Source organism: Mandrillus leucophaeus, unplaced genomic scaffold, assembly GCF_000951045.1.
Source record: "Mandrillus leucophaeus isolate KB7577 unplaced genomic scaffold, Mleu.le_1.0 Scaffold558, whole genome shotgun sequence".
Taxonomy (NCBI): Eukaryota; Metazoa; Chordata; class Mammalia; order Primates; family Cercopithecidae; genus Mandrillus; species Mandrillus leucophaeus.
The window spans coordinates 2,008,719-2,071,024 of record NW_012106008.1 but is presented as its reverse complement, the minus strand read 5'-3'; the positions used below and the strand labels follow the sequence as shown (position 1 = coordinate 2,071,024).

Here is a 62,306-nt window from a genome sequence, read left to right as displayed (position 1 = left end):
AAAAAAAAAAAAAAAAAAAAATTAAGTACCTTCCATGTGCTATGTATTGTGCTAGAGGGAGGGCAGAGGAAGGAGAGTTGAACAATGAATGAAGTACAGTTCTTACTTCCTTACTTGTAAGTCCTTATAATTTACTGGAGAAGAGAGACAAGCAAATCAATAATTCTAATGTGGTAAGTACCACGATAAGGAAATACACTTTGTTATAGAAATAGAGAGGCCACCTACCTGCCCACTGGTAGTCAAGAAAGCCTTCACAGGGAGGTGACACAAGCTGTCTTTAAAGGCAGATTATAATGATCTGAATTGGGTATGGGAAGTTGGAAGAAGGCTATTCGAAAGAAATGTGCAAAGACCTTCATATTAGGTGGCCTGATATTTGTGAGGAATGGCAAGTACGTTGATATGAAGCAGAGCCACAGGGTATGAGTGCATTGGGGAATGGGAGAGTAGTGGGAAATGAGTTTGGACAAAAAGCAGGAGTGAGATAATGATGAGGCTTTCATGCCATGTTTAGTAGTTTGGCATTGTATCTTATAGGATTTGATGACAGATGGATGTGGGGGTAAAGGAGTGGGACAAATGTGGGATGATTCCCAGGCTTCTAATTTGGATGATAGAATGAATGTTGGGAATACAGAGGGGCAGGGTTGTGGGAGGTGAGAAAGACAATGAGTTTACTTCAGGACTTTGAGGGATCCTGCCCAGGTGACAACTGACTCTATAGAACTGGCTATCGAGAGAGAGAGAGAGAGAGAGATCTAGATTTCCAGTTACAGATTTTATTCAATAATAATTACCATTTACTGAGAACTTCCAGCGTACCTGATTTCGTTTTAATCCTCATGTTAAATCCTCTTAACAATTCCACAACCACATTTTACAGATGAGGAAGATCAAGGTACATGACTTGTCCAAAGTCACATGGCCAGCCAGAGGTAGAGCTGGGATGTGAACCAAGGCTGATACTAGCATCTGCATTCTTAGCCATTGCTTTCTCCAGGAGCCATCCACATGGAAGTGGTAACTGCAGCAACAGGTATAGATGAGACTTCAGGGACAGGACGTACAATGAGAGCAGTAAATGACTGAGGCTGCAGCTCTGGAGAATACAACCATTTGTGGGACAAATAGGAGAAGAAGAGCTCATGGAGATGGAAAGAGTTGCCATAGAGGGAAGAGGAAAATGAGGAATGGATACTGTTTAGAAACCCAAGAGGAAAATTTCAAGGAGGAGTGGGTCAACAATGGCAAATATCACAGAGATCAAGTAACTGGGACTGAACAGTATCTATGCTCTTCCAAAGATACTTCTGTGACTTCCTGGCACCAGGCCCACATTTCCAGTGGATGACCAAACAGAAGCATTTGGGATTTCTACAGGCATCTTCACTTTCTGAGTTCCTTTTCTGTTGATAATATTATTATATTTTCAGACATCCAGAATATACCCATCAGGATGATCTTTCATGTCCTTCTTCCACATGAGCACCAATGAGCAAATCATGTTGACCCTAACCTGACAATGTTTCTCTTATCTACCTCCTCCTCTCCATGCCTTCTCTGACACCGCAGTTCTTTGCTTTATACCCACACCATTGTATTTCTATCCTGATTAGTCTTCTTGCCTCTGCTCACATTCTCCTCTAATCTGCCTGCCCAATTAATCCTTCTGAAGCCTCACCCTTGCCACGCCACTCCCCAGCTCAGAAACCTTCAGTGGCTCTTGTTTATGGCGTAAATTCCAAATTCCTAGTGAAAGCCATCTATAAAATGGCTCTCACTTATTTTTCTACCCCCCTCCCCAAATTATGTGCCTTGCAGTCTATTCTCCAGCCAGACTGAAACAAATGTGTTGTTTCCTGTGTTTGCTTCCTTAGATTCATTGCTTAGAATATCCTTTCCACCTGGATGCACTTTGCTTTCATCTTTCAGGTTCAAATCCTGCCTACCCTTCAAAGGTCATCTCAATACTATTTTCCTCTGTGAAATTTTTCTAGACTCTTTCCATCAGAAATAATTTCAGCCTCTCTGAACTCACATGAGTGTGGCATTTTATACCCCTCTTAGGGCAATTAATGCTTTCTACCTTATTTTTTTGGGGGGTGGGGAGGGTTATATATATCTTAGTTTTTGAAGGCAAGGTCTATTTTTAAGCTACTTTTTTATTCCTCACTTTGCTTGCCACATGGGTGTTCTATATGTAGGTGTTTTTATTGAATATTTATTTATCGAATGAATGGACAGATTTGGCAAAGAGAGCATTTCAATGGATGGTTGGTGTCACTGTCAGAAACTGTGGGATATTTCTTTCTTAATTTTCTCTTTAGACAGAGACTTTCTAGTGCCCTGACATCTCAGCAAGATGGTAAAGACCTATAGTTAATGTTTAAGAAAAGTTCATTTTGGGTAGTGTCAGTGTCTGTGACAGAAGGGTTTAAGCAGATATTTGGTTCCTCAGATATGCTCTAAGGAGCTACATTTACTTATTTGGGGAAAAATCTGCAGTTCTCTGGAGTATCGCAACATCCAGTTTGGTTATTTTTGAAATGTTTAATGTTGCCACCCACTGCAGAGGCAGTGTTTAGAATGTGCCTTTGAAGGTGGGTAGATAGCAAGGTGAAAGGAAAAGGTGCTTTTCTTTGGAATGGAATCCTGGATCTCTTGGAAATGTCTTCATGTTTGGTGACTGTATACTATTTCTAGATTTTCCCTTGACTCACAGATAGAACCAGATTAGGGAATTAGAAGCCATAGCCAGGACACTGGACCCAGTTTGGTGGTGCCTGTCTGTCCTGCTTGTGAAATTCAATCTGGAGTATGGAGTTTCCATGGCTGAGCCTTCTATCCTGCATGGGTCTCTTTGGCCTTCTCTGGCCTTTGAGGTATTTTCTTCTCTAGCCACATGTGGATAAGCTGCTTGTTAAGCAAAATGCAGTGGAACTCAAAGGAAACATCAATGGAAAATGTCTTATGGTATTGTGTTTATTTAGGTTTCAATGTCAAATTTAAATTTTATAATTTGAGCACATGGACAGTTGGAGTTCTTAGCCTCTTACCTACTTGGGCAGAGCTAAATTGATCCTTTGGGCTAAAAACAGACCATTGAATTGCTCTGTTTGCTAGTTTCTATGCCAGACAGATAATCAACAACAAATTTTCTTACTCTTGATCTTCTTTAATGAAGATAGCATATTCTTCCCAGATGTGTATACCCAGCCTTTCTTGTCTATCTTTTCCCCTCTACTCAGTGATGAGTTAGCCAATAGGCAGTTGTGGACCAAGGTAAATGCCACATCTTCATCAAAAGGTGAAGGACAGCCCATCCTGGGGGAGGGGAGGAAAAGATATCCACCATCTGCTGCATTTCTTGAGCAGGTGCTGCAGGGGCTGTCTTATTTTTTTCATGCCTGGGCCATAGCTACCCATATCACAAATGAGAAGCTCAAAGATTAAGAAGGTCCTAGCTATGGGTGCCACCCTCTGTTAGCTTGAATATCACTTTGTGCTTTCATCCTCGCTCTCCTTATACCCCCTTTTACCCAATCTCGACTTATTCACAATTACACCTTCCTACATGGAATCTAAAGGGATTGATTTGGAATCATTTTCACTGCAAATCAGTAAATTCACATGTGCTCACAATTTTTTCATATTCTATTTCAGAAGGAATGGTTTTGGTATTTTTGTGTAAGCACTCTAGTGCTTTTCCTTAATTCTTTGTTTCTTTGGTTTTGAGTTCTACATGCTTTTCCCTTCTAATTTGGCCCCATTTATTTCCTGTCCTCTTTTAACCTGTGTCTGATGCCTTTAACTTGCTGTTCATTAGAAACTTGAAGGTGACAGGGGTCTTGATTTATAGAATAAGAAATTAGATGGGACTCTCTTTTTAAAAGAGGGGCTCAAGTCAGAAACACCTTTTTTGCTATGGTCTGAAATTTTATAAATTTTATATGGCGCCTGGAGTTTAGACATTTTATATAAAGTCTGGGGTTGAGAATTAGGAATTTAAATTTATAATTGATTGTCTAAAGACTCTGGATTCCAATTTATGGAGTATGCCAAAATGGGTTGGTAGAATCAGGTGACTCACTGCACAAGCAAAGGTAACCAACCTTTAAGACTTTAGTCAAGATTGTGAAGAGTGACCACCTTAACAAACTGTATCTCCAAGTAGCTGATTAAACTTTCTGTGATGACATTGAATGATTTATATATAATATTCTAAGCAATGTAAAGAATTAAAGCCAGTGGGATTGGAAATCATGTACATAAAGCACTTTGTGGTTTGTTATTCTTATGGCAAAACATGTTTTTTCATTTAATCATCACCATACCCTTGTAAATAAGGCAATACTGTGACCTCGTCTTACACATAAAAGAACAGAGGCCAGAAAGCTTAGCTTAATTGCCTCAAAGTCACACGCAGTGACTGAGACAATCCAGGTCATCTGACTTCAGATCTCAGCCTCTTTCCATATATTTAAGTCCTTATCTTGGTGAGCAAATGTGACAAAGACAAAAAAATTAACATATGCACATTCAGAATCTTTCCATTCCTCCTGCCTTCTTAAAGAAAGTAGGTTTCTTGGATGGGCAGCTGCTTTTGTTATGTGGTATCTGATAATGAGAAGGGAGAATTGAATGATTGAGCTACATTGGTTAGGGCAGAGAGGTACTGGAGGGAGAGAAGAATATTCCAGAAAGGGAAACAGGAAGGGGATGACAGCAAATGAAGGCTGAGATTTGAGAGCTAGTTTTTGGGTGTTTGGGGGAGTGTGAGACATGAAGTTGGTAGCACGTCTGTTCTCACGAGAGAGTAGGAAGAGGATGGAGAAAGAGGGTCTTGAGAAGTTTTATTTTTATTATGAAAGGAATGCTCCCTTGGTGCCTTTTAAAGAAATTGCAGTAACAATTTCAGTTGCTTTTCAGATCTCTTTGAAGGCTAACTTGTTCTTTCTTTAGATTTAATGCTTCTCTGCAACTGGTCCAGCTTTATGTGTGTTACATGGGCTCACTAACATGTAATATGTTAATCCAAGTTTTCACTTTCTCACATGCACTTAGGCAGGGAAAGAGAGGTCAACAATGTATTGAACACAAACTCAACAACGCCAGAGAGAACTCTGAGGAATAAGCAAAGGAGAAGTTTCTGTCTTCTTGCTCAGCTCTGTTGTTGGAGGCCACACTCAGGCCTGAGTTAAAGTCTCAGGTTTGCATTATGAGACTCCTCACTTCACAGGTTCTTTTCTTCTTATACTTAGGAAATTCTTCTTGGTGCTAATCTGATCCTTCTGTAATTGAGTAATGACCATGAATATCCTTTTTATTCACAGGAAGAGAAACAGCACAGCTCTAAAGGAAGGGTTTTTTTTTTTTTTATTTGTTTCCTCATATTCTTGTATTTCAAAGCTTGTGGTAATCATGGTCTTGTGACTTGATTCCACTGTATAATAGTCTGGACAGCAGCGGTGGCCGTGGGTCATGAACTGGGTATAGAAATGTGCTGCCTTGGCTGAACCATTGATCTTGTCCCAGGAGAGAAGCCACTGAGTCTCAGCTGAGTCAAGGCTGGGAACAGGAGAATCTGGGGCCAAAGGTAGATCCTGGCATATGACTTATCTGAACATCTGGGGACTTTATGTTTGATTTTGTTGAGATTTGACACTTTATCTGCAAACTTCAGGCTATTAGTTCAGGGAAAGGAAGCTGATTATTCATTAATTTTATACCAATGTTCAGAATAGACTAACAGATCAAGAGCCTGTAGTTTGAATAGGAGTGGAAGCAAGTACTTTTCTTTCTGTCCCTTGAGCTACCCCCTATGACAACACGAAGTAACTAGGCTTGCAAAATCAAGTACATTATTCATTCCAAAATACTGGCCAGTGCTTGATCAATACCATAAGTTGGGGGCATTTTTTCATAGCATTTCCTCTGGTTGCCTGCTTACTTGCAACTTCATTTTCCTTAAGATAACTACTTCGAAAGGGACTGCTGTCATTCGGATGAACAAACCTTGGTATGTGAGTTTTTAAAAAGTCATCCACATTATTTTATTGTTTCACCTTGCAGGTGTTCATTTTTGTCTTAAATAGACCTCTCTGGGTTGTAAGCAACAGTTAAAAAGTGAAGTTATTTTAATGGAAACTGCTATAACAAAATACCATAGACCAGGTGGCTTATAAACAACAGAAATTTATTTCTCCCTGTTATGGAGGCTGGGAAGTCCAAGATCAAGGTGATGGCAGATTGGTGTCCAGTAAGGGCTTGTTTTATGGTTCACAGATGGCACCTATTTGTTGTGTCTTCACATGGCAGATCAGACCTCTTTTATAAAGGCACTAATCCTATTAATGAGGGCTCCATCCCATGACCTATTCACCTCTCCAAAGGTCCTACCTCCTAATACTATCACCTTAAAGATTAGGATTTCAACATAAACACTCAGACTATAGCCAAGTCAAACTAAAGTAAAAATGGCAATTTAATTCCTCATGTGACTGAGAAGACTATAGATATATTAGTAAGGCTTGATTGTGTCTTGAGGGTCCATCTGTCTTCACCTCTCAGCCTAGCCTCTTCCTGGTTGACTGCAATTTTGTCTATGTTGGCAAGACAGTTGCCAGCACAGACCTAAAGAGATATGAGTAACTGGAGGGGCTTAAATAATTTGGAACTAGTCTGAGAAGTCTTATGACCTTGCTATACTTTGGTTTCCTCATCTGTAAAATGAGATAATAACACTATGTCCATAGAGTATTAAGTGAATATTTAATGAGCTAGTGGAAGATGTATACCTCCACAATTAACATGAGCTTTGGAGTCATACCTGGTTCCATCACTTGCTCAGTTACTTGTGTATGAGGATACTTATAATACTTGATCATAGGTTTTTTGGGCTTTAAGATTCTAGAGTGTCTATAAAACCTCCAATAGGGTATCTGGCACATAGAGCCACTCAGTAAATGGTACCTATTAATTGAGTAGAATTTTGAGAAATGGACATTGATGGCTTGAATGTAAAGGTAAACTCAGGCATGGGGAAGGGCATGGGCAGTGATCCGTAAAGGGGGAACTTCTGGCTTGGGGCAGCGAGGTAAGCTTAGGTAGCACCCGTGGTTAGAAATGGGGCTCTTACTCTTGGTGTTAGAATTATGATAAACACACACACACCAAGAGACGGTCTGGGGAAGAGCCTGTCAGCCAAACAAGAAGTTAGCACCTTTGGAGGAGAGCTCTGGTTCCATCACAGAGGCTGTGTTTTTGGAAGGATTCTTTTTGTGGAATTTCAGTACTTAGCTTAGTGTTCATTGCACTGACTTGAATTGCCTCTGAAGTCAGAGGGAGTCTTCTTAATATTCTTGATGGTGGCAAATCTTCCACTTATGAGGTGGATTCTACAATTCAGAGCCAAACCGAATGAATTAGGTAGGGGATAAAGCCAAGTAATTCTGATTCAGATTAAAAAAGACCAAACTAGTGTGATTATTTTGTTTTCCCCTCTGGCTTAAACTGGTTTTTGAAAACAACGGTATGAGTAAGTTATATAACACTTTAAAAATCAGTGTCATAATTTTATATTTTACAGGTGGAATATATATATACACACACGCACATACACACACACACACACACACACACACACACATATATATATTTTACAGGTTTAATTCACTTTCTTTCTCTTGTATAAAAACCCTATGTTGTAGCCGCAGCTGGAGCCTGGGTCCTCTGCACAGAGACTCTGGTGTGGGTCTTGGCGAGGTGGTCGGGGAATTCTTGCTAGGGGGACTTGGTGAATACAGCCACCTTCCAGAGGTCGGGGGTCAGGTAGCTGTAGGTCTTAGAGAAGGCATCAAAGGTGGCCTTGGCAAAGTTGCTCAGGGTGGCAGTGCAGCCCCTGGCTGAGGTGTAGCAGTCATGGATACCATCCATCATGAGCAGTTTCTTGGGCATAGGCGCCGAGACGATACCAGTGCCCCTGGGTGCGCGGATGAGGCGCACCAGCACAGAGCTGCAGCGGACTGTCGCCTTGCAAGGGACGGTGTAGGGCTTGCCGATCTTGTTCCCCCAGTAACCTCTGCGCACGGGGACAATGGAGAGCTTGGCCAGGATGATGACCCTGTGGATGGCAGTGGCCACCTCCTTGGAGCACTTAACACCCAGACCGACATGACCATTATAGTCAGCGATGGCAACAAACTCCTTGAACCTGGTGCGCTGGGCCGGAGCAGGTCTGCTTCTGCACCGGCATAATCTTCAAAACCTCGTCCTTGAGAGAGGTCCCCCAGGAAAAAGTCAATGATCTCAGATTCCTTGATGGGCAGGGAGAAGAGATAGATCTCCTCCAGGGACTTGATCTTCATGTCCTTGACCAGGTGGCCCAACTTGGTGATAGGCATCCACACCTTATCCTCGGCCTTGCCTCTGCGAGCTCCGTGGCCTCGGCCCGGCCTGGTCCAGGGCAGCGACCCCGCCCCGAATGGCACTGGCGAAACCTGCAGGGAAGCCACCGTGGTTCCCCATCCCAGGGACCCCCTGCTGCATCAGTGTCACCTGCCATTTGATGTTTTCCCAGAGAAGAAGCTACATGTGGAATATATTAACTCAACAAATTGTGTGTACTTGCTAGACATTAGGCATGATAGTAAGTGCTAGGGTTACAAAGTATTGCCTTTTGGGGAACCCATGGTTGTTGGGGAGAAACCAGAAGATCAGTCATCGTAGTGCGGCAGGATCAGACTTGTGGTTTGTTCAGGTTCCGGGAGCAGTCACTGCAGTGAGAATGGGTGGGTTGGGGCACGCCGTGGTGTCTGGGAAATTTTAAAATAGAAGTGATCCTTGAGCAAGAAGTTGAAGGATGAATATGGATTTATAGAATAAGCAAGGTGTAGAGATGTGTGTGCATGTGTGTGTGTGTGTATTTCATAAAGAAAGACATGCATGTGTAAAGGCCTGGAGGCTGTTGATGTCAGCAGAATGTTCTGAGGAATGAGTAAGATGAAATAGATGAAACACTTGAGGGCATTTTTTCTCCATTAGTGGAGGCTAGGAGAGGCATTCAATGTCTAGTGTCTCACTAGGGTTAGGATTTGAAGAATCTTTTTTTTTTTTTTTTTTTTTCAGCCCAGAGGTCTTTTATTTTATTTTTCTTTTAACACCTATTATGCCATGAATTCATAGGGAATAGGTTCCAGCAGCTCAGGCTCCTTCCCACTGGTTCTCACAAAGTATGCTTCTCTGGGTGGAGCAGGCTGGCGCTTCAGTTGAACCCAGTTACCTTTCTCTTTGGCTTCTTTCTTTTTCTGATCATTTTCCTTCACGCGTTTCAGGAAGCTATCTCGGCTCTTAGAGTGCTTAATGTGCTCAATACGTACATTAATTCTCTTGGCAAGAATCTTGCCCTTAACTTGTTTGTTTACAACAATGCCAACAGCATGCTGGGTAACGTTGTAGACTCTCCCAGTTTTGCCATGGTAACACTTGTGGGGCATTCCTTTTTGAACGGTACCCATTCCCTTGATGTCTACGATATCACCTTTCTTATAGATTCACATATACGTGGCCAAAGGAACAACTCCATGTTTTCTAAAAGGCCTAGAGAACATATATCGGGTGCCTCTCCTCTTTCCCTTTGTGTTCGTCATTTTGGCAAATTACTGGAAGATGGCGGTTCCGGCCGAAAGGTGAAGAATCTTTTTAAGATGTCTGGTCTTTTTTTTTTTTCTTTTAGAGATGGGGTTTCACTATGTTGCCTAAGCAGTGGCTATTCATAGGCACAGTTATAGCACACTGTAGCCTTGAACTCCTGGACTCAAGCTATCCTCCTGCCTTGGCCTCCCAAGTAGCTAGGGCTGCAGGCACATGTGACTGTGCCTGAGTAAGATGTCCCTTCTTAAAAGTCAGCAAATAAAAGGCAGCTGAGAGAAAGCCTTTGTTCCTACCTGATCACCCGCCCAACCATCCTGTGAGGATTTTACAGATGAGGACCCTGACGTCCAGTGGGTTTAAGTAATTTCCCTAAAGTCTCTGCTAGAAAGAAGGAGAACTGGGCTTTCCATTGGAGTCTGCCTCACTCCAAAGCCCACGACAAATTATAAACATAAGTTCATCTTTATCTGATGACTCGGGACTTTGTCTCACTCCAGGACCACTCTTCTGAACGTGAGATTGTCAGGTAAAGTTTGATAGCTGGAGATGTAGCAGCAGATGCAGGGGTGTGAGCACATGGACTGGCCTTAGGCAGTGTCCAGACTAGTGGGCCTCTGACTTCAGAGTGCCTAAGCATCCTCTGAGGGACTGCTAACAGTTCAGATTCCCAAGCCCTGCTTCAGAGGGTCTGTCTTGTTATGAAGCACCTAGGGTGACTGTTGCAGATGGTACGTGGTTCATACTTAACATCACTCTTAATGAATTTCTTATATGAATTTGGTTCTCCCTCCCTCCCTCCCTCCCTTTCTTCTCTCCTGCCTTGCACTCTCTCCCTCCTTCCCTTCCTCCTTTCCTCTCTTTTTCCCTTCCTTCTTTTTGCCTTTATTTCTTTCTTGGTGTTTTACTTGTTCTCAGATTGCAGTATTGGGAAAAGTCAAAATAATTAAAGCTTCTGTCAGTTGCTTCCAGTGACTTGAGGAAATCACTCACAACTACTATTCATGCCTCAATATTCTGTGCTGTCCTGTGGACTTCCTGTGAATGTCCTCCACACAGCCTCTGCCTTTTCTTGCTCTTCTGCCCTTCACACCATCCTGGAGAGTCCTTGATGGGTGGAACATACACTCATGCCTGGTGACTCTTTTCCAGTCTCAGCTCTCAGCATTTTCACAGCCTCTGGTGAAACTTCACCCCTTGGGAACCTCCGGACCTGTGCTTTCCTAGTCGTGCTCACCTATTTGATGCTTTTATCATCTTGTGTTTCTAAAAAAGGAAATCCCTTTTTGGTTCACTTTTGATTCAGCTATCCTTATTGCAGTTGGCTTAATATCTGGGTAGAGCCGTATGGATGATCCGACCTTGTCCTAGTTAGGCAGTTTTGTCTTCTCTTCTGGGCTTTTAGTGACAAGAACCCAACCTTCTTAGCAGGCTGGAATCTTTGCACAACATCACACAAACAGGAGATTCCTGTCTGTCTTTCTGCCTTGGCCTGTCTACTTGAATTCTGAAGTCAGGCTCCATGGGTTTGAATTCTGCTTGCTGACTGTGAACTTGGGCAATTTTTTTTTTTTTTTTTGACAGTCTTTCTCTGTCACCCAGGCTGGAGTGCAGTGGCATAATCTCAGCTCATCACAACCTCTGACTCCCTGGTTCAAGAGATTCTCCTGCCTCAGCCTGCCAAGTAGCTGGGATTACAGGCACGAGCCACCATGGCAATTTTTTAAAGCTCTCTAATCTCCCATTTTCTAATCTGTAAAATGAGGATCATAATGTGGTTATGTGGTTTAAAGGAAAGGATGCTCGAAATGAGAGCATACCTGGAGTATAGTAAATGGCTATTGCAATGATTGTTATTGGCTGACTTTTTTTTGTTCCTTCACTTTCCCAATTCACATTCTATTGGTCCTACAAGGCCCAGATAGAACTGTGCCCCCTCCACAAAGCTTTTCCTGTCCACTCAAGCCAGCAAGGAACTCTGTCCCAAATTCTCATGATTGCTGATGTCTGAGGTTCATGCTTGCTTATTTCCTTTAATATTTAATGTGTTACTACTGTACTGAATGCTAATTAATTTTATTCTTTCTCCCTATTGTGGAGAAAAGTCCTTGAGTACTGAAAATAAAGACTATTTTTTTTTTCTTTTGGCCTCTCCACTATCAGTTATGTTATTAGTATTAGCCCTTCTTTCAGGTGTCAGGATTAAGGACATATAAATCAATATACTCAACATAAAGTCATTTGGGATAAATTGAGATAAATTGGCAGCATCTACACTGCAAATGGCAACATCCTGTTGTCTGACGTTCAGCCATCTTTATCCTGTTGCTCTTACTAGATGGGGAGGAAAGTCCTTATTTAAGGAGTAGCGCATTTTAGGCTTTGAGTGAGTCACTGGTAGAGAATAGGTGGAAGAAACCCGTCTCCTAAAGCTGGTGATTTGTAGCCCTGAATGAGCAGGAGAATTGCCTGAGAAACTTAAAAACAACACAGATATTAAGCCACATGGGCCAGTTAAATCCAAATCTCTGTGGTGGTTAAGACTTACTAGAAAATACTACACCTGATATAGTATTTTAAAAAAACCTTACCAGATAGTTTAATTATGCAGCCGAGGTTAAGAACTTTTCCCTGTTCTGAAGTCAGGTTCCCCGACCCCTATGCCTGATAAATGGACTTTGGTTTAAATTACCTGCATCTAGTCTATTTTTCTGGGGTGTTGGCTGCAATTAGCTTGTAGGAATTAGCTTTTAATACAGCATGGATGTCTTAAGGGGCCAAACCATGCCATTAAAGAGGTTATGATGCCAGAATGCCTTGCAGCCTTGCTCACTGACACTCAGTATACCTAGGAATAGAAGTTTCTTTGCCCTAGGTCGCTAGTGCCATAGCAGAGAACTGACAGAGCTCTCTAAGGACGTAAAGTATTTATAACTCTTATAGTATTTCTGCAAGGTGAGCTTTGCTGCCAGAAGCCTGAATTGGGGCTGCTAAGTCTGTAGGCAGAGAAGTCCAGTACAGCTGCTGTAGGCTGCTGGGGGAGACAGTTCTTACTGTGGAGAGATAGGAACTCAGGTGTCCTAGAGCACACAAAGCAGATCTTTGCGTCAGAGGACACAAAGGAGAAAGGCTGGAGAGGAGATTTATCAGGCTGCCTTCTTTGCCTTGTTTTTGATATTTTGCAAAGGAGTCATTGAGACCTTTTAAAAAACAGATTTATTGAGGTATAATTTGCATACCATAAACTTCACCTGTTTTAAGTGAACAATTCAATGAGGTTTCATAAATTTGCAGAGCTGTGCAGCCATTACCACAATCCAGTTTTAGAATATTTCCATCATCCCCCAGAAATCCCTTGTACCTATTTGCAGTTAGTTCCTGCTTCCAGCCCCAGATCCAGGCAACCAGGAATCTGCATTCAGTTTCTATAGTTCTGTTGTTATTGCATGTTTCATATAAATGAAATCATACGATATGTAGTATTTTGTGTCTGGCTTCTTTAATATTCCTGAGGCCATTCATGTTGTAGCATGTATCGTATTTTTTTCCCTGAATTGTTCATTGTGTGGATATGTCACATTTTATTTATTTATTTGACAGTTGGTGGGCGTTTGGATTATTCCTACTTTTTCGCTATTGTAAATAATGCTGCTATGAACATTGTGTACAGGTTTTTGTGTGTACATATGCTGTCATTTCTCTTGGATAAATAGCTAGGGGTGAACTCACTAGGTTGTATGGTAAATTTATATTTCAGAAACAGCCAAATTGTTTCCCAAAGTGGCCATAGTATTTTGTATTCTCACTATAATGCATAAGGTTTCCAACTTCTCTACATCCTCACCAACTCTTATTATTGTCTGCTTTCTGATTCTAATGGGTGTACAGTGGTATCTTCTGGTTTTAATTTACATTTCCTTAATAATCAATAATGTCGGCATTATTTGTCATTCATATATCTCCTCTGTCTAAATATCTCTTCAAATCTTTTATTCATATTTTCAAATTGGTTTCTTGTCTTATTATTTAGTTGTAAGAGTTTTTTTTTTTTTCCTTTACAAATTCTGGATAAGTATGTTTTTAGATACATGATTTGCAAATATTTTCTTAGTGGCTTGTTCTTTCATTTTCTTAATGGTGTCTTTTGAAGCGCAAAGTGATTAAGTCTGATGAAGTCCACATGTGATTTTTTTTTTTTCCTTTTTGAGTCATACTTTTAGTGTCCTATCTAAGAAATATTTGCCTACCCAAGATCAAGAAGACTTTCTCCTAGACTTTAGGGGATTTTAGATTTTCTTCTAAAACTTTTATAGCTTTAGCTCTCACATTTAAGTATGTGATTAATTTTGAGTTAATTTTTCTATATGGTGAGAGCATTAATCTTTTTGCATGTAGATATCCATTTGTTCCAATACTATTTTTTGCAAAGATTATCCTTTGCCCTTTGAATTGTCTTGGTGCCTTTGTTGAAAATCAATTCACCATAAATATAAGGGATTATTTTTGGACTCTCAATTTTATTGCAATGATTTATATGTTTATCTTTATAGTCAGTACTACACTGTGTTGATTACTGTAGCTTTATGATACGTTTTGCAATCAATTATAAGTCTTCCAACTTTCTTTTTATTTCCAAATTGTTTTGGCTACTCTGAGTCCTTTGTGTTTCCATGTAAGTATTAGAATCAGCTTTTCAATTTCTGCAAAAAAACAAAAACAAAAACAAAAAAACCTGCTGGGGATTTTATTATAGTTCAATTTGGGGGAATTATTGGTACTTTAACAATATTGAGCTTCCAGTACGTGAATGAAATGTTTCTCCCTTAATATAGGTTTCCTTTAATTTTTCTGAGCAATGACTTAATTTTTGGTGTACAAGTCTTACAATCAATACCTTCTTGTGAGTTTGCGTGGTCCTGCCAGGGACACTTGTTTTTTCCTCAGAGGTCTCATTGAAAGCAATGGAGAGAGATAACTGGCTGAGCAGCTAAGAGTAGGGGGCGCTGTGCCAAGTAGGAAAGGCGTGGGACTGGGGGTCAGGAGGACCAGGTCTGAGCCATGGCAAGCCACTTAACCTCTCAGTTTGCTGACCTCTAAAAGGAATGTAATACAATTTGTTTTGCTTCAATGTTGTAAGCATTAGAGTTAGAAAAATGTTGGGATAGAGTGGGTGTTCACGATTTGCTGCCTGACCTTGTTGGTGCCTGCGATGATGATTATACAGCATTGTGCATGTCATTAAAGGGGAGGGGAGGAACTTGAGAGGAGATCTTAGGGCCCTAGTCCTGGCCAAAGAGTCTCCTTACAGCCCAAAACAGAAGCTGATGATCCACAGTAGAGAAGAAGAGAATATTCCAGTTCATTTTATCTCCACACAGCTAATTGAATTAGCTACTATCACCCAAATTTTACACCAAGAAAACTGATGTTCAGAGAAATAAAGTCGAGTTCCTAGGATCACAAAGTGGGTAAGAGGCAGAGCAGGATTTAAACCCAGATTTGTTTGACTTCAAAGCTTATGCTTTTTCACTATTTCTCATCACATCCGTTGACCCCACAATGTCTCATAAGGGGATCTGCAAGGCAGCCCTAAATTCCAAGCAGGACATGTAAGTCCTCAATGGACAAATGGACACTGATAAGTGATTACTATATCTTGCTTCTCCTTGTTCCTTAACATGTTAAAGTTTTAACTTTGCCTCAAGATTCAGAAAGGTAGTGATGACTCCTGTTACCAAGGATCAGATGCAAGCTGAATTCATAAGGGGTGATCATAGTGAGCTATTACAAAAAGTCACCTGGCTATAGAGATTGAGATAAAAATGAAACCTTTGTTTCCAATGTTTTAGTGTGACCTGACTTGAGCACCACATTTCACCAAATTTCAAGCCAAAAAGCTCCCATGTTCTCAGCTGTGATAGTTTGTGAGAGGAAGGTGGAGCTTGTGGCAATATGAGCTTCGGATCCGGAGCTGTAAATATTCTCCTGCTGGTTGCTCTTGGCTCGCTCAACAGTAGCACAACTGTCAATGTATTAACATGTCTTGTTTCCCATGTGGGAGACTTAGGTTTTGATTTCTAGGAGATTCATTAATATGGTGATATAGAGAATGCATGGGCTTTGGAATCAGTTAGATGAATTTTTGTTCCATTTCCATTATTTATTTGCTAGCTTTGTGATCGTGACAAATGTATTTAACTTATCTGAGCCTGCAAAATGGTGAAAATAATTGTCATGAGGATTAAGATGAGATAATGTCTATAAACCACTTATTAGTGCCACGTATATAATACAATCTAGACAAATAGTACTATTTCTTCTTTGGACTGGAGTTTAAAATAAGTAGATTTAGTGTCAAAGATATCTCACTGTGGACAAGTATATTAGTCAGCATTTGCTGCAGTAACAAACAGCCCCCAAAGCTCAGCTGCTAAAAATGACATTCAGGCCAGGTGTGGTGGCTCATGCCTATAATCCCAGCACTTTGGGAGGCCAAGGTGGGAGAATTGCTTGAAGCCAGGATTTTGAGAACAGCCTAGGCAACACAGTGAGACCCCTATCTCTAAAAAAATTAAGAAAAAATAGCTGGGCGTGGTGGCACACATGTCTCAGTTACTTGGAAGACTGAGACAAGAGGATCACTTGACCCCAGGAGTTCAAGGCTGCAGTGAACCATGACTGGGTTACTGCATTCCAGCCTGGGCAACAGAATGAGACCTCGACTCTATAAAATTTTTAAAAAATCACATTCGTTTATGTATTGCTTATGTTGCATGAGGGCTTTGCTGGACTTTGCTGGGTTGGGTTCTGCTCTTTGTATCTTTTTATTGCAAGACCCTGGTTGAAGGAACATGCTGTTCTTATGGTGGAGGGCAGAAACTCAAGAGGACTGGAGCCAATCCATGTTAGTGTATTTAAAGTCTCTGCTTGGCCATGGTGTGTATCACATTTGCTCACATTGAAGATCATATGGTCAAGCTCAGAGTCACTTGGTAGGTAGGTGTACTTCATCTAAAGGGAAACATGGTAGGAGCTTTGAAAATGAATAGTGTAATCTGTAGCAAGTAAGAATTTTAATAGAGGCAATTCTTGGTAATACAGGTATTGATCATTGCATACATGGAATATTTGAGCCTTTTCATTTCTGTCTTTCCCTTTGGCTATGGAAGTTTGTCTCCTTATTCAGTTTTTCTTACTTAAAGCAGAGCTGATGAAAGATAATTTGTCAATATCTGAGAAAAGATTTCCTGTTTCTCTTCCAACCTCTTATTCTCAGCCACTTGTGATTCATCCTTCTTTACTGTTGGCATTCTCAAGGCTTTCGTAGGCCCCTTTCTCTTCTTCTGTGCTTTTCTACAGGTGATCTTATACATAACCATGGCTTCAGTTAAGTACTCTCTGATGATTCTTATTTCCACATTCTCAGCACAGATGCCTCAGAGTCCCAGACCCATATAACCTACTGCCTGCTCGACAGCTCTGCTATGATTTCCACATAAATGTCAGTATAGTAAGACTTAACTCTGGTCACTGTAAGTGTACCCTCAAGGACCAGGCCATCCAGCCAGTTGTTCTTGGCAAACACTTAGAATCCGTTCTTAGTATCTCCTTCTCCCTTACTCTCCCATCCAATCAATCTACAGATTCTCTTCTCTTTACCTCCTTGAGGACTCTGTGGTCAGCCACTTCTTCCCATCCCCACTGCTACCACCAAACCATGATCCTCTTTCACCTGGCAATTGCAATGCCCCCTAATTGTGTTTTTACATCCTTTCTTTTCCCTTTCTAGTCAGAGTCTTTTTATTTAAATTCAAACTTGGTCATATCTTCTTTTGGCTTAAAACTCTTCAATGACTTTCAGTAGCTTTTAGGATAAAGACCAAAACCCTTTCCATGGCCCTGTTGATTTGGCCTTTTCCAGTCTCTCCCATTTTATTTTGCACCCCTCTTCTTATTGCTTATATTGTAGCTTCAATGCTCTCTTCTTTCAAATCCTTGAATATGTCATGCTGTTACCTACCTTCGGGACTTTGCACATGCTTTCCTCAGTTGCAATGTTTTTTCCTGACCTCCATCCTTGAAATCCCAGCTCAGATGTCTCCTTGCTGAAACGCTCCTTAACTTCTCCAGGCTGAGAGAGCTCTTTGCTCTTCTGTGGTCTAAAAAAGTCTATACGTATACTTACGTGTGTAGAATCCATCTTGTAATGTTATTATTTGCTTATATGACCCTCCGCCTGGGGTGCAAAGTCTTAGAGTAGGGTACCGTCTCATTTTCCAAACAATTTTTAAACATTCTTTTGATCTCAAAAAAAACTGTGCAAAACCCAGGCTTAGATAAAACAAGATTCCCCATTTGAGGACTTCTTTTAAATGAAACCCAGTAATAACAAGTGGCTGGGCATGGTGGCTCACGCCTGTAATCCCAGCACTTTGGGATGTGGAGGTGAGTGGATCACGAGGTCAGGAGTTCAAGACCAGTCTGGCCAAGATGGTGAAACCTCGTCTGTACTAAAAATACAAAAATTAGCCAGGCGTGGTGACGGGTGCCTGTAATCCCAGCTACTCAGGAGGCTGAGACAGGAAAATTGCTTGAACCCTGGAGGTAGAGGTTGCAGTGAGCTAAGATCATGCCATTACACTCCAGCCTGGGCAATAAGAGCAAAACTCCATCTTAAAAAAAAAAAAAAAAAAAAAAGGAGGTAGGAGGAATATCAGAGTTCTAGCCCACAACCTTTATTTTTACTTAATAAAAAAATTGAAGGCTAGAGAGATGGAATGGTTTGCTTATGATTACGCAGCTGGTGGTGTCAAGCAAGAAAAAAACACGAGTGCTATGAGTCCATCTGAAAAAGAGCATTCTTGTGTGTGGGGTGCTAAGGTGGCTCATTCTCTCCCCGAAGCTACCAATTTTTTCTGAAGACCTAATTTGTGCCAGTAATTATATTAAAGTCCTTTGCATAAAGAGTCTCTAACTTTTAGAACCACAAGGCGAGTTTAATCCCCATTTTAATTTGAGGGAAAAGGAGAATAACAGAGATTATAATGTGTTCAAGGCTCATGTCACTCACTAGGAAATGTCTAACCATGTCAATAATACTTATCATTATATTGTATTTCTTTTTACTTGTTTATTGGGCAGGGTGAGGAGTTAAGACTAGATCAGCCTAAGGAGATTTTCATTGGAAACTGGTAATCCCTGAGAGGCTTTCTTAGTAGGAGACTTGCAAGGTTTCAGCGCTTTAATATAAGTTGTTGCAGTATGAGTTTCAGTGAGCTTGTAATTCAGGGAGCTTTATGAAGCCCCTGCCATGTGTACTGCACCGTGCCAAGTTAAGTGGAGGTAAAGAAGAACTAGAAGCCATGAGTATGCACCAGTCCTGATCCATTTTGCTGAATGAGAATGAGCCCAGAGTCACTTAAGTGAGTCCGAGGAGTGGCATGCAAGTAAACTCTAAGTTATGTATCTGAGTCTGTTGTTCTTTTTTTTTTTTGATATGGAGTTTCGCTCTTGTTGCCCAGGCTGGAGTGCAGTGGCGTGATCTCAGCTCATTGCAATCTCCGCCTCACACATTCAAGCGATTCTCCTGCCTCAGCCTCCCTGTTAGCTGGGATTACAGGCATGTACCACCACACCTGGCTAATTTTGTAATTTTAGTAGAGACAGGGTTTCACCATGTTGGTCAGGCTGGTCTCGAACTCCTGACCTCAGACGATCCGCCCATCTCGACCTCTCAAAGTGCTGGGATTACAGGCATGAGCCACCACTCCTGGCTGTTGTTCTTAAATGTTAATCTCTTGGCCTAAATAGTCGGCCTGCTTAAAACATCAACCAGCCCTAACCCTTTCATCATCTGATTCTTGTCAAACACTGAGTGTTGCACTGAGAATTCCCCACATTCTTAGTGGTTCCTCTGTACTCCTCAGTAGTATCAGAACTATTATTGCCAGAGCTGATTGACAGTGTGCGGTCTTCACCATCTGGCTCCTTGCAAAGAACGGATAATCCTTTTAAAGTCTTAATAGTAATAGATGATTTGTTTGGCCTTATTTTCTAACATTAGCTTTTAGACAGACTGTGTCAAATCCACAGGTTTTGAATTTGCATCCTAGCCTACAGATGGAGAGCAGTTACTTAGAAACAGGAAAGAGCTGAGAACAGGGTCATGCAAAATCAGATCTGGAAAAGCTTATTTTGCTAATTTCCTTAATGTGGAAGTCTTTTTATGCGTACCTAGAGGAAGAGTAAGTTGGTAGAGAAAACGTGAAATGTGGTGTCAGGAAGATCTGGGTTGCTGAACATCTCAGTTCTGCTGGGGACTAGCCAGTGAAACAGGACAACCATGAATCTTTCTAAGCCTTAGTTTTTTTAACGCATACAATGGGGACAGTAATATCTTTCAAAGTTGTGAAGTGATTTGTGAGTTAGAAATCAGTCTAAATTTATTAGGTAGTGTTTTATGTGGAGCCCAGTCCTTTCTTCCTTAGGTAGGCCGGTATTGAGGAAATGTAGGGAGGTAGGTGAGGTTGTACCCAGAAGGATTGCTTGTGAGGTATCCTCAGTCCAGTAACGACCTTGCAATCTCAGAAACAGCTGCTGTGTAGATGGGCTTGGCAAAGACCTGGCAAAAAGAGAAACTTCAACAGATGGGCTCAGGAGAGGTGACCAGACACTGCTTCCCTCCTCCCCTTTTGTTAACCTCAGGTACAGAAGGTTGAGTTACTCAGAATCCTCCCTTAATGGTGTGTTATCATCCTTGTTCCAGGCTAGGCTCCTCTCTTATTTTGTTTAATCCTCTTTACCGCCAATTCCCACTCATCACTTTCTGCATGTACATTCATATAATGTGTTTAAAAGTGTATTTAAAATAGTGCCTCTTTTGTGACAGGTTTTGCTCTCATCCTTGGGAGACATCAGTGAACAAAACAAGCAAAAATGCCCATTCTCAGGGAGCTTATATTCTAGAGGTGAAGGTGGGGGTGAGAAGACAGTACTTATTGCCTTTTAGACTAGGATACAATTTAGTTATTACAGTTGATTATTGTCTAAGTTAAAACTTGAGCAGGGTAAGGGGGAAGGAGTGTGAATGCATGTGTAGGGGACTTTGAAGGGTTACAAGCCCAGGCAGAGGGAAGAGCCAGTGCAAAGGCTATGTGGCAGCATCAATGCCCCATATCATTTCATGGCAGCAGGGAGGCCAGTGAGGCTGGGCAGAGTGAGCAACGGGGCAGTGGTAGAGGATGACATCAGGTAAAGAGGTGGTGGGAGTAGGGATGGAGGCACATCATTTAGGGCCTGGTGGGACATTGTGAAGACTTTGGCTCTTATTGTGATAGGGAGCCATTTCAGGATGCTGAGTGTTGTAGAGTGTTCTCATTATATTTATTCTTTTTTCCCCTACTGAGCTGTATTCATCTTGTTGCTAGATGTATGCCTATTTATTTATTTATTTATTTATTTATTTATTTATTTTGAGATGGAGTCTCACTCTGTCGCCCAGGCTGGAATGCAGTGGTATGATCTTGGATCACTGCAAGCTCCACCTCCCGGGTTCATGCTATTCTCCTGCCTCAGCCTCCTGAGTAGCTGGGACTACAGGCGTCTGCCACCACGCTTGGCTAATTTTTTTTTTGTATTTTTTAGTAGAGACGGGGTTTCACCATGTTAGCCACGTTGGTCTCGATTTCCTGACCTCGTGATCCGCCCACCTCGGCCTCCCAAAGTGCTGGGATGACAGGCATGAGCCACCGCACCCGGCTCCTAGTTATTTATTTCTAACTGTCCTATAGTAATCCACAAATTTTCCCTAGTCACTCTTCCAACCCCCTGCCATTACAAATAATACTGCCATGGATGTCTTTGTATGTGTTCCCTTGTGCACTTGTATGATCATTTCTGTGGAGAAACATGCAGGAACAATTGGGCTTGCTGGGTCCCAGGGTAGACAGACACTGAATTTCACTTAATAGTGCCAGATGACTCTCTAGGCTGGCTGCACCCATTTAGAGTCCCTTCAGCAAGGCATGAGGGTTCCTGCAGCTCAATATGCAGCATCCAGATTTGAAAGCTTTGCAAATCTAATAGGGGACACAGTGACATCTATTGTTTTCATTTGCATTCTCTGATTACTGATGAGCGTCAGCATCTCTTTATATGCTTGCTAGTTGTTTTTTTTTTCCCTTCTCCTATCCATTGCCTGTTCATATTCTTAGCCATTTTTTTTTTTTTCTATTGGAGTTCTGTGCTTTTCTTTTTGATTTGTAGGAGCTCCTTGTATGTTCTGGATATTATCCAGAGTTGTTTTTAGAAGCTTAGATTTAGAGGTGACCTTTGAGGTAATCTAGTCTAACCACTTCATTTTATAGTTGGGGAAACTGAGACCCAAGCAATGAAGTGATTTTTTTCAGATTACATACACAGTGGAAAAGCTGAGACTCGAAATCAATACTTTTTCCCTATATCATATTTAGTGGGAGGACTTGCACTGAGGCAGGAATGAAAGTCAAAGGTGAGCAGGAGCTGTAGGGCATTGCTGCTTCTCCACTATCTGCATTTCTTTGCAGGCAGAAGAGCCACTTTACCTGACTTGTTGGCCAAGGCTAGCTCTGGACCCAAGAGACCCTGGGTCTGATGACCATTTCCTCCTCCCATTCACACTGTCATGACCTTATTTCAGGACTTTATCCTCTTGCTTGACTTGTGTTTCTCATATTTTGGTGTGTATGAAATTCACCTAGTGAACTTATTAAAATGCGGGATACTGCCCATCCTTCCTGAGCATCTGAAGGAATGAGAGATCCTCAGAATCTTGATGCGGGTCCGTGAGCCTTCTTTGGAGAAACATTGACCACTTTTGTCAGCTCCCTGATTGGTCTTCTGTCTCCATTTTCTAGTCACCTTCATTTGTCTTCATCTTCTAGTCACCTTCATTTCTCTTCCAGGCTCCAAACACAACTACAACTCTTCCCCTAACACATCTGTTTGCCATACCTCCATACTCACACCCTTACCATCCATTTGAAACGCTCCTTCCTGTGTGAAATTCTATGATTTTTCAAGATGTAGGTCAACCATAGTCTCCCCTAAAAAGCCCTCCCTGATTTTTCTGAGAATGAAGTGCAGGGGCCTGTTGCAAATGGGGAAATGCGGCAGGTGGTATGAGTGTCCCATTGACGAGTACCCTACCCTTTGTAATCACGATGGACACCTCGCCATTTAAGGTGGTTAAAGACAAAAGACACCTCTCAGAGGAAAGGAGCAACATCCTAGACCAGCTGGTCTTTCCTTTAAAAAAATTCATTTTTATCAGATATACATGCACATAGTTTGAAGAGTAGCAGTTGTACAACGGTTTTTTATTAAACAGCAGTCTTCCATTTTTTTTTGTCCTAGTGTTTTTTCCTCTCCAGAGGCAAGCACCTGGAACTCTTTTTGCTGATTCTTTTGATATGTCTAAAAGGTATGCTTTTATTGCTCCTATTTGATTTTTCAGTGTTAGGCACCAGCTATGGACTTTCCACTGAGACAATGAGGATTTAACCCTCCCTCCTTCCCATATTCCTTCCCCATATTTTATTGCCCAGCATGTTTTTGCATCCAGTATGCCGTGTGGTGATTCTCTCCACCTTGGTGACTGATGTTGCCAGCCACCTGACTATCCAAATCAGAAATCTGGGCCCTCTCCTTAACTCCTTCTTCTTTCTCTGAATCCTCCCTCCATTAATTCTTCCCCAACCTCCCATATCCAGTTACTCATGAAATTCTGTCAACTCTACCTCTGACATAACCTCACACATTCATTCAGTTCTGTTTATTCCCACAGCCACTGCCTTTGGTCTATCGCCTTCACCCCCCCGCTAGAATACTACAGTACTGCTAGTCTCCCTGTTTCCCATCATGCCTCCCTCTGGTCTCTTCTTCACCTTTTAGCCAGAGTGAGTTTTCTCAAACACAGGTTAACTAGACTCGGTGGTTCTCATGCTTACAACTCTCATGCTTACTTCAGGAGCAAGTTCCATATCTTATCCTGGTGGGGCAGAGACAATTCCTTGTTTTCCATAGCATTCCTGGCACACAGACTACGTTTCTCTGCAGTAAGGTTGGGACCATGTGAAATGTCAGTGGAAGTGACACGTGTCATTTCCAGGCCCAGCAGTTACAAGCTGTGTGCCTATGGCCTCTCTTTTCTCTTCTGGAGTGGACCTCTGAGGCCATGTTCTAGGTGCTGGAGCTACAGGGTGGGAGGGCTCCCTACCCACGTAGGACTCTACATGAGTGACAAGTTAGTCTTTGTTGTGGTAAGCCAATGAAACTTTGAGGTTAATTTGTTATTGTAGCATAGGCTATCATAATCCTGACCACCACAGGGATATAAAAGGCCCTTCAGGATCTGATCTTGCTTCTCACTCTAACATTATTTCTCTGTTCTTCCTTCCCTTATATTCTATATTCCAGTTATAATGGCATGCCAGGCTGTTCCTCACTTCCAGGCCTTTGTATATGCAGTTCTTTCTGCTTAGGATGTCTTTTTGTCACCCACGTCCACTTTACTACTTTGCCTAGTGAATCTCAACTCAACTTTCAAGCCTCAGCGTAGATGCCTCTTGCTCTGAGAAGCTCTCCAGGACACGCTACTGCCTCCTGGTTGAGGCACCCTTCCTCTGGGTCCTTAGAATACTGTGCCAGCCCTTCACTTACCACTCTGCCTTGAAATGGCCTGTTTTCTTGTTTCTCCACCAAAGTGAACTGGAAGCTCCCTGAGCTTCACGACTTTGCCCCATTCACTGTGATCTTCTCAGGCCTTGTCAGAGTAGGTGCTCAGATCATTTTTGTGGAATGAGTTATTGCTGGAAGATCCAGGCAAAATCTTGGGGGAGAAGCTATCGTGAAAAGCTGCAATTCAGATTTCTTTTGCTAAGACTTTCTTAGTAGTTTAAATTCCTGAGAGACAATATTGATTAGTGATTTGGAGGAAACAGTCTATAGTCAGACAGAGCTGGTTTCACTTCTGGTTGTACTAGATGTGTGATATTTAGCAAGTTACTTATCCTCTTAAGCCTCAGTTTCAGGATCTGATGGGAATAATGCCTACTGCATGGGATTGTTGTGATGATTCAATTAGTTGAGATGCGCGTGTTTGTGTGTGTATGTGTATGTGTTTGTGTGTATGTATATGCACTTAAAACAATGCTTAACATATAGAAGTGCCCAATAAATGTTAGACGTGTTATTACATTAAGAATATCCTAATTGCAAATAGGGTATCCTATATTGGGTCTTGGAACAGAGAAAGGGCATTGTGAAAAACAACAACAACAACAAAAAACTAGTGAAATACCAATAAAGTCTGGAGTTTAGTTAATAGTAGTGTTCCAGTATAAGTTTTTCAGCTTTGATAAATGTACCACTTTGATAAATGTATCATAATGTGAGATAACGTTAGGGGGAACAGGGTGAGAGGTATATGGGAACCCTGTGCTACCTCTGTAGCTTAGTCCAAAGTTATTCCATCATAAAAAGTGTATTAAAATAAGTTCTTATTATAATTGATATTCATTGTATTCTCACAATATCCCTATATAAGTACTGTAGTGATTGCCACTTATAGATGAAGAAACTGAGGCACACAAAAGTTAAGTAACTTGCCCATGGTCACTCTTAGTTCAGGATAACAAAGTAGGAATGATTGGTGGGTTGGGATTTAAATAGAATGCGTAATAAACATTTATTTTGTGTAAGTTATCACTCTATATGCTGTGTCCATAGAGAATACTGAAGGCAAGTGGTCTCTGCTCTCAAGGGCATTATAACTAGGAAGCCCAAGTTCACACAGTGCTAAGTGCAGAACTGGGGATAGAGATCCAGCTCCTGAGTCTGGACCCATGCTCTTAAGCATTGCACCAAATAAACTGGAGGGCAAGTGGTGATTAGAGTCACATGCAATTCACAGTGGAAGTGCAGATGTAAAAACAGATCTGGTTGGGAGTTTAGAGACAGCTAGTTTCATGGGTGGGGGTTTGATCTGAGTCTTGAACATGAGTGTAATTTGATCTGAGTAGAGCAAAAAGGAAAACCTGGAATGGGTTTTCGGACCTGGGTTGAGCTGACCCTCTCTTCACTCCCTTTCCCAGGCCTGAGTGCAGGACATGCTTGTGTACACTTGGCTATTCTGTTCAGTACTTCGTGACAAACAGTAGCTCATAGTGCACAGGGCATGGACTTTGGCATAAGTCCATCAGTTGCTCTGCTCTTACCATCTATGTGATCTTGAGCTGGTGACTTCATCTCTCCATACCTCAGGAAAATAACGGTAACAATGACCATCTGACCTTGTTGTCAGGCACGTTAGTCCAGGGGGAAATGTGTATAAAGCTGGGCACAAGGCTGGGCACTTGGGATGGACCCACTGGGTGGTGGCCACCTCTATGTGGCCAGGCTTATATGATGAACCCTTGGTTATGCTGCTAAATATTTATATTTCATGTAAAGGAAAGAACATGGACTTTGGGAAGCTGTGCTACTTACCAGCTGTGTGACCTCAGTCAGTTGTTTAACTTGTTCAGGTCTCAAATTTTCACAGTAAAATAATATCAATATTATAGGATTGCTGTGATAACTACGAGATGGAGTGTGAAGATGGCCCATGGACACATTCCATTAATGTTAGTTCTTATCATTGTCTTATATGTTTCTCCATTTGATTAACATTAATCTTCACTTCCACTTAAATTGTTTGCTCTTTAAGAGAGATCTTAAATCTTGTATTCCTTGTATCCATCCCTCCAGCACTTAGTTTGGGGACATAGTAGGTACTTATTAAACACGAGTTGGCTTACTTTTGGGGTAGGCTTTCTTGGTATTTAGATGCATCCAACAATGTTTCTAGATTTTGTTCTACCCCATCCTGCTGGGCTCAAGGAGTCATCCTCGGGCTGGTGAAGTGGGAAGGGACCAACCTGTGAAATGGCTAGCAGAGATTTTATTTATTTTACTAGTAGGTTTCAATCTCTATGACAGCTCCAAGGTGGTGGGATGGGGAGGGCAAGAGAGAAAGCAGGGAGCCTGGGGGAGGCACATAAGATAGTGGTCTCTGGCAACTAAATAAGCTGAGGGAACTCATGGACCGAGCTCGTCTGGGTTGGAAAAATCCGCCTGCTGACTTCCACCCTAGTCCCGGCCTCATCCTCGTCCTCTTCGCTTGACTTGCGGCGGGTGTTCTGGTAGAGCACAGCACACACACCTGTGAGCCAGGCAGCCACAGTTCCTGCGGCGAAGATGCCGAAGCCGATGAGCAGCAGGAAGAAGTAGTCCTTGTGGTCCAGGTGCGTGATGCACATGTACCGGAGTGGGTTCCCCACCCGGGTGATGGGCCACCCTGTCAGCTCTGTGGGCTCCACACATGTGGCATTTAGATCATCTAAGAAGAAAAACACAGCAGGCAGGGTGCTGAAACAGCGTGACTCCCACGGTCCTAAGGCCAAAGGAGATCTGGAGGGGACATCTGGACCCTCACTGCTCCAAGTGTGGTCTGTGGGCCAGCAGCATCGACATCCCCTGGACCTTGTTAGAAATGCAGAATCTCAGGGCCCACCTGTGACCTCCTGAATCCGAATCTGCATCTCAACAAGACCTTCAGGATATCTGTTGCACATTGGAGTTTGAGAAGTACTGGGCCTGGACTGTTCCTTGTCCCCAGGCTTTGCTGCATTCAGGCCATGAAAATGCTTCTTAAGGATGCTCAAGGAAGGAGAGGCCACAACAGGGGTGGGGAGGTTGAAAGGTTAGGCAAGATTGCCATGAAGTGTTGACATCTCTCTGTTCTTTACCAGTCACCTCCCTCTTGCCCCTCCCTTGTGTCCATCCCAACTTTCCCTTCACCTTGTCCCTTTCTCTTTAGCCTTGAGTCCCTTTCTCTTGAGTCCAACCTGGGACCACCAGCACCCGCCAAGAGCATTGCAAACCACTCAACTCTAGGAAGGGGCGAGATTCTCTTGAAATGTTTACTGTGTGTTCTACCCGCTCACCACTTCCCCAGCCCCCCACCCCTGAACAAGTCAGGGGAGCCCAGGGTATACAGATTGTCAATAGGGAAAGCAGTTCTGCTTCTCAGAGGGGATGTTGGCCATCACTGGCTGATTATGTCAACGACATGAGTCTTCAGTCATTCTTAGCGGCTGACTCAGCTTCCTGGCTACTTCTCTGAACACCTCCCCATATGTAACGCCATGGCCTTCACTATATAACAGAAAGAAAAGTGGGCTCTGGAGCTAGACAGGCCAGGCTTCTAATCCAGACTCTGTTACTTGCTAATTTTGTAAACTTCAGCAGGATACTGGATTCTTTCTCTGAATTCCATTTCCTTATCTTACCAGGCAAAGAATGACACTTCTCAGGGTAGTTGAGAGAACGTATTGACACAGGTAAGAAGGCACAGGTGATTGTGCCTCGAGCACTGAATCCTTGGAGCCCTATCACTGCCCCTGCGTTTTTCTAACTCCATATACTCTGCCATGCTGAGGCTGAGTGCTTGTGTGAGACGCTCAGGTGAATGTATCCAGCACACACTAGATCATTGAGCTCCAGCTCAGCGCTGAGGCCAGAGCTTGAGACAACCACAATCAATATTATAATAGCAGCCAGTATTTGCTAAGTGCTTACTATGCACTAAGTGAATTACAAATATCTCATTTAATTCTAATAATAACCTTGATGCACATAATATTATTTTCCTTGTCTTACAAATAAGGAAACTGAGACTCAGGAGATCCCATAACTTGAAGGTTGTAGATAACTGCAGAATCTAGACAGAAGACAGAAGACAGAAAGACAGTGTGAGCTTGTTTTGCTTAAGTGGGATTTGCAAACAGGAGCTATTGTGGAGAGGAGTTTCCTCTAAACTTCAGGGCAGGAACTGCCTGACTAGTGAAAACATCACTAACCTTGGTGACCCAGGATGTTAGGAAAATCAGGTTCAGTTAGAGAAATCCTAATAGGGGCTGGAAGCAGCATTCAAAGAAAAAGTACAGAAGTAAGTTGGCTAGGGAGAAGGCATTTGGGATTATGGGTGGCTGGAAAGAGCTGTCCTCTTCACCTGGACACCATTACCTGCCTCTTGCTTCTGTATCAGTGCACCTACAGCAAAGTCATTTTGTTTTGTTCAGGAAGATGGCCTGAAGTGTGTAATGCTGTTTAGGACTCAAGCTCAGAAAAAGTTGTAGACACAAGAGGGGAAGCCAGTGCAGGAACTGTGTCATATCCACTGTTTGTAATGATTACAGAGGAAGGCAGAGGAAGAAGCCTCTCTCTAGACTGAGTATGGGATGGTGGCCCTCGGGGCAAACCTGCCCCACCAGAGAGCTCTCAAGTAGAGGGAAAGGAGTTGAGGGCTGAAGTCGCAGGACTGCAATTATGCCTCTGTACCTCTTTCTAGTCAGCCTGGCTTGAGGACCTCTGTGGCTTTGCCCAGAAGGCCTGAGCATGGGGCTCCTGTGAGCTGGGGAGACACCTGGAAGCTCTCCAAGAATTCTATCGAGGGAGAGCTCAGGTCACCTGCCCAAACTGTGGGAGACACATGAATCTTCAAAGAAAGTTGTATTTGAGAAGGAAAACATGGGATTCGGAGGGTCTGGGATGTGTCTAGGGGGGTTTATCTCATTCTATTTTTAAAAAGATTGGGCTTTCAAATTGCAGCTTGGGCGGCAGAGATGAGACTAAACATCACACACGTTTCCCCATTTTGGAGCATTAACTTTGAAAGGAGCAATTAGGCAGTGATTTTAATGCATTGTTAGGCTGCTAAGTGAGGGATGTGGGTGGCTTTGTTGGGAGGGAGGCCTGGGTTTCTCTCCCGTTGAATTATCTCCCCCTCTTCCCAGTCGCAGTGACTGCCAAGATTTGGGCTCTCCCCTCCCCGGCTCCCTATCTCCATTGTTTCCCTTTCCCAGCTCAGGGCCATTTCACACACTTCTGCCAAATTGCCTTCCCCAAGTACAGCTCTTCCCGGTCACACTCTGGCTCAAAACCCTCCTCTGACCTCCTGTGAACCTCGGAATAACACCCAGACCATTTGGCCTGGCATTCAGAGCCCCTCAGCATCTACCCCTTCTCCCCTTCTCTCCTTGCTTCTCAGCACTGCTGGTAACCTTTGCTCCAATCAAATTAAACTACATACTATGCCTTGATTACACCTCACCCTTACCCTCATCTGTAGTTACTTTGTTACACTGCTCCTTTTGTATCAAATGCCGCATACTCCTAGTTTTGCAGGATCATATTCTTCCCATCTTTTAAGATCTAACTTAAATGCGTCTATTCCAAGGAGACCTTCCTCAACCACCCCATCCTCAGAGCTTGGAGGACATGTGATTGTTCCCACTTGTGAACTCATCCCTAGCATTTCCATGTGTCATTCTTAAGTACCTATCACATTCTATCTTGCATGATGGTTATTTACGATGTGCATCCTTTCTCCCCTACTAGGTAGACTTTTAGCTCTTAAAGGTATAAACCGTGTCTGATCATTATTGTTCTGGTTAATAAGAGCTATCATTCATTGACCGAATTGTGTAATTTGTAAAATTGAGGGATGTTCTGTTATTTTTTAAAATTATGAGATTCTAGGTTAATCCTACTGTTCTGGTTTAATTCTATAAAAACACTCTGTAATTTTGATCCTTTGAAATTTCTTGAGAATTTGCTATACGGCTGAATGTAAGGTCAATTTTAGTACATTTTCCATGTGCTACAAAAATATTACACAGTAGAACCTCTAATAACGTTGTTTCATTCTCTGTCATTTTGTTACAATATTAATGAGAAAAAAAATATTCCCAGCCAGGGCCACTGTTTGTATGCAGTGTGTGCACGCTCCCCATGTCTGGACAGGTTTCCTCCAGGTGCCCTGGTTTCTTCCCACATCTCAAAGATGTGCATATTAGGTGAACTGGCGTGTCTAGATTGGGCCAGTCTGAGTATGTGTGAGTGTGTGTATGCGTGGCCCCCAGTGGAATGGTGTCCTGGCCAGGGCTGCTTCCCACCTTACACCTGAGCTGCCAAGATAGGCTCCAGCCACTCACAGCCCTGAACTGAAATAATGAGGCAAATATTATCTTACTTGTGTGTATGAATCTTTCTTAAATGTATGTATGTTTCATATTTCAATGCTAAATATCAGAAGTATGTTTTGATCTTTATTTACAAGTTTGGTGATGTTTTTGTGACAGAAATAAGCTTTAGAAACTTAACTCTTGCTTATATCAATTAGCCTATGGTAGAATTGGTTTTGTTATATGTCATTTTGCTTGAAGTGGCAGTTTCCAAGAACCTATGGATATTAAGTGAGGACTTATTGTATTCTTTGTTGAGTACATTGTTCTATGCATGTCAGTTAGGTTGTGGTGGTGTACTGATCTTCTATACCCTTATTGACTTTTTATTTATAAACATCTATTGTCTCTTAGTTATTATTACACTATTGTCTACTAGTCCCTGTAACTATGTAAAATTACTAGTTTTAACTGTACACTGGTCCACTCCATATAGTTCTTTCAAGTTTTGCTTCACAATTTTTTTTTTTTTTTTTTTTCTGAGACAGAGTTTCACTCTTGTTGCCCAGGCTGGAGTATAGTGGTGCGATCTTGGCTCACTGCAGCCTCTGCCTCCCAGGTTCAAGTGATTCTCCTGCCTCAGCCTCCTAAGTAGCTGAGATTACAGGCACGTGCCACCACGCCCAGCTAATATTTGTATTTTTAGTAGAAATGGGGTTCCCCTATGTTGGCCAGGCTCGTCTCGAACTCCTGACCTTAGGTGGATCCACCTGCCTCGGCCTCCCAAAGTGCTGGGATTACAGGTGTGAGCTACCACACCTGGCCTTCCCTTTACAAATTTTAAAGCTGTGTTATTAGGTGCATACAAAGTTGTAATTGTTACGTCTTCCTTGTAGAATTACCCTTCTAACATTGACCAATGTCTCTCATTATCTCTAGTAATGCTTCTTGCCTTAAAGTTTACTTTGTTTAACATTACTATGGCTGCACTGAAATTCTTTTGGTTAGTGTTTACATTGTGTATCTTCTTCCGTCCTTTTACTTTTAATCTTTCTATGTTCTACATTCTTATATTTAAGGTATATTTTTGTAAGCAGTATGTAGCTGGGTTTTGTTTTTCATCTAAGCTAGCAAACTTTGTATTTTAATAAGCCCACTGACATTTAATGTAATTACTGATATATTTGGATTTATATCTAGTATCTATTTTTTTCATTTGTCTCCTTATTTCATGTCCTTTTTCTAACCCTTTGTTGCCTCCTTTTTTTTTTTTTTTTAATCATTTAACTTCCTTTTCTTTAGCTTATGAACCATACCTTCTTTTCCTATTCTAGTGTGATGACTTTAGAGGTTTTATACCCATCTACTGATCCTGGAGTGCCTGACATGTGCTAGGCACTATATGAGATGCTTTACAAAATTAAACTCTAAGCTCTACTCTTGATCACCCCACAGGGCAGTTTTAACTATTCCCATGCTATGGAATAAATAAACTATACCTCAATTCTTCCTTCTCTGGCTCTCTTGATTTCCTTGCCTCTCACACAGGGCGTCAGCAAGTACTGTTGTACATGCTGTGCACTGCACAACTTCAGGAGGTTCCATTCATTTTATAGACAGATGACCCAGCTTTATGACACCACTTTACTCAGCCTCACTCCAGTGGCCCAGGGCATTAACTACAGATGTCGTTACTATTGAACTTCTTATTTCAAATAGTTCCTAAGGAAATATAAACCACCACCTGGTTTATTTCTGTACACAGTATCTTGCTCAAAGGCGGAAAACCTCTTTGTCAGAATCAGATGCATGGAACAACAACAGTGTCTGGGGCCTGGAACCACACATATTAGTGTAGCAGCCCAGGAGACCTCCCTTTCAGAAAATAGTCTTGAACCCTCCGGTTATAAGAGGAACTGCTTCTTTTCTCTGTCTTCCGGAGGGACCCCAGTTCTGCCCAGGGCTCTGCTGCAGGTTCCCAGTGACTTGGTGCCCCCAAAGAAGCCAGGCCATGGGCAGTTTGCTCTAAGCCCCTGTGGCAGCTTGCTCAGGAACCTTCTGGGCTGACTGGAGGGGTGAGCATCTAGGCGGTGGCAACGGAAAGCAAGAGGGTGGAATCTGAAGGTACTGCAATTACCTCTCAGTGAGTAAATTATGTTTCTATCAGCTTAAGCACCTTGTCAAGCACTTTGTCAACTTCTACCCTGGACCTAGAAAAAAGCCTAATTCCCCCATGTTTTCTTTTAGGCCCCAGTCCACCCAAATATCACTAGATGTACAGTGCTTTGCCTTCTATTTTTTTTGCAAGGTAAATTATGTTTTTATCAAGGAAATTGATTTGCCACCTATTCATTTGTCTGGCTCCACTCATTAGATTACAGATACTATGAGGATAAGGATTTTTTGTCTGTTTTGTTCACTGATGTTTATCAGGATGCTAGAACTCAGGGTGTATTTGTTGAATGAATTGATTGCTATTCAAACCCCTTGGGCTCGCTGTCCCTGACATAATGCTCCGGTGGAGGAAAGGGAACCTGAGTGGTAGAATACCATACGTGGGTCAGCTGACCTTGAACTGCCTCAGACACTCTACACTGGGTGAGTAGCAATCCCTGTGAGAGTCTGGGGAAGGTTCAGTGCGCTAAGTGAAGCTCCAAGGAGGCAGGAATGGATGCTCTTTAGGACCAAATGGAGGTATAAGCCTTGAATTGGGAAGGGCACCACCTCTGTCCTGTGAGACCAAAGAGAAGGAAACAACAGTAAGCGTATGAGGACAAACTGCTGCAGACATGATATCAAAAGGTAATTATTATTATTTCCAAATTACTTTTTGAGAATTGTTTGAGAGCAGAGACCCTTTTTCTGAACCCTTGCATCCTTAGTCTCTGGCACGCAGTAGGTGCTCAATAAATGTATGTCGAATGCAAGCGTGGATTATTGGTCTGATCTTCTATAGTACTTTTAAAAGTCTGATGTCTTTGTCCTGTTGTTTAGGACTGGTTCCCCAAATAGAATTTGAAGAGATCACTATTATATATTCTGTTGTACTACGGGTGCCCAGAGGAGATGATTCCCTAGAAAGAAACCTAGGTTGGGCAATATGGCTGCTCAGGAACACCAAAGCCAACTGGCCAGCAAGGCCCCCTTCTCAGATCCTCATGCACAAACCTATGAGAATTTCAAGCCCTGGCACTGGCTTCTACCTTTGCCTTTGTGGAGCTCCACTTACTCATTGCCCGGCTGTCATCTAATGATGGCATAAGCTAGGGGTCAGCAAACTACAGCCTGTGGGCCAAATCCAGCCTGCTGTTTTGTAAACAAAGTTTTATTGGAACACAGTTTTCCCATCCTTTTACATATTTTCTAATGCTGCCTTCACCTTAATGGCAATGTTGAGTAGGTGCAATGAACACCCACAAAGCCTAGAATATTTACTGTTGACCCTTTCTGGAAAGCATGTGCTGACTCCTGGTCTAATCCATCCTAGGCACTTAAAACCTTAAGGATTTGTGTTTTATGGGCTTGCGCAAAGTACAATTCTTATCAGGTATTCACAATTTCCCCCCCTTGTGTATACAGTCTATAGATTTTTAAAGGTTAAAAGTGATTCATAGACTCATGGAACATGTAGACGAGACCTTGACGTTCAGCAAGTTCAGCCTGATGATGCCTGTGCTTTATAGGTGTTTTAGGTTACAGAACTGGTCTTGTGTATAACTGGTTGCACGTGGGCATGATTCAGAGGCAAGAAGCTTTCTTTTTCTCATAATTGCGTCTCATGGGCTTGTCAGTACCCAGAACTCTGTCAGTGGGAGATGAAACCTTTCGTTTCACCAATAAAATAACACTCAAAGTGTAATGTTTTCTGAAAAAGAAGCAAATGACTTAATCCCTACTCAGGGGTAGCCCCCTGCTACCACCTTTTGGTGGGGTGAGGGGAACAAGCTACATGATGGGGCTGGGGGCTGGGATCAGGTTCTTCTTGGAAGTTAAAAATTAAATTTTTTTTCTTCTAGTTTCTTCTCAGTTTGGTCTAAAACTGAGCCTGCTTAAGAACTACCCATCTGCTCAGAAAAATCCAGAGGGCAGACAGTTGTCCTCATGGATAACAAACCATTATGAAACCCCAGGAGCCGAAGGGCACCATCATTCACCAGTCCACCAGGCAGAAACACCAGGCAGAAACTGTTTGCTTCCTCTTTCACATTCCACGTTCGGATCATAAGGAAACCCTGCTAGTCCTACCTTCAAAATGTGTCCTGATTCTTACCTCTTCTCATTACCTGGACCATTGCCCTCGTCCCAGCCAGTGTCCTCTTTTGCCTGAACTGTGTTGGCCTCTGAATGTGTGTCCTTGCTTTTTCCTACAATCTCTGTCTGGAAACAGCAGTGGGAGCAATTTGTAATTACAGATCATGTCACTTCCCTGCTCAAAATCCTTCCATGACTTACCATCACACTTAGAATAAAATCAAAAGCCTCTCCATGTCCTATCTACCCTATGTGACCTGGCCTTAGTAATTTTCTATCTCATTCTTCCCTTTCTCCTTTTCCTTCACTCTGCTCCAGCCATATTCCCTTTCTAATATGTCAAACTCATTCCAGCCCAACGCCTTTGTGTTCGTTCTCCCCTTGGTCTAGAAAGAGCTTCTTCCTCCCCATGTAATATTTCCATGGCTTCTCTCTCACTTTATTTCAGTTCTCTGCTCAAAATCACCTTTGCGGGCCCCCTGAGCCTGAAGTATCCACCTTGTCCTCAATCTCAGGCACACACTTCGTTTCCCCTCTCTTATTTTCCTCCATGGCACTTGTTGTTATTTGACATTATGTCATATGTCAGTTTATTTATTGTCTTCCTCTCCCACTAGAATGTAAGCTTCATGAGAGCATGTTTGTTTCTGTTCACACCAGTATGCCCCGTGCCTGGCCAAGGCGCTGGCGTCTGAATGGTGCTCAGTAACTGTCAGTGAATGCATGCACTCAGATCTCAGTCTGGGCTCCTTACCCCTTTGTAAATGTCAAATAGGGATAACAATGCCTGTGCCTCACCTCAGCCAAATGCTGTGACCAAAACATCTTGACTGTTAGAAGAAAATGCGTTGAAAATTACAAGGGTTTGTCTAACATGACTTTAATTCCAGTCTTAACTATGTTTTAATTGGATGCATCAGGTTTTTAGTTATTCTCTTATTTGGGTTGAGGAGAAGGCCAAATTCACCTATGTGATAAAAAAAGCTATCATTGGCCAGGTGCAGTGGCTCACGCCTCCCAGCACTTTGGAAGGCCAAGGTGGGCGGATCACTTGAGGTCAGACCAGCCTGGCCAATATGGCAAAATCCATCTCTACTAAAAATAAAAACGTTAGCTAAGCATGGTGGCACATGCTTATAGTCCCAGCTCCTGGGGATGCTGAGGATCACCCCAGTCCGGTAAGTCGAGGTTGCAGTGAGCTGAGATTGCACCACTGCACTCCAGCCTAGGTGACAGAGCAGCAAGAGTGTGCCTCAAAAAAAAAAAAGAAAAACAACAACAAACAAACAAACAAACAAACAAAAAAACCCCCACCAACTATCATTGCATATGGACCATGCAGCAGATTAGGTGTTTTTTAACGACATCATCTTGGAAGCGTTAACACTCCCCTCAAGAACTCCAGCACCCCTAAGTTGAACTCCTTGCCTCTGCTCACCCTGTTTGTTTCTGCAAACCCACACTGCTCTACGCCTTCTCCACATCTCATGTGACAATCAGAATCTCCACCAGGCAAAGAATTTGTAACAACGACAGCTAGCATTAATTGAACATTTACTGTGTGCAGTTCTAAAATCTTCATATGGGTTTTTTCATTTAATTATCATAACTTGAGGTAATAGGCACTATTTTATCTGCATTTTGCAGATGAGAACTTGGGTTGGATGGAGACTGTTGCCCGCAGTCAAGTAGCTGGCAAGTGACAGAAGCAGGATGAAAAGCCAGGTGACCTGCATCCAGAGCCCACCTTAGTGTTGCCTGCTCAACTAGGATGTGAACATCTCAAGGACAATGGATATTTTATAGTCGCCTAATTGGATTGGTGTTATGGAATTATGGAAGCATCATAGAAAACATTACATGAAACTGTGTACTTTATAGATATATAGTCATTCTTTGTTTTTTACCTCACTAAAAGAGAAATACAGGCACCAATTGGGCCCCTCAATTGTATTCGTCCCCCATCATCACACTCACCCCCATCTATGTTTACCCTTGCCTCCTTCTCTGCAGTCCCAGAAGGCAGAGGAGGTGCCACTCCCCTTTCAAGGATTACTCCTCCATTTGGTTCTGGAGACCATCCATCCACTCCTGTCCCCTTGGGGACTTTACCCCACAAATGACTTCCCCTCTCTCCTGTATCTTTGTCCTTTTTCTCTGCATCGACTCTTTCCATCAGCAGATAAACACATGGTTGGATCTCTTTTCTCCTAAAAATCCTCCTTCTTCATTTGTTTTCTCTCCAACTAGCACCCTATTCCCTTCAGTCCACAGCCATGCTTTCTAGAAGAGTAGTTTACATGGTTTACTCCTTCTTATCTTTGATGTTCAGTTCATAGCCCATCATGGATAGGTGTTCACTCCTATCATGCCAGTGGAACTGCCTAAGACATCAGGGATCTCCGGTGCTAAATCTGATGGACAGTTTTCTGTCCTTATCCGACCTGCTCCCACTTTTTGGAACTCTTTGGCTTCCATGACTTTATCCCGCTCTAATTTCCTTTGTCTGGGGGCTCCTGCTGTCCTACATGGGTTGCTTTTCCTTACTTGACCCTTTGGTATGTTGCATTCCCCAAAGCTTCTGTACTTGACCCTTATCCTCATTTGAAACTCTTTTTCCTGATTGATCTTATCTTCTGTTAGGTTTCAATGATCACTAGTGAGTTGATGACCCCCAAATATATGTATATTTTATGCCCTGTTCTCTATTCTGAATTTCAGGTTGGAACATCCAAATGCCTAGTGTTTTACAGGGACTTCTCACTCAATAAGGTCAAGACGGGACTCGGCTTCTCCCCTGACTTCCTCACTGCCCTCCTCCAAGTGTGTTTATGTCAGCAAAGCCCCCACACTGTCCAAGCCAAAGTCTTGGGAGCTACCATTGATTTTTCCCTTTCCTATATTTTCTGTATCTCATTCATTCACTCAGGAAACACTAGTTGAGCATTTTCTCTGTGTCAGGCCTGTGCTTGTTTCTGAAGATTCGGATCTGCTCTCATAGAGCTTCCAGTCTATCAGGGAAGACAAATGTTAAACGAATACACATTTATTAATTTGAATTGTGCCGGAAGTTACAAAGGGTGCACAAGAAACTACGAGAGGAGCTAGTTCAGTCCCAAATCCTGTTGCTTCTGCCTTCTAAATGATTCCTTCTCAAATGTCTACACCTTTTCTCCTCACTGTTGCAATAGGCTGCCATACTGTCTGGCTTGAACGCCTACAGGAGCTTCCTTCCTAGCCCTACCTCCAGCTCGCTTGCCTCCCAAGACTTCTTAGGATATATTGCATGTTCCCCAAAAAACCATTCAAGGCCCTTCCTAGCTGGGCCCCCATCCTTTTCTCTAGCCACATCCATCCTTTGCAGGATTACCTCCAGGATGAGGAGCTCTTCACCTTTAAAGATGAAACTGAGGTTGACTGCTTTGGCCAGACTTGCACTGCTGTTTTCCAGAGTCCTGAGTGATGCTGGGTGACCTGAGGGACCAGGTGTAGAGATCTGGCATTTCTGAGCTTGGAGTGACCTTCGATCACCTACTCTCAGGGATCCCAATTGGCCTGCGTCAGGGAGTGTGTCAGCATCACCCAGGGGTTCCTAAATGTCCCATGCTTGCTGCTCCTATCCCTTCTCAGATTTTCTGGGTGGCTTGGGGATCACTGACTCAGCTACACGCCTCTCAGACCCCTCCTTGCCCTCGGGAGGCTGCTCTTCTGGCTTTCAACAGCCTTGGAAGCCTTGGAACTACTGGTTGCCCAGTCTTTCTTTCTTTCTTTCTTTCTTTTTTTTTTTCCTTTGATCTTTATTTTAATTTCCCTGATGGAGGACATGGGTAAGCATTGATAGTGGAATAACGTGAGGACCTGAATTCATTCTGGAAATCTAAGTTTGGGCACAGTTGTGGATGACTTTGTACTTGGTAGGTTGAAATGGGGCCATTATCCCATTACAGCAGTCTTGAATACAGGATGATATAACCTCATCATGAAACTAAGATGTTCTCTGCTCAAAACGCCCTCAAAATGACTTGGACCTGAAGCAGCACATGACTCAATCCATCTGCTCCCTGCAGATGGCCCTGAGTGCTTTGTCCACTGCCTCTGCAGCACCCTTGCTCAAGCTCCTCTGATGTATGGGCCCCACCATCAGACTCATTTAGGACTGGTTAAGGCTATCAGAGCTGACACAGACGGGACTCTCTGTCCTCAAACCGCCCCACTCTGGCCCCTGGTAGCCTGTCACTTTCTAAATTCTCACTGTTTCTGGTTGTTCCCTGTCAAATTGCAAGTGTTCCCTGAGGGGATATTTCAAAACACTAGGCATTAGCATCTCAGTGCAAATTGATTCATTTACTAATTGGAACAGCCACGGAAGGTCCAGAACATAAGCCACTGTTCTAGGGTTTCTGAAAAGTGGCCTAAGGACCACTGGCATGAAGAGTTGACTGAATCAGAACCTCAGGGCATAGGACCTGGGATTCTTGTGCTTGTTAGAGTTTGAGAAGCACTGTTCGAGCAGGTCTGGCCTGGGAGGAAAGTTTCGGGCAATGAGTTCCTTGGGGTGGAGGCATTGTTTTAGTGAAGTTGAGGGTGCTTAATATAGGAGGTGGGAGAGTGCAGGAGTTAGAGGCATCTGCTTCTTAATTGAGCTTCCTAATTATGTGACGTAGCCCTCATCACTGGGAACACCTCCACCTCAGCACTTGCCACTATGCACTTGCCCCCCTGGAACCCTGCCTGCTGAGCACTGTTCTCCTCTCACCTCCTGTGCACTTATCTTTCTATTTAGGTCCATAGGCTACCAGCTATAAGAGGCCTTTGAGGATATCTAACCCAAATCCTTTATTTTAAGGACAAGAAAAGTGACTCTTGAAGAAGGAAAGTGACTTTCCCCATATCACATAGTGGCATTTCTGGGATCAGGACAGGGCCTCCTGGCTTTTAATTCTATTTTCTGTCTCTTATATCCTAGATTATCTTATTCAAGACAAAAATTATGACTTTTTTCTCTGTGAAACAGCCACTCCAGCATTATAATGCAATATTGGGACATAATGAATATACAATAAATATTTCAGAGTTAAATGAATCATGATGTGCCTGACAGCAAAGAAATATCGTGGCATCAGGGAAAAACATTGAACTTGGATGTCAGGATATCTCTGTGCTGGGCTTTTCTCCATAGCCACTTACCTGTGACTCTGGATTCTAAAGTTGTAGCTTAAACATCCTATGTTAAAAGGCTACCCTGACCAGTATGGTAGCCACTAACCTTAGGTTGCTATTTAAATGTATTGAAATAAAATAAAATAAAAAAAATCAGTTCATTTGTTCTAGTCAAATTTCAAGAGCTCAATGGCTACATGCGGCTAGAGACTACTGTATCGGGCACCATATATGTAGACTATTTACCCTGTTGCAGAAACTTCTGTTGGATAGCATTAGAGCAGACTTTGCCAGTAGAGGGGAATGGGATGTATGAGGCCAGGTTTTGTATGTTTCAGAGCTTAGAGTTTGAGTGAATTTTCGAGAGCATCCTGAAAGCCATTCGACCCTATCCCCTGAGGGAAATCAAATATCGTGGGAAGAACTCAATGACCACTCTCACCTTCCAGTATCATTAATGACTGGAAAATAACAGTTCTGGCCAGGAATGAGTCCTCCCACTTGCTAACCTGGGCCAGAAAGGAAATGGAACGTGTGGGTCTGTTTTCAGTCTGTATTGATCAGGGCTCAGTAGAGCACCCTGGCAAGGGACACATTACAACACACCTCCATTGCTGCTATAACTTTTGTGTTTAAAAAGTGACTATATTAACTCTTTGATAACTGAATACTTTTCAGTACATCTGGTGAGTATGCCACTGGAGAGTTTCTTTTGATTCAGAACTTTGATCATAGTGCCAAATCTCTTGCCAACTTGAGAAAGTTTTGATATTCTTGTTCAGTCCAGCCTTATGATAAAATAAAGTGAATGAAACACTTGGCTTCCTCTACAACCCCTCTATAGGGGATGTCCTTAGCAAAAATGTGACACAGAAGTATATGATATTGCCCTCATGTCTTTTATTTTAAGACCTCTGCACTTCCTTCTTGCACTTCTGTTCCTTCAAGGTTCTCCACTACTGCAGAATTAATCTTAGCTAATCAAATTCCCAAGAATTAACTCCTGCTGATATGAGAGCTGATAAAGGCTTAAGGACACTTGTGTTATTCTTCCCAGGAGTTCATGTATTTTTGCAGGTTCTTCAAGATCATGACACATACTTGGGACCCAAAAGGATGGACCTCTAGTGGCTAATTTCAGATTAGTGGTAGGAAGTGGATAGGGACACACTGGGGCAAAAGTATTTATTACTCAGTTATACCATGTAGGTGACGTCTTTCTCCTGAGGCTAGAGAAAGTTGCCTACTTTTAACATCCCCAGAATGTTGCCTACACATCCACACTTGCCTCTGGAAGTGGAGCTTGTCTTTAGGTAGAGCTTTGGTTCTAGATTCGGGTGACTCAGGAACAGGCACCCTGCTGCTGCTGGTCCAGCCCCAAGTCTTATGGCCCAGGCTGAGACAAAGCCTTGATTTGAGCTTTTGCTTTTGTTGACTAGGGTCTGAACACCCATGTTCTTAACTTACCTAATAATACCCAACTCAGAATGTGACATAGACTTGTCCTGTCCCTCCAGGATTCTCTTTGCCCCATTTTTGTTTGGGTTAGAGTCTTAGAAGCAGCTGCCCACCTTCCCACATCCTATCTATATTCCTGCCTGCATCTCTATAGTCATGTTTCTAGACAGGGTGCATTGTCCTTTAACACCACATATGCTGAGCCTTCCTGAAGTCCACTGCTTATCTAGGGGAACACTTGACTGCTTTCTGCTATTCTACTCTCTCTGTACCTTTCCTCATCTACCAACCATTTGTTTTTTGATTGCTTGTAGTGTGTCAAGCTTAAATGCTAATGGCACTTCATAAATGTTCTCATTTCATTTTATGACAGCCCTAGGAATGTTGGTTCTATTATTATCCTTGTCTTCAAGATGAGGAGATTAAAGTTCAGAGAAGTTAAGTAACTTATCTTATATCCTGCAGCTAGTCAGCATGAGGGCTAGGATTATAACCCATTGATTTTATTCCAGAACCTGAGCTCTTAACACTGGGCTCTGCTGCCTGAGGGTGGCTGTCCTTCATCACCTGGAGGACAAGTGGCTGCCCCAAGTGCCTGTCACCCTAGTAGGCACATGCTGGCCTCATTTGTCGTGCCCTGTTTTGTTCTGTTATGCCCAACTAAACTATGGCACAGATATGGCGCAGATGACCCAGAGTTACGTGAGTCTCCATATGCAGCCTCAGGTTTCTTGGTTAGTTACCTTCATGAGCACTTGTTTGGCACATATTAGGCACTCAATAAGTATTTAAATAGATGAATGGATGAACTGAATTGTAGCATGGAAGTCCTTTACTTCACTGCATTGCTTTTCAAGGAATATATGTGCACTCTCATATTGTCCTTAATATTATACTACAGTGAAAATTTCCCAGGGCTAAGGTTCAATATTTCCTTTTGTCTAAAATGAGCCTGTTTGTGAAGTAGATTCTGTTCTATAAACAACCAGATTACTCAGCTTATTTCATAGAAATCTTCCTATTTCCTGAAACATGGATATATGCGGAGAGATACATGGGCTCCATGCTAGAATATGTCAAAGATCACCATTTTGATAACAAATGTGGTATAAATAGGTGGGCTTAAGTTTGAGACTTCACTAAGAATGTTTGCCAATAGCAAAGATATTTCCACCTAGCAGAGACCATGAGTCATCATATGAAAGTCAAAAGAATTAAATACCTTTCCTTACATTGAAGTTTGGCTACAGGGCAAGAGAAGCAGCCAATGAATTTTACTGTATGGGTGTTGAACTTTATGGGTATGCATGTATCTGTTCATGTATGTGGGTGTGAACCTGTACATTTATGTATGTGTATGTAATATGCTGCTGGGTATGTAAGTAGGTATGTATGTATAAATGGTATATATGTGCAGGTATGTAAGTATGTATGTATATATGGTATGAACATATGTATACATGGTATATACAAACCTTTGTGTTTGCATATGTGTGTGTATGTATTTGTGTTTTCATGTGTGTTTGTGTGCATATTTGTGATTGCGTGTGTGTATGGGAAGGGAGAACCAGACTGATTAAGGCCCAAATGAGAGCAAATGCTAAGGTTAGATTTACCCTTTTGGAGTTGGGGTAGACTGGGGTGAAACCTGGGTTTGCAAGGGAAGTACAGGCATATTAACGACTTTATGATGGTTAGCGCTTATTATCCAATGAAAATGATCTTGAGTCAGTTCCAAGTGGCAGCCAGATAGAAAATAAAGCTGAAGTTTAGATGCTGTAGCCATATGTTTATAATATGACTTATATTTATAACTAAACTCACTTACAGGATGATAGTTATGTAATTTGAGGATTTATGAGATAGTATAGTCTTGTGGAAAAAGACCTGCATTTGAAATCAAGGGGTTCAAATTATTTTCTTGCCATTCATCAACTGTGTGATTTTGGGCAGGTCAGTCTATTTTCTCATCCAAGGATAGGGTTAAAAATATCAATCCTAGTCTCTTCCACAGGCTGAGGGCACAAGTTTAAGTGTTGGCGTGACACTCACACTAAAGAAAATGAGGTACCATGTGTGGAAAAATGGAGGGAGATGAGCAAATTAGCAGTGGTGGGTGCATGTGTGGGGTCCCACAACTGGGGGATGAAAGTTTTCTCTACCTCACAAAACAGACTCTTCATTCATGAGGAGCTTATAAGCTTGACAAGATAGACACTCCTTTGTGATGTCTTGGAAAATATGCAGTGAAAAAGATCTACTTTATAATCCCATTCAACTGTGGATTGAACTGAAGAGTCAAGGAGTCCAAAGTGGTCAGCCTGAAAATTCTGAGAAGATACAAGTGTGCAAGCAGAAATTTGATGAAGGGAGATGGAGTGGGAGGTGAAATGGTAGGCTTAGGTGCTGGGGTGGAAGCCAAGCTATGTCACTCTTGTCATCTGAGGTGGGAGGTCCCACTTGCAACCTGATAGGCTCTACTCAAGGAAAAGTGCATGTATGGTGGGGAGGGGCAAGAGAAGATGACACCCTTCCATAGGCTGATTTACAGGAACATGGACAGGGAGAATCCCTTCATGGACCACAGGTCATGCATGAGGATGATTAAGATTGAACATCTTTGATAGTGCTTTCTAGACACTATCACAGTTTTGGAGAAAAGTAGAAAACATTATCTCTGGCTCCTAGAGATGGTGTTATAGAAAGGCAAGGCCACCTACCCGAGATAACTGCTTCTGCCTTCTAGTCCTGTTGGAAGAGGGTCTGACAAAGTTAGTTTGTTTTGATTTATTCTAACAACTCAAGATGAGGTATCTGGCAGTAGGGTCAGGTGTCTAAGGCACAACATTTAAGGAGGCACTGACTCACAATGTCTCATTCTCAGGGCACTCGCTCTCAGTGCCTCCTTAAATTTTGCCTCCTAAAAGCCCTGCTTGCCTCATCCCAGTCCAGATTCTGCCAGGAGGACTTTCTGAGCCACACCCATTGGGAGGGCAGGAGGGCACGGTTTTCACTTGCTGTCACCACTTGGTTCTCTCTCCCCCAGTTCTCCTTGAAGTCTGTCATTCTGGCCAGGATTATTCCTAGCCTATTGCCACCTGGGCAGCACTTCATGGTGGAAGCTTTAGCAGGAATTTTAAGAACCTGCATCTATGAAAACATTTGCAAAGACAAACACCCAGGGAAGGGAGAAAGACATGGTTTTGACAGGATTTGATTTTCTACCCAGAGTCCAATTTTGTCGGATTACATCAGTGGCTCCAGACTTTCTGTGAGGGGTTATTTCTCGTTTTTCTGAAGCTCTGACTTTCCTGGGTAAAAGTGCTATTATTGGTGGAGAGAAGAGTTGGAGGGTAAGGATGAGACAGTAAAGTCCCTAAGATAAAGAAGGAATGAAGCACAGGCGCCATGGCAGGCCGGGTGAGGACAGCGGGTAGAGTGGTGGCCAGGAGCTTGGAAATCTCCCAGGTAAGGGTTGAGCATCTACCTGTAAGACTAGAATCTCTCTGCTTGACACAGTGAGCACTGGGACCCTTTCTCCATTGATTCATGCCATTCTCTCCTTCCGTAGGAGGCCAGCATCTTCAAAACAAAGCAGCTATCAAAAGCCCTGTCTTCCTTCTTCCCTCCCTCTCTCACTGTCTGGGTAGCTCACGTGCCCCTCCTTCCATCTGTATATTAAACTTTCCCTTCTATATATATCATACTCCTATTGAATTCTCTACTGCTTATGAATGACTGAATTTACTTTTTGATCCTGGAAAAATTCAGTTGCTGAATTAAACAGATTAAAACAGTTTACCAACAGAATACAGTGTCCCTATATTACCTTGTCACTTTGCAATTACTTTATCATTTCTACACACATCATATATTTGATGCAACTCTGTACCTTAGGTAATATTATTATCCCCACTTTATGGATTAGAAAACTGAGGCTCAGAGAAATGGTGATATTTTCAAGGGTAGCCAACTGGTAAGTGCTAGTTTGGGACCAGAACTCAGCTCTTTGAATTCCTATTTCAGAACTTTTTCTTATTGCTACTCCAGTCAACCCAAGGGTGGGTCCTGCAGAGTAATAAGAATGTATTCAATCAGCTTCACCCAACTTTTTCTCCCATTCTGACCATCTTTTGAGTTCACCTTTTCTGGAGCCACTTCAATCACATCCTCTTCCCCACACCCGATCAAGCCCTCACCTGAGGGGTCCATATGGGACACTATTAAGAAGATGGCGAAGTCCAGGAAAGAGCAGTTGCACTTCCAGGGGTTTCCACTCAGAAACAGGGTCTCCAGAACAGGGAGGTGGTGTAAGGCAGCACTGTCCAGGGTCTGCAAGCCGGTATTTCTGAGGTCCAGGTACCTTAAAGAGGTGGTGTTGGCAAAGGTGAACTTGTGAAGCGATAACAGGTGAGGGTTGTTGGCAATGTTCAGCTGCACCAGGTTGCTGAGGACCGAGAAAGTGAGTGGGGAGATCGAGGTTAGGTTGTTGGAGCTGAGGTCAAGGTAGATGAGTTTGAAGACCCCGATGAAGGTATAATCCATCACCTCTCGAATCCAGTTTTTCTGACAGTCCAAATAAACAAGGTCACTGAGGAGTCCTAGATGCATTGCTGGCAAACTAGTGATTCTGTTCTCGTTCAGGAACAGCCTCCGGGTGTTCAGGGGTATGTCAAGGGGGTATTCGGTTAACTGCTTCGCTGTGCAGATTACTTCTTGGGCTTGACACAGACAATTATTTGGACACTTTGACCCTGATACCAGCCCCATTCCAAAGGAAAAGAGTAACCACCCGGGGCCAGGGCCTGAAGCAAGGGACATAGTAAGAAGCCACAACCACCCTCCTTCCACCTTCCTGCGGGCTCTGTCCCTCTGATCCGAAGGCTGCCGGTGGAGGGTGGGGCGGGGGAGGGGCGCTGGAAAGAACTGTAACACTTTAGCTTTGTGCAGAGCAATTTTCCATTACAGGAGGACTGAACAGAAATTGAAACGCGAGGCTCAATGCCCTGCCACCCAGCTTGGTGGCTCTGCCTCTCGCTCCCAGACTGCTGCTGGAAGCTTGCCCACTTGGCGGCTTTGAAAGGTCTCACCCTTTCCCTGCATTTGCAAGTGAAGGGGAGCCAGGGGAGAGCCACATGACAATGAGGTTGCCAGTGGACACCTTTGTGATGTCAGCAGCCTCCGGAGACTGCCTGGCTGAGGGAAAGAGATTCCTCACCTCTCCTTCTGGGTGGTGTGGGGGTGTTTTATGTGTCTTGGTAAGCCAGCTGGAACTCCCTGGGGGAGTTGGGGCCTCATGGGTAGGAGCCTGCAGCATGCGTGTGTTGGGGACCAGGCTGGGTTCAGTGTGTGGGTGTGTATAGTATCTGTACCCCCTCCCCATGGAGCTGTAGTGGAAGATTAGGTGACACTGGACCCCCTAATCTGCAGGCCATGGAGGGAACACAGGACATCTCCAGGCCAACTCCTTTTCTTAGGGATGAGCAGAGCGACTTGCTTGAGGTCAGTTCTCAGCGTGGGTCTTTTCTTGGGTATAGATTTGGATGGGTGCCAGTTTTTCAGTGTTGCCGGAAGAAGATGGAAAAGGGGTTGTTTCTTTTGAAATGAGGCAAAGGGAATTCCTCTGATAAAGTGGTACTCTTTTCAGACTTTATTCCTAGGATGTATACATCTCTGTCTGCATTTTGTGTGTGTGTGTGTGTGTGTGTGTATATATATATATATGAATGTATATATAGATGTGTGTGTGTGTGTATTTTAAAAAGTTTTTGAACAAGTATAAGCTACTCCTCCTAACACAAAACCCAAATGTATGTATAAAAAAAATCTGAGTGCAACAATAGAACTATTTTTTTACCACTCGTATTCTCCTAGGACTTTTAAAATAGTGAGTGCCTCTCTAGTACTTCTAGTGTGAGTTTATATTCATTAATTACTTGTCAGGTGATGGGAGTCTTTTGGAGCGAGGGATAGAAAACCTGGAAGCTGAAGAGTTGGGATATATCCCACACCCTGTGGAGGAAGGCATATCAGACAGAAATAAGATAAAACATCTGAGGAGTTGAAACTTTTATTTTTGGGAAAATTGGATTTCATTTTTTAAAAACATTCATATATACTGAGTTGTGAATATTAATAACATATTGAAACCTAAGCAGAGTGCCTGGCACCTGGTGTATAATAAATGTGTAGTGAATGAACGATGTGAGAACGTTTCTGATGTTTTGTTTCCTTCTTTTGCTTCTTTGCCAAGAGAAATTAATAAAGTCAAATGGATTTGTGGCTAGTTAGCTAATGCTTGATTGTTTACTTACTCAGCATTCCTTGAGTGACTGGCTGTGAATTAATATGATGACTTAGGCGTGTTTACCAAATTGAAAGTGACCTTATTTGAGTAGACATTTCAAATACTTAAAGTAATGACCCAAATGATAGCTGTACTAATTGAAGCATGACTTAATTGATAGGGCAGACACCCTCTCCTCATAATTAAAACAAATTCTATTAAAAAAAATAAGTTCCTTCCTAGATCTTACGTGATTGCCGAGGAGAGAAATCTGGCATATGAAGTCTATAGAAAAGAATTAATTTCCAAAGTGACTACTCTGGGAGCTGTGGCGAGGGTGTGTTTTGCTGGTGGAGTGTGGCAGGGATGCTTTGTTTGGAAGGGCTGTGTTTGGTGTCTGCTTCCCTTCGATGAGAAATGATCACTGATTCACTCACCAAAGCTCATGGAGTGATTTTGCTGATGCTTCACCTTTCTTTTATGCCATTCTCCCTCTTTCTGACTTCTTCCCCTCAGACAGCCCCATCTCCAGGTTGCCCTACTTCATTTCCAGCCTCCTTATCCACACTAGCTTTCTCAAGATAGTAGCCTCAGGATTACGCCTACCTGTTTGGCTGTATGGTTACAAGTGCTCTCCTTAGAAAAGCCTTAGGTAAATATGTCATGCTAAAGGTTATTGACTGACACCAGTCAGCTATGCCTGGCTCTGGAGTATTACCATTTTCACAAAGCACTATGAGTGGTTTAACCTCAGGGAAGATTCTTTTTGTTTGAGGTAGCTGTATTTTTTTGGTCCTGAAGTCTGGACACTCATGGGCTAGTTTCAGCTTTGCCAGGTTAGACGACATCTCTAAAGTGTGTACCTCATTTTGAGACTGAATAAATATATGTTCAATAAAGAAGAAGTAGACTAGACAAAGGATAATAGAGAATGTAGCATTGCTTAAATTACCTGATTTCAGAACCTTAAAGAAATTTTGTTTTCAAAGAACAACTTGTGAAACTATTATTTCAGAAATGCTGCATTGGGAAGTCCTACACTAGGCTGTTTGCCCTTGGTTGAGGTGCTTAATTTCTCTTGGCTTTATTTCTGTCATCTACATATAGAGGGAAATGAAGTAGATAATTTCTAAGTGTCTTTAGGACTTCCAAATTCCTTCATAATGGAAAGGTTTCAGGCATCGTCCAGCAAACCAGTAGAGGCTGGAGTGCAATGGTGCGATCTTGGCTCACTGCAATCTCTGCCTCCCAGGTTCAAGTGATTCTTCTTGCTCGGCCTCCCAAGTAGCTGGAATTACAGGCCCCCGCCACCATGCCTAGCTAATTTTTTTGTATTTTTAGTAGAGACAGGGTTTCACCATGTGGGCCAGGCTGGTTTCGAACTCCTGACCTTGTGATCTGCCCACCTTGGCCTCCCAAAATGTTGGGATTACAGGCATGAGCCACTGTGCCCAGCCGCCTTCCTACTCCTTCTCATCACACCATATAGTCCCACTTATCATGTGGCTGTAAAAAGGGAAATCTCTCTACCCAGCGAGCAGCTCATGCAGCTTCAGCTGCAGCATGGTTGCCCTTCGTGTGTGTGGCTGTTTTATTAGCCTGCCCCTGCCCCTTGGATAGCTGGTGTGCCCATCCTTCCAGGAGGACAGGTGAAGTATCAAGTGAGCACTTGGAGAGGCCCCTCTTATCTTATACAATCGTGCTAGCTGACTCTGCTCTCAGGCAGGCTCCTATTTTTAGCTGTGTCTGATGGAGGCACTGTCTTCCTAGCTTAATGATCCCTCTCAGATGCCAGCATGCCTCCAAACAGCTCTCTGGTGATCCAAAGGATGGGTGGGCACAGCCCCTGATACCATACAAAGAGGAGGCTGGGTGACACAGGGCAAAGTGAACACAATTGAGATGCTGAGGCAGTATGACTTCGCGACCTCTCAAAGCCCTGATTTTCTTTCTGTAAACAAGACAGGACGCTCTCCAAAGGCTTTCCCAGTTTTAAAATTCCATCAAGCTTCGGTTGTGAAGGGAGAGAACAGATGATTGAAGTGTCAAAGCCCAAGCAACTAAGACAGAGTCAAGCGATTACAAAGCAGACCATGAACGTTAGCTAGTAAATAGTCCACTCAGCTGTCTGGGTACAAGTGGTAAGGGATATTTAATTTGGGCATGCTTTTATTTTCTCAGGAGAAAAATAGCAGAAGGAAGTGCATGTGCCATTTTATTCCATTGAAACTGCCAATGTGCTCAACTTATGACTTACATGGAGTTAGCAACGTAGGGGCACACAAGTCAGTACTTTGCTAAACTGCTCCCCAGGCAGGGAATGTTGTGGGTTCAGGTCTAAAGAATGTCACAGTCTCAAGGACTTTGGTGTAGGAGCCACTTATGGTATCCAGTTCACTCTAGACTTTTGACACTGCCTGGGCCCTCTTCAGCAAAGTCATCAGCCGGTGTGGTGCCTGGGGACAAGAAGTTCAGCCTGAAAGTGGAAAAAGAGTTCCAAAACATGCCGGGAGGGCTGAGGCCTAAGGGCTAAATATGTATGTATCTGTCTATTCATGAGTCTTGGTTCTGTTTCCCGTGCCAGCTGGTAGAAACTATTTTTGTCTTTTCCCTTCAGGCTGCTGGAGTCTCCACTCAGGAGATCAGACCCTAACACAGTAAAGGCCAGAGGGCCAGAGGAAATCACTCCCGTTTGTTGCATTCCCCAGGGATATCTTTGATTTCTAGGCTTCATCCACATTCTAAACTTCTGCAGGATTCATTGTCCAGAGGATCCAAGGGGAAGCCTGCAAATTGTATACCCTTTTTAGGGGCAGAATTGGATCATGTTTTCAGCTTATAACAAATCAATAAACTGTTGCCCATGGCTAAGCTTATGTGTAGCAGTCCTTACTCTTGAAACTTGATTTGTAACTGCCAGTAATGGCAGCTGTCTAAGCCCATTGATTTGGGACGAGAATATGGACCCTTTATAGGTGCCTTGTAGATTTCAGTATGGGAGAGAAAACTGTGGTACAGTGTGAGCTTTGTAGTGAGAAGATTCCTCAGTGGGTGGCTTTGGGCACACACTTTAGCTTCTATGGGCATTGGTTTTCTCTTTGGTAAAACAGAGATGATGAATATTGCTTCTCCAGTGTTGTTACAGAGATTGCCTGTGATTTAAGGAAACATGATAACCACCGTTTACTATTTACCCTGTGTCAAGAATGTGATCCTCCCAGCAACCCAATGAGTCATATTGCATGACCCTCATCTTATGAATGAAGAAACAGAAGCTCCAAGAGGTGCCACTCGCCCGCAGTCACAGAGCTGGTGAGTGACAAAGGCTGTATTGGAACAGGAAGTGTTACTACTGGGCACAAGCCCTAACTACTGAGCTGCAGTACAGCATCGGTGCCTCAAAATGATCATTATTGTTTTCATCAGCTCCATGGAATACATTGTCCCTCTCTAACACTAAATGGTGCCTTGACTTCAGACCACATCAAACTACTGTTTTTAATATGATCTATTTATGCTTTGAGTTTCCTTGTCTTTCAGAAGGCTTATGACATGTTTCAGGCTTTAAATTCTTATATTAACCTTTGAGATTAAGGTTAATGTATATATTATATATATACACACACACATATATATACACACACATATACACATAGATATACATATATATATATGTATCTATATATTTTTCTTTTTCCAGGTAAGGACATTAAGTGGAAAAACAATTTGCCTAAGCTTACTCAGAAAATGAGTCAATATCTAGGTACCTAGGTTGGTGAGAATGTAGCTGGATAGAACATAGATTTCCTAATGTTTTTGAAAGGAATTTCTTTTCTGGCTGGGATGGCTGACAAAGAGATGAATGGAATGATGCAATGAGGGCTATCTCATCACAATATTCCTGAAAGGACAAAAGGACGAATGGAGTGGGAGCAAGGGGATTCATAGGAAGAAGGCTTGCTCTCCTGTGGGCCTTGCAGAGCATCAGTACTTCCCACCTAGAGCTCATGAATCCACTTCCACAGGTAAGCTCTTCCTAGCACTTCACTTCCTGGACACACTGAGAAAGTTACCTTTAAGACCTGGCCATAGTTCCAGTGATAGCAAATTAAAGAAAAGCAGATAGCTGAGTGGTCAGCTTTTGGATCTATGCTTTCACTTCTGTTGCCAGACATGCTGCCATTTGAACTCTTTACCACAAGAGCCTCCATGATGACAGATGTGGCAAAGGCATCCCTCCCCCACCTCTTCCTGGTGTCCTTAGATTAGTCTAAATATCAGAGGCAGCTGTGTGCAGTGGCTCACGCCTGTAATCCCAGCACTTTGAGAGGCTGAGATGGATGGATTGCTTGAGCCCAGGAATTCTAGACCAGCCTGGGGAACACGGCAAAACCCCATCTCCACAAAAGATACAAAATTAGTCAAGTGTGTGGCACACAACTGTAGTCCCAGCTACTCCAGAGGCTGAGGTGGGAGAATCACCTGAGCCCGGGAAGTTGAGGCTGTAATGAGCTGTGACTGTTCTACTGCACTCCAGCCTGGGTGATGGAAGGAGGCCCTGGCTCAAAGAAAAATAAAATAAAAATCAGAGGCAGTATTGCTAATCCGTCATGGGGCTTCAGTAGCTTCAGCTCCCTAGATCTTGCTATCTTCCTTCTTGGAAAGGCTGTTTCAAATGTCTCTACTCCCCAAGCTGTAGAGGGTGAAAGGTCTAAAAAATGCCTATGTGAAGTCTTGATCCACAGGTCTTGCTGCGTCACTTGGCCACTTGCCTTCAACCCTGTTTTCCCAGCTTAGAGCCACCACTCTTCTGCGCAGAAACAGGCTATGATGGGTTCTCTCTGAGATAGGTTCTTTTGCTGTTGCCCTAGTAACAGAATTATTAAACCGAGTTCCAGCCTCGAGAGGATTTGTGCCTGGTGAGGTAATGTCTGTCGCATCCAGCCTTTCTTTTTGTTCCACTCCCACTCCCTTGCTTCAGGCCCTCTGTACCTCATATCTAGTCTGATGCACTGGTCTCCTCCCCAGCCTCTGTGTTTCCAGTCCACCCTCGCCGACGGAGCTGCCCCTTGCTCAGCAACACTCTTTCTCAGGTTCAGACACTCCTCCTTGGTCAAATTCCCCATGAGCCTGACATGCAAAGCTCTCCACGATTGTTCCAAAATACAACCCACTGTGTGCTTGTGCTTTAGCAGAGCAGGATGTGACCCAGGGATGGTGACGGGGTAGAGCCAAGAGGAATTGGAAAGAGGAGCCTGTAGGGCTTGGTGAGCAACCTGTTGGTTGGGAGGCTGTATAGTGTAGTGTTTAAGTGCATGGGTTTTGACTCAGACTGTCTATAAAATCTTCCTGCTCTCACTTAATAGCTGTGGAACCTTAGGAAAGTTTCATAATATCTCTAAGTTGCACCTTCCCCAAATGCAAAATAAAGATAATGACCGTATCTTCCTCATAAGGGTTTTCTTCTGCTCAATTAAAGAAGGTCATCTTCTAAAGTGCTTGGCTTAGCATCTTCAAACTTAGAAAGGTACCAGAAATGTTAGGTGTGATGATGATTATAGTAGAGGAAGGTGGAAGGGTGGTGGTTTGAGAAATGGAACTGAGAATGGCTCCTGATTTTGGTGAGTGGGTGGAAATCATGCCAATAGAGAATTCAGGCACAGAATAAACAGGTTTTTGAGAACAGATAATGATTTCATTTTTGGGCTTATTGAGTTTGATGCATCATAGCTCACTTTTATTGATTCTCACTGAGTGCCAGGCACTACACGAAGCATTTTGCATATATTATCTCTTACGTAATTCTCACAAGAGTTCCTTGTGGTAAAGTTATCAGCCCATGCAAACTTCAGTAACCAGCCCACAGTTATTAACTTGCCCATAACTTGTCCACAGTTATAAAGGTGCAGAGCTGGGATTTGAACCCACGACTTTGTGTCTCCAGAGGTGGCACACTTTATCACTATATACTCTGCCTCTTGAATATCTTTACTATGGATATTAAATTAATCTCTTTTTCATGTTTTTAGTGCTAAGATGGCCTTTGGGGGAACACAATAGTCCACACGGCTTCTTGCCTAGGTCGTGTTTTGTCCTCTCGCTTGCAGTCCCCTTGTGTAAATTTGGCCCCCAGACTCCAGGATTTCTTTTATGACATGTGCCCTCCTGAGTTTATGCTTGGAGTCAGAGGCTCAGTCCTCACCTAATTCTCACTTTGGTCCTTTTGTCTCACTCTAAATTCCCCCTGGATGGGATCTTTGGTCTTGAAGTGAATTAGTGTCTCTAAGCATCAGTTTCCTCCCCTGAACGATGCAGTTATAGAATTGTAGTAAATGTCAAGAGATAGATGGAGTTCATTGAGGAGAAAGACTGTTTCTGATTTCTCTTAGCATTCACAATACGCAGGCCAGTGCTGGGCATATATCAGGTGCTCTCTCATCATTCAATGAATAGATGACCAACTGAATATATATGCTGATGTATATCATGAGGGTTTGCCCCTTGTGTTTGACTAGTGGCACTGCTTCCTTTTTCAACTGCCCTGCTGTCCCAGGTGATTACCCTAATTTAATGTGTTTTTTTGGGGTTGACTTTTAAAGAACGTTTGGAGTCACGTACACCACAATGGTAGAACTGGGTTATGATGTTAGTGTTGGGTGGTAGGCACTGCCTACATATGTGGTGGGGAATGGGGAGGTGTGGAGGTACCTGGGGTGGACTGGATCATATTTCCTTCCTTGACTTTCTTTGTAGTGGAGAAAGATGCTCTAAGAACCCAAGAGACATGGATTTAGCTGCAGTTGACAGAGCCCAGGGTGCAGTAAATTGTTTTTTAACAGACGTTTTCTGTTGTTTTAATAACAATGCTTTAACATGGCAACTTTCTAAGTATTTTTGCCCTATCATTTCAGGTACTTACGCTTTCAATAACCTGCATATGGATTTCAATGCTATTTAATTAAGCTCTAAACCTATAAAAATGCACATTTAATACTCAGAGTAAACCCTTGCCTTGTTCTTTCTGAAGGTAAACAGAGGAGATATCTTCTTGAGCTCAGAGTTCTGAGGTAATTACAATTAGTTGCCATAGAGAGAAAGGGAGAGAGAGAGAGAAACACATGAAAATGTATCTTACTTTCTGTGTTTAGGAAATTCATTTAATGAAATATTCAGAGCCACCAAATCTACCCAGACCCAGATACCTATTAATCTGTTAGCCACTTGGGCTCCAGAGGGATCTTTCTTCGCTGGGAAAACTTTTTGATTGCTCTACTCCTGTGCTCAGAAACTTTTAATGGCTCACCGTTTTCCTGTGTGCAGATGGTGTTCCATCTTCTTAACACGTGAGTTATTAGGCCTGTTATGATCTGGACCCAGCTGTCCTTCTTAATCTCATTTGTTACCACCTAGGTGGTAACACAGGTGCTTGTTGGCTCTGCTGGCACTGACAGTGGTATCCCAAGCCTCTCTATGGTATTTTCCCTTTGAAGTTCTCTTTCATGCACTCTGTTGGCCTTGAAGTTCCTGCTCATCCTTCAAGACCCAGTTTAAATTCCTATCTAGTTCAAATGCCAAGCCCCCTTGGATTCCTCTAGACAGAATTACTCTAAGCTTTCTTGGACTTTGTACTTTCATGGCAATTCTAATCACAAATACAAATTTCTGCCACTAGACTGTGAGTTCCTTGGGGTCCGGGGACCTCATCTTGTTTTATTTATTTGTATTTTCATGTAATGAATAGCTCATAGTAGGTCCTAATTCAATCTTACTGAAAGAAATTACGTTAATGACATATTGCCAGTTAATAGTGTGCATTAGGGTGTAATAAAGATTTTTTTAGGGGAATGAATTACCTAACCCAGATCTCAACTGTAGCTGTGCATATAAAAGTTCCACAGTTTCCTATTGAAGGAGGATTTTCTTCACATACATGGCAGCAGTAGTATGAGGATAAATCGAGTGTTTATTTCTGTCCCTTCGGTTAACTAGCAGAAAGCTCCGGGTTAGAGTCTACAACAGAATCACTTTCTTCATGATGCCTGCAGCATATTAGAAATGCTGTAAATACTCAGGAATGGGAGATCATGTAACTTGGTGGTTAAAACATGAATGTTAGAGTCAGGTGGACCTGACTTATCAGCTGTACAACTGGCAACTTATCAAACATCTCTTCAGTTTTGTTACCTGGGGATTATCATAATTTATTACTAAGATTGCTTTGAACATTAAATGAGATATTCAGGCCATTTGATTAAAAGGGCACCTAGCATACAGAAAAGTGTTCAATAAAATATAGTAGCTATTATTTTCATTTTATTTTATGGTTATGAATTATTAATAAAATAGCAATCCAAAATAATATAATAATATACATTCCCCTAAAGGAATAGCAATTGCAGTAAGAACTACTAATTTGCTGGTAAGTTAGAATATGGTTTGCTATTAGTAACTGAGTACTGTCAGAGGTTAGAGCCAGTCCCATAATTCCACAGGAGCTGCTTGGCTAAGGTCATCCTCAGAAGCTGCTCAGATATCTGTGGTTCTAAGCACAGCAAGAGCAACTGGTGAGGTTTCTGCATGAAGCAGTCAAAGTCTATGTATGTTCAGGACCCTCCATGTGAATGAGGTTGGAACACAGCTGTATGGACACAGACCTGCAGCATTGCCACACAAAGCACACGTGATGCAGGTAATGTCTCTGCACACAATGCTGGATTGTATAACACTGTCATCCCCTGCACTGGATAAAAACTCTAAACAATGAACTTTCTTGGGAGTGTTACAGGAAGGCTACTTCTAAAGCTTCCTCTTGATTCTCTACTATCAGACCTGTTATTCTCAGATCTTGTCGTGCATTCTGACTAGGACAGGTGAGTGTGTGTGAGTATGTAACCTTGGATGAATAAATTCATTAAAAATGGGATCTCATGTCCTTGGTGTTTTTTTAAACATTCCTCTTTATGATCATGCATTACCAAAGAGAAACATTGCTTTTTTGATCATTTGATCTTTGCTTTTACAATTACCAACCCCCAGCTGGGTGCAGTGGCCTGTAATCCCAGCACTTTGGGAGGCTGAGGCGGTTGGAACCCTTGAGCTCAGGGGTTTGAGACCAGCCAGGGCAACCTAGGGAGACCCCTGTTTCAATACAAAAAAAAAAAAAAAAAAAAAAAGAAAGAAAGGAAGAAAAAAAAAGAAATTACCAACCCCCTGTCCTTTTTTTTTTTTTCTTTTTGTATGAGGTTTCTGCAGGCAACTTAAAGTACACCTGACTCTGATTCTTTTTTTTTTTGGAGCATGAGAGGGAAATCGTGTGTGTGTTGAGGTCTGCAAAGGAGGTCCGAGGAGATTACTAGGGTGCCCCTAAAAGAAACCAGGAGTGTTCATGAGCTGGCCTCTAGCACTTGCCAAATCCATGAGAGACCAGTGCGCCTTCAGAGGCTCTGGAAACTGCCTTGGCTGGGAACTCATTCTTTCCTCCTCCTCCCTCTTCTTGCTTCAGCTCCTTTCAAAAGTCAAGCATGGAGTTGTGGGAAAGGCTAATTGGGTTGGACTTAGGATTGGGGTGGGCGATCTAGCTGGAAAGAGCCTGGAACTGGAGATCTGGGGACCTGAATTTTAGTCCTAATTCTTTTTTTTTTTTTTTTGAGACGGAGTCTCACTGTGTCGCCCAGGCTGGAGTGCAGTGGCCGGATCTCGGCTCACTGCAAGCTCCGCCTCCCGGGTTTACGCCATTCTCCTGCCTCAGCCTCCCGAGTAGATGGGACTACAGGCGCCTGCCACCTCGCCCAGCTAGTTTTTTGTATTTTTTAGTAGAGACGGGGTTTCACCGTGTTAGCCAGGATGGTCTCGATCTCCTGACCTTGTGATCCACCCGTCTTGGCCTCCCAAAGTCCTAATTCTTTCGTAAACTCACTGTGCAACTTTGGACAAGTATTGCACTCCGTAAGCTTGTTTTCTTATCTGTGAATCAAGACAGCTATGGCTTTGGGTCTCAAGTTTTGCAGGGGCCAGGTCAGGGACAAACAGTGGCATGGGAAACAGCTCCTTCACCTCTTGCACATTCTGGCTGTCCTTTAAAAATTGTATTGTCCAAACTAATGCGACTGGTGCACCCTGGAATTGGCTGCCTAAGGTCTAGAACAACCAGGAGCCACTGGGAGAGGAGGGGACACTGTAACCTGGGGACAGCAAAGCTCTTAGCTTCCTTGGGAGGGGAGTGGAGAAGTATCCTTCCACAGAAGAGCCAAGAGGTCAGGAGAAGGACAGACTCTGGTCTTTGGTCTTGGAGGTGAGGAACCTCCCTCCTGCAAAACAAAATGAAACAAGAAGAAACCTACAGGAGGCGGTGATCTCCATTCGGACAACGAAGTGAACTTGAAAAGCTTAAGGACCCTGGGAGGCAATAGATGAAGCTGAGGAGTTCTGTTGATAAGGCAAATGTGGCTTAGTCCACTGGGCCAGTTAGAACACCACCAGTGGTGACCAGACAGAAGGAGATTTTCATAAATTGAAAAAATAATTCATGTCCCTGGGGATAATTGAAACAGTACAAAAAATTATCACTGAAAAATAGGTTTCTCTGTTACTGTCTCCCTGTTGGTGTCCATTCCCAGAGGCAACCACCTTTTCCAATTTCTTGTGTGTCCTTCCAGAAGGAGTCTAAGCAGCAGCTGCACTTTGCTGTTTCATGGAACACTACATCTTAGAGATTGTTCTATATCGGCGCACATATTCATTAATTAAACTCCTTGCCATGGTCACAGCGCCTCGTTGGGTCATCCCCTGTCAGCTGCTGTGATGCCCTCTCCCCCGACTCCCGTCTCTCACTCTGCTTAGCCACACTGGCCTCCTTCCTTTTTCTCTAATGTGCCAACACGTCCCCATCCTGGGACCTTTGTCCGTGTTGTTCTCTTCACCTGGAAGGCTCGTCCACCCTGTCCTTGGCATGAGTCACTCCTGTATGTCACCTCCCCAGGTTGGCCCTCCCTGGTCATCCCATCTCAAAGAGCTCCCATCACTTCTGTCCTCTTACTGTTTTTATTTTTCCACTCAGCACTTACCACTACCTGGCATTACAGAATATAATTACCATTCCCTTGTTTATTTTCTGGTATTGCTGCTGGAATGTTAAGGAGGGCTGAGATTTTGTCTTGTTTTTCCACTGCTGTAATTTCAGTGCCTAGAACAGTCAGTGCCTGGCCCTTAATAGGCACTCAAATATTAATGAATACAATATTCAGAAAGCAATGAGATGTTTAGTTTAGAGGGCATGGCTTAGGCTAGAGTTGGAGATAGAAGTTTGGGTATCATCAGACACTATTTTAAAATTTGGGATTGAATGTAGAGAGAGAATATAGACAGAAGAAGGCCAGGGACTGATTCCTGGGTCCTTTTCACATTTAGAAGTTGGGAAGAGGAAGAAGGTCCGACACAGGTGACTGAGACGGGACAATCAATCAGGAAGGAGGGAAATATGAGAATGTGTGTCCCAGAAGCCCAGCCTAGATAGTATTGGCTAAGTCCCCTAAATCTTTCATATGTCTGCATAGTATTCCATTGCAACGACATGCCATAGTTTATTTAATTAGTCCTCTATCCATTGGTGTTTGAATTGTTGCCAGTCTTTGGCTGGTAAATAATGCTGCAGTGAATGCAGTTGTCTTTATCAGTAGTTCTGGGTGAGGCAATAGCAGGGAACTATTTAAAGATCTCAGTTTTCTATAGAAGCAGAATGAGTTCATGCGTTATTTAGATGTGGCATGGCAATAGCACTGGCTTGCTGAGAGCATTATATGCATATCTAAATGAATGTATTAATTGCATATGTAATGCCCAAATAAATGAATATTGACAGAGTCAGAGGTTAAGGGCAGGAAAGCCCTTTTGAAACCTCTAGTCCCAGCTACTGCTTCCACGGGCAAGAAAACAAATTGTCCAAAGTCATCTGACACCTTGAACACAGCCAGGGTTAGAACACAAGTCTCTTGACTTTCTGCCCGCTCTTGGCAGAACTCCACATTGCATGCAGTGGCGTTTCTGATGATCAGCTTTGCCAAATTTGCTGAGCTGTAGGATATGGATATTTCTTGATTGAAGGCACTAGGGGTAGATGAATGAGAAAAGATTTGAGACCAAACTGACTGGAGTGAGTCCTGTCTCCACCTTTTACTAGATGTGTGGCTACATACTTGACTCTGGACCTTGTTTTTTTGTAAAACTCCTACTCTTGCCCTACATGTAGCTGGCAGTAAGTGCAGACTCCAATCTTTGCCCACCCATACTCTTTCTCTTTCTCTCCAATGCAGTCCAACAATGAGAGAGAAACTGGAAACTTCCTTATAAAACCTGAAGAAAAACAAGACTGCAGAAAGCAAACCAAAAGCAGTACTCTGTGTGTGTATGTGTGTGTAATTTAAAGCTTTGTCTTTTTCTAGAAATAATGTCCTAACACAAATGTCTCTAAGCAAACTATTGATATGAATGCATTAGGACTACCACTCTCAAAGGATGTGTGAAGATGGAAGTAAGAGAGACTAAGGAACACAGAAATCCCTAGATAGTCCTCATTTTAAAATTAAAAAATCCTATTTTTCTGAATATAATACTTTTTTTCTGATTATTATGCTTTCTGCAAAAACATGAAAAATATAGAAAAGTATAAAGAGGAAAATAAGGATAATGCACAATTCCATTATCACTATTTACATTTGGTGCATTCCCAGCCTTTATTGTATGTAGATACAGTTGTGGACCACTCAGCTCCCCCTTCCAGAGACACCTTGACTCCAGCTGTTAGCTCCTTCAAGACTGGCCTCAGCATTCGAGCCAAGGTCCCACTGTTTTAGTGGTGGTCCCAGCAGGCGACCGGGTCAGCTTGTGCCACAAAGCCTGGCTACTTCTCCTAGTATAGGGCTCTTCTAAAGGGCAATCTTTGCTTTGTTGCTACTTGTTGGGCTGGCACTGATTTTCCACATCTACACTATAGTTTGAGGGGCCTTCCATGCAATTCTGCTGTTTCTCTTTGTCTTTCACAGGTATTACTTCCTAATAAAATATTTTGCTTTCCTAACTCCTTATTGTCTACATCCTGGAGAACCTGCCTGTTCATACATACAGTTATATAATCAAGATCATATTATTAAATACAATGTGTGTGTGTGTGTGTATATACCATATATCAAATGATACAATATTTATCATATTATTAAATACGTGTGTATATGTAATTATTAAATACAATGTGTATATATATATACACAGTATTGCAAATACTGTGTGATATTTATATATGATAATATATAATATTATCAAATACAATGTGTATGTATATACATACACATTTTGCATGTATGTATAATACAAATACAATGTGTGCATATATACATATATGTATAATACAAACACAATGTGTGTGTATATATAATTATTAAATACAATGTGTGTATATATATTTAAATATATATTTAAATAAATATATATTTAAATATATATTTAAATAAATATATATTTAAATATATATTTAAATAAATATATATTTAAATAAATATATTTAGAATATATATACACACATCGTATTTAATATATGTATATTATATAATGTATTTAATATATGTATCTATTATGTGTAATATATGTGTATATATTATGTGTAATATATGTGTATTTAATATATATGTATATATACACATACACACATTGTATTTAATAATTATATATACACACTGTGTTTAATATGATAAATATTATATCATTTAATATGTTATATGTATTATGTATCATATAAGATATTACAATAGATTATATAGCATATTCTTTTATATATGGTAAATATATTTGTTCTTTCATTATAATTCTTTATATACATTATTTTTTACTAACATTGCTTAGTATTTTCATTACTTATGTATAATAGAATGTTGATTTTGCAAATTAATTATGATTTAAATATTGCTGATGAATATTAACATACATAAATTTTCCAGAATATCCCTGATTGTTTCCATGAAATAGGTTTCCAGAGTGGAATTACTAGATCAACATGTCTGAATATTTTTAGGGTCTTGGTAAGTAGTTATTAATTGCTCTAGGAGGATTATATCTGTATATCCTTTCATCAGTGTAATGCTTGTGTACACTTCACTGCACCATCACCTGCATTGTGTATTGCCATTACAATTACATTGACAGGCAAAAACAGTGTTTTATTGTGTTATTTTATACATCTTTGATTTTTACTAAAGTTGAACCTTAAAAATAAGTTTACTAGCTAATTGTGTTTACTTTTCTACAAGTTGTCTGCCCTTTTTAAAATATCTTTTAATTTAGAGGGATTTAAAAAAATATATTTGCCTGAAATCTATAGTTGAGAAGGCACTCCTTTCTCAGGCAATTCTCCCTCAGACTGTTTTGGCTTTCTGTTTGGTTTTGTGACACGTGTTTTATATTTTTTATGT

General features: G+C 42.3%; 1 protein-coding gene and 2 pseudogenes across 3 annotated transcripts; all 3 read right to left on the bottom strand.

Annotated features, from left to right (window-relative positions):
* Positions 1-7,701: 7,701 nt before the first annotated feature.
* LOC105552460 lies at positions 7,702-8,566 on the bottom strand (annotated as a pseudogene). Its single transcript, XR_001008013.1, has one exon. The product of XR_001008013.1 is annotated as a 40S ribosomal protein S2 pseudogene (transcript).
* Positions 8,567-9,127: 561 nt separating this feature from the next.
* On the bottom strand, positions 9,128-9,685 carry LOC105552458 (annotated as a pseudogene). Its single transcript, XR_001008012.1, has one exon. The product of XR_001008012.1 is annotated as a 60S ribosomal protein L21 pseudogene (transcript).
* Positions 9,686-26,614: 16,929 nt separating this feature from the next.
* Positions 26,615-46,675, bottom strand: LRRC52 (leucine rich repeat containing 52). Its single transcript, XM_011998134.1, has 2 exons — positions 45,764-46,675; positions 26,615-27,067 (listed from the first exon to the last, which is right to left on the bottom strand). Exons 1-2 carry the CDS (start codon positions 46,383-46,385, stop codon positions 26,748-26,750), a joined length of 942 nt encoding a protein of 313 aa, XP_011853524.1. The 5' UTR covers positions 46,386-46,675; the 3' UTR covers positions 26,615-26,747.
* Between the last annotated feature and the right edge of the window lie 15,631 nt (positions 46,676-62,306).

Coding starts and splice junctions, on each gene's coding strand:
- LRRC52 (XM_011998134.1), bottom strand. CDS start 46,385: ATGTCCCTTGCTTCAGGCCCTGGCCCCGGGTGGTTACTCTTTTCCTTT. Junction 27,068..45,763: donor GTCCCATATGGACCCCTCAG/GTGAGGGCTTGA, acceptor TTTTCTTCTTAG/ATGATCTAAATGCCACATGT.